The sequence below is a fragment of the Mustela putorius genome, unplaced genomic scaffold, assembly GCF_011764305.1.
Source record: "Mustela putorius furo isolate JIRA1106 unplaced genomic scaffold, ASM1176430v1.1 tig00003869_pilon_pilon_pilon, whole genome shotgun sequence".
Classification (NCBI taxonomy): domain Eukaryota; kingdom Metazoa; phylum Chordata; class Mammalia; order Carnivora; family Mustelidae; genus Mustela; species Mustela putorius.
In genome coordinates this window covers 14,351,448-14,423,536 of record NW_025422021.1, presented here as the reverse complement: position 1 = coordinate 14,423,536, position 72,089 = coordinate 14,351,448, and the positions used below count along the sequence as shown (strand labels likewise).

General features: G+C 36.5%; 1 protein-coding gene across 1 annotated transcript; it reads left to right on the top strand.

The window, feature by feature from the left end:
* Window positions 1-34,002: 34,002 nt before the first annotated feature.
* On the top strand, window positions 34,003-55,249 carry LOC106004953. The gene is made up of 3 exons (XM_013051830.1): window positions 34,003-34,008; window positions 46,689-47,111; window positions 55,022-55,249. The coding sequence occupies exons 1-3, from the start codon at window positions 34,003-34,005 to the stop codon at window positions 55,247-55,249; spliced, it is 657 nt and encodes a 218-aa protein (XP_012907284.1).
* The last annotated feature ends 16,840 nt before the right edge of the window (window positions 55,250-72,089 follow it).

Sequence of the window (72,089 nt, the reverse complement as noted above, 5' to 3'; positions counted from 1 at the left end):
TTTGCTCCTTGATTTCTCAGTAGACATCAACAATCTTCAAAATGTTTTGGGCAGGAAAAAATGTTTGCAGGTAATAAAATCCTACTTAGCCTGAGATAAAGAGATTTTTTAAAAAATTTAAATTTAAAGAAAATAGTGCAACTGGATTTCAGCATGTCTGGAAACATGAAGCTCTAGGGAGCTCTGCTGTAGGAGTTCATGGACCTTTACTCTAATGATCTACCATTACCTCAGCTAGCAACTTATTAGGTTTCTGAGTATCTTAGTTCAAATTCTCAAAAGGGAATCTGATTAATTCAGATTAGTTTATGGATTGGTTCCTCTGGGGTTGGATAGCTACTCTTGGCTCAATCAGCCATGTCAAGGGAATGACATTGCTAATTAAGGATAAGTTAGAGGAAATGAGGTCTTTCTTTAGTAGAGATATTTACAATGCCTGTACATATTTATTTATATGTAAATGTATAATGGAAAGCAGATCATGAGGAATTAATAAAATGTAATTATCTCATTCTAGGAAAGTGTATGTATGGGTGAATTGTTGACAGTTGTTACTCTTGTGCATTAAATATCAGTGCATGCACACAAGCCACCCAGTTTACTTAGGTTAAAACCCAGGTGTTTGTCTTGACTGGCACCCTTAACTTGCTCTTCACATCCGATCACCAAATCTCAGCTCTGTATAGCCTAAGTAACAAATATCTTGAAATCACCTATCTATACGTATAACTTTCCCATTATGTTATAAAATCCACAGAGGAATGAGTTGTATGTGGCTTTTTCATATTTATATCTCTACTACCTAGTACAGTGCTTCACACCAGCAACCCTAGTTGATACACTGATTGTAGCTTTGTAGCACCCTGCAGCAGACAACTCTGTTAAACCATGTCCATAGAAACTGTTATATCATAAACATGTGTGGTTTAAGTTGCTAAGTTTATAGTAATGTTGTTAGGTAGCAGTAGATAATTAATGTAGTCCTTGTTTTCTTTCTGCATCATATTTTTTCTGCATTATGTTTTTAAAAACAAATGACAGTCTCTTTGTAAATTCTTAATCTGTTGCTTTATTTTCAGCAACAATCTAGTCTTTAGTAACAGTTTAATATTAAATTGGCATGGAACTCAAAATAGTAGAATTAGTCAGCAAGATGAGAAATACCTGTGGGTAAATTATTGATACTTTTTCTTTTGGCTCTTCTTCCCTGTCTGCCCTCCGCTGTCTGAGAGTGATATTGTAGATCCCAAACGGTTAAAGTTCAAGGGACTTTTTTGTTTTAGTGAGGAGTCATAACTGAATCTTTGTTTAGCTTCTATGTCATACTTCTCCACTTCCTTATCTTTACTATAAGACACCATGAAAGTAGCAAGTGCTTGTTTTTGTCTCAAATTCAGATCAAGCCCCCATAAGTGTTTCCTTGTTTCAAGAACAGAATGAACATTCTTATCCTATTTAGAAAACAGTAATCAATTATGGCTCCCAATCTGTAAAATTTCATCTATATCTATATCTATATCTATCTATATCTATCAGAGATCATTCAAAATTACTGTTTCCTACTGATGACTCTAGACACCATGATATCCTGAGACATCTAAGAAATCCTAAGACATGAAAGAAATACTTTCTAGCCAATTGGCCTAATGGTATGTGTGGGGAAATGAATTTTACCACTCAAATACTCAGAAAAATCACAAAATATGTAAAAATATATTGACATAAAACTAAAGAAGTGGCATTTTTACATAGGTTAAGAAAACTCTACTGAGTATTCATTCATCACTGCTATTACCGAAGTATGAGCTTCTGAAACTCTGTTCTGGTCTCTCTTCCTATCAGAAGATAATAACCTTCTAGAGGGTCAAGTTCCTCCTCTACCTCTCTTCCTGGAGTTACCTAAGTCCACATTTGTCTCATGTTTCCACATGCCACTTGAATCCCTGTTTCTGGGATTTCCAGGAACCATTCAAATTGCCCAAGAGTAAGACTGAGTCTTCAAGGCACCATCACCAAAGACCTTGAGTTTTGTGATAAGCAGTCTCTAAAAATAAAAAACTCAGAACACCCAGGAGACCATTTAGCTGTTAAGACAGACATTCAAGTAATTGGAAATTGGTCAAAATAGAATAATTCTGTATTTGGAGTAAGCCTAAACAAAACACAAGATAAGAAGGCAGAGGACACATACTTGAAATTGGGAGCCCTAGTCTATCAAGAGACGTTGAGTGGACTCTGAGATTTCAATTATGAATATCTGTAAACAACTCTGTTTTTACATGTTAGATAATTGCTCTGATGATAAAAAGATCAATTCCCTTGAAAAGAAGTTCTGGTTACTATTATTCATAAAACCATATTATATAAACTTAATAGATCTTGAAATATATTCACATATCTCAGGGTCTGAAAAACGGTTATAGGGGATGAGACCTACAAATAAGCAAAAATTTTAAAACTTTACTGTAAACACTGTTTTATTGTAAAAGTAAAAAGCAAAATGAAACAAAAACAAGTCTGAATAATTTGCTGCAGTGTACATTCCTAGCTACAAGGACAGAATGACTCTGTGAATAATGTAACTAAAAATCCTGGAAATTACCTATTTGTAAACCAGTAATTATTTCTTTTTGGATTGTGTGAAGCTCGTAAATTAACTCATTATTCTTGATAAAACACAGGTAGGAAATAAAAGGCTTAGGTGCCTGAGGCTAGATGACTTAAAAAATTATTTAGTAATTTCAATGTTTGCCAATTATTTTTCTTAAAAATAAGGATTGTATTTAAAGAGGAAAATTTGGGGCACCTGGGTGGCTCACAGGGTTAAGTCTCTGCCTTCGGCTTGGGTCATGGTCTCACGGTCCTGGATGGAGCCCTGCAGGCTTTCTGCTCAGCAGGGAGCCTGCCTCCTACTCCCTTTCTGCCTGCCTCTCTGCCTACTTAGGATCTCTCTCTCTGTCAAATAAATAAATAAAATCTTTAAAAAAAAATAAAGAGGAAAATTTATGTAGCCTTAAAAAAAGATGTAAAGTATTCTATAACTAAGAATTGATGCTTAATATTAATTTTAAAAGTAATAACTCTATTGCTTTCTTCTGTATTGATAAATGTGGTTACTCCAAACACAAAATAGTCAGTTGGTAGCATGGCATCCTTCCCTTCTGAGTAAATTAATAGCTAAACTTTTATAGAAGTGTAAAGTATAACATAGTAATTAAAAGAGAGAGTGTGGTTATTAAACTGTGTAACAATTGTAAAATTTAGTGTTTTCTATTAATGTTTTAATGAACCAGATAATCTAAGTTTTTATGATTCTATAGAAAAATTTTATTTCAGATATTTAGGAAAGTTTCAAGGTATGAGTCTTAAGCATTTTTTGTGACAATATTTTAGTAAATTAATTACTTAGTTCTTAATAAATTTTGTTTTTCTAATATTTTAGTTGACTAAGAAATTTAAACATGGTATTTTAATAATGGATATATTGGAATTCTTCATTAGACTTTCTATAATTTAAAAATTCAAGTTTTATGTATTCAAAATTTTGAGATATAAGAAGATCTCAGACAAATTCTCAAAAAACATTTTGTGTGTATACTAATTGAGCAATAATAGGGAATTCTAATATACTAGATCTCTTCCTCAAAATCCTCCTGTAACTAAAACAAAAAAAAAAGGAATTTAGTGGTACTAAGTGATAATGGTAACTGGAAACTGCATAGATACATTTGTAAGCCTTGACATAATAGCACAAAACAAAATGTATTAAGCCTGTAAGAGAATATTATGTTTTATTTAAAAAATGAGTTTAAGCTTATTAAAGTAAAGAAGTTAGTAAAATAAAACAGGATTTTGCAAAGTCAATTTAATTGAATATGTGAAAACATGTAGATTTTAATATTGTTTGAAACTGAACATAGAAGATAGAACTGTTTTGCCCAGCCTAAAGTCATACATATGAATCTTATGCATATAAACATATATTTAACCATGGCAGATAAACCAGATGATGGCTAAATGAAACAGTTATACAGGGTTTCAGAGATAAAATTGCTAGTTTTTCTTTTTCCTACATTTCATAAAGTAGACCAATAGAACTGATTTCTACTACTCTACCAGAACCTAAATATCAACATCTAAAAATGCCATTCTTGAAAAATAAAGAACTGTCATCTGTTGAAATGATAGCACCATGAATTTGAAATAAACTGCAACAAATCATATATCAAGTAAATACTTCTATAGCCATTCAGGGTGAGTTATGAATGATTCTAAAACAAAGTAATTTCCATACATATGCCTATTATGATGCATACTAGAAATAGATCTATATAAGAAAACTTGAACTTAATTCAGTAGTTTCATTAGTTTATTAGGATTCCTGTGTCCTCTTGAAAATATGTCATTAGTCAGTGAAAGTTTGCTTTATTTAGGGCATACTAATATATCCAAAATCTATCTTGTATCTTTACTGACACAGGTATGAAAATTCCATTGATTGAAATCACCTTGGATCTTTTTATTTGAGAATTGTGTTAGAGGTCATAATTGAGGTGCTGGGGTTGCATAGGAAGTTCATGCTGCTGGGGTAACAGTGCTCCTAGATCCTATCAGTATACAAAGGAATAGAATAAACACATTTGATTTACTTTAAATGTGTGCTTCATATTGATATTTTCACTTAGTTTAACACTATGGTACTTATATTTTTCTCTAATACATTAATTGCAGTTTTTTCCCCATGTTAAAAAATTCATAAATCTGATATAAAAATTCATAAACCCTAATATAATAGATAGCAAATGGAATTAGATAACAAAATCTAAAATATGAAAAATATGAAAAAAGAAAGAAACAGGAAGAAAGTAAAGGAAATGTAAGGTGATAGATACAAGACCTGAATTATCAAGATTCTCTAATCAATGGAGAAAACATCAGTTAAAGGTGAAAATTGCCTAATTGATTTTTTAAAATTCAGCTATATTTTGTGTGATAGCCAGACTAATGTCCCAACCCCTAAAAATGTTCAAGTTTTAATCCCCAGACCTATGAATGTGTTAATTTACATGGTACAAAACTTTTCAGATGTGATTAAGTTAAAGATATTGAGATAGTCATTCGCCATGATCAAGTGGGATTTATTCCTGGGAGCAAGAGTGGTTCAATATTTGCAAATCACTCAATGTAATACATCTCATCAATAAGAGAAAGGAGAAAAGCTATATGATCATATCAATAGATGCAGAAGAAGCTTTCAACAAAGTATAACATCCATCTATGATAAAAACTCAACAAAGTAAGTATAGTGGGAACAAACCTCAACATAATAAAGGCCATATATGAAAAACCCACAATGAACATCATTCTCAATAGGGAAAACTGAGAGATTTTCCCCCAAGGTCAGAAAGAAGACAAAGTCGTCCGCTTTCCCCACCTTTATTCAACACAGTACTAGAAGTCCTAGCAACACCAATTAGACAACAAAAAGAAGTAAAAAGCATCCAAATTGGTAAAGAAGAAGTAAAACTTTCACTATTTGCAGATGACATGATACTATATAGAGAAAATCCTAAAGACTCCACCAGAAAATGTCTAGAACTGATAAATTAATTCAATAAAATCAAAGGATACAATTGCACTCAAAATAATACAATTCCTAGGAAAAAAACCTAACCAAAGTGGTGAAAGACCTGTACTCTGAAAACTATAAAACATTGCTGAAAGAAATTGAAGATAACACAAAGAAATGGAAAGGCATTCCATGCTCAGGAATGAAAGAACAAATATTGTTAAAATGTCTATACTACCCAAAGCTGTCTACAGAGGTAATGCAATCCATATCAAAACATCAACAGCAGGCACCTGGGTGGCTCAGTTGGTTAGGCAGCTGCCTTCGGCTCAAATCATGATCCTGGAGTCCTAGCATCAAGTCCCACATTAGGTTCTCTGCCCAGCATGGAGTCTGCTTCTCCCTCTGACCCTTGCCTTCTTATGCTCTCTCTCAAATAATAAAATCTTTAAAAAAAAAAAAAACCCAAAAACATCAATAGCATTTTTCACAGAAAAAGAACAAAAACTTCTAAAACTTGTATGGAACCACAAAAGACCCCATAGCTAAAGCAAATTTGGAAAATAGAAGTAAAGCTGGAGGTGTCACCATTCCAGCTTCAAGTTATAGTACAAAGCTATAGTAATAAAACACTGTGTTACTGGCACAAATATCTAGATCAATGGAACAGAATACAAAACCCAGAAATAAATCCACAATTATGTAGTCAGTTTATTTTTGACAAAGCAGGAAGGACTATCTAATGGGGAAAAGACAGTCTCTTTAATAGCGCTGAGAAAACTGAACAGCTACATGCAAAAGAATGGAACTTTCTTACAACATATACAAAATATACAAAAAAACTCAAAATGGATTATAGGCCTAAATAGGAGACCTGAAACCATAAAAATCCTCAGAGAGCAAAAGAAGTAATGTCTCTGAGATCAGCAAAGCAACATTTTTTCCAGATAAGTCTCCTGATGCAAGGGAAACAAAAGCATATATAAACTATTAGGACTACATCAAAATGTAAAGCTTCTGCATGGTGAAGGAAACAACCAGCAAAACTAAAAGGCAACCTACTGAATGGGAGAAGATATTTGCAGATGACAAATACAGTAAGGGTTAGTATCCAAATATATAAGTAACTTATAAAACTCGACACCCCCCAAAATGAATAATCCAATTAAAAAATGAACAGAAGACATGAACAGACATTTCTCTAAAGACATCCATATATGGCCAACAAACACTTAAAAAGATGCTTAACATCACTCATCATCAGGGAATTGCAGGTCAAAACTACAGTGATATATCACCTCACACCTGTCAGAATGGCTAAAATTGAAAACAACAGGTGTTGGCAAGGATGTGGAGAAAAAGGAACCTCTTCTACTGTTCATGGGAATGCAAACTGGTGCAGCCACTCTGGAAAATAATATGGAGGTTCCCCCAAAAGTTAAAGATATAACTACCCTATGATCCAGCTATCACACTGTTGGGTATTTACCTGAAAAAACAAAAACATTGGTTCAAAGAGATATATGCACCTCTATGTTTATAGCAACATTACTTAAAATAGCCAAATTAGAAGCAGCCCAAATGTTTATTAGTAGATGAATGGACGAAGGTATAGTATATATCTACAATGGAGTATTATTTAGCCATAAAAAAGGATGAAATCTTGCCATTTTAATGATATGGATGGAGCCAGAAAGTGTCATCCTAAGTGAAATAAGTCAGAGAAAGACAAATACCATATGATTTCACTTATATGTGGAATTTAAACAAAAATGAGCAAATGAAAAGAAACACACACACACACACAAAACAAGAAACAGACTCTTATCTATAGAGAACAACCTGATAGTTGCCAAGGAGAGGTTGTTGTGGGGATGGTGAAATAGGTGATGCAGATTACGCGGTCCACTGGTGATGAGCACTGGGCGATGGATGGAATGGTTTAATCATTGTCTCATACATCTAAAACTAATATAATATTATATTAATATCGTGGAATTAAAATTTTGAGATTTTTTTAAAAATTTAAGTATTTTAAAGAATATCACATGCTTTTTCCTAGTTTCAGTATGTATTCATTGAGGTCTGTAAATAAAAGTACTGTACATGTTTAATGTAATTGAAAAATATATATGGTAAAAGAGACTAAAATCCACAACCCACAAATCATCCAGTCTTCAAAGAGTGCTCTCTCATCTTCTTTTCTGTGTCCTTGACATTTACATATAAGATTATGTTTTATAAGTATTTGGGATATAGAGCAAACTTCAATAAGGAATTTATATGATTCAGTCCCATCCTAGAGAATTTATCATCTGTCTCAGAGACTTTCCTTGTCAGTCTTAGGTTTATTAGAGAATCTTGAACTTTCTAGGGGAAATGGAAAGGTGAAACTGGAGAGTTCAGGAGTCTGAGTATAATTGAATACCAACAGTTTTGGCCAAAATTCACCATGGCATAACTTTTTAAAGAGTTTTACGTATCTGTGTCTGATTTTCTTAAATTAATCATATCAAGGAAATAATAAAGAAAACAGAAATCATAAATCATAACTTGTTATATTTTCCAAAATAATGTTTGAAGATTTTTTCTCCTTTGTTAATAGACACTGAAGTTACTCCCTTCCAAGTTACTTTGTCATAACTTGCCAATTCATTAAGCTTTCCTGAATTTATGGCCATCTGTTGTTCTATTTTTGCTAGAACAGAAGAATGCAAAAATGCATTAAACTTCATGGTGATTCGTTTTGCACCTTACTCAAAACTGGCAGTTTCACAATTAAAATGAAATTGTTATGTGGGTAGATGGAATGATGGTCAATGAAGCATCACTCCATCTTCTGTGGACTCCAGAAGATCTGCAATTAACCTTACTAGAGCTACCTGATTTGGCCAAACATGAAATATTGTTTTAGCAAGTTGGGGTGCTGCTTTTTTCTCCCATTAGGAAGAAAGGAAAAGAGAAGAACAGAAAACAAAGACAATGGAAAGAGGAAATGAAGGGAACTAAATCTTTTATGACAGTCTGTATAGTAATGCCTGGATTCCAAAATTAAGTTCAATGAGTGCCTTGTTCCAAACAAAATGCAAAGATATAGGAGAAACAACACAGCCTTAATAATAATTTTTGCCTAAAGCTTTTGCATAAAGGGAACCAGACAAAATGCATAAGTCCTTTGGTCTCCCAAGATGCAGGTGATAAAATTAGGACGATTAAACACCAACATTATAGCTCACAATATTGACAGGGCCATGCCCTAAAGTTCTTTATTAACAAAAGTAGTTCTTCAGGGACTCTGCTTGGAGAAGGAAATACAGGTGTGGATTTCCTGCAGTAAAGAAGTCTTAAAGATGTCTGTGACCTAAATGGGGGGATAAAAATCATAAAGAGGAGACATACAGATTTAACCTGTTTCTTCTCACTTGCTTGTTCCTTACCCTGTGAAATCTGATGTATATCCAGATTGTTAGGCTAAGGTGGAAATCATACAGCTGAAAATGTTTCTGCTATAAGTGATATACCTCAGTGTCTTTAGTTCTTTCCTTCACCACTCACCTTCTACATCAACTTTTCAACCTTTGTTTCTTTAGTCTCACACAACTCATCTGCTCTCAGGGTTTCATCCATTGAGGGAGCTCCATCTGCAGCTTTAATTTATGCATCAAAATTGTGACTTCAGGGACTTCTGTTTCTACTGGATCTTTCCAAGTGGAATGTAAAAACAAACAAACAAACAAACAAACAAACAAAAAACCCTCCTGGATCATTTGGTCTTCCTCACAATAACAGTCTCCCCTCCCCAGTAATTACTAATTCTGCTAAGAGCACCATTCTTCTAGTCTCAAGTTTTTAACATTTTTTAAGTCATTTTAAACTTTCTTTACTACTGTCTAAATCCTTATCATGTCACATATGGATTCATCCAACTACCTACCGAAGATACCATGATCATTCTTTGTTTTCCTTCTACTATCAGGAAAAAATATGTTCTAGAACATTCTTTGGCATTAATTCTCTCTGTGAAAGCCATTAGTGCTCCTTCTTGACTCACAGCCTGATATCCAGACTCCTCAGACTATCAAAGCTCTAGATGAATGTTCCTTAAAAATTCCCCCAACATTCCACATTAGCAGTCAAATCTTGCTTAAAGTCTTCCACAATTTTTGAACTCTTACCAGGAAGCAGAGGTGGGGGGGGGTGTATTAGTATCACTGCTGAAACAAATTACCATAAACCTTGTGGCTTAAAATGACAGAGATTTATTTATTTTACAGTCTGGATACCAGAAGTGCAAAATGAATTTTAGAGAGCCAAAACCCAGGACTGCTCTCCCTCTCAGGTTCTCTGAGAGTTTATTTCCTTGACTAGCCTAGATTCTAGAGTTGATTTCCTTGCATCCCTCCATTCTCAAGTCCAGCAGTACATCTTTAAACCTCTCTTCTCTCCATCTTCACTTTGCCTTATACTCTCTGGTAAGTCTCCTTGTGCTGCCCTCTTATAATACTTAGGATTGCATTTAGGGCCCACCCAGGTAACCTAGAAAAATATTTCCATCTCAAGTTTATTGATTAAATTGGCAAAGTCGCACATAAGGTAACATTAACCAATTCTGGGAACTAGGGTGGGAGTGTCTTTAGAGACCATATATGTAGTTCTTTCGGGATATTATACCTAATTTCAGTGTGTGGAGGAGAGTTATTTCCCCCACCCCAACTAGTAATTCTCTGACACCAGCTGGGTGCCCTACAATTCAAGTCGTCTCTGACACTATTAGGTATTTTGTATCATATTTTATATCCTTTTATTTTGTGCTTTTCTTGAACTATTCATATATATATATATATATATATATATATATATATATGCGCGCTTTTTTTCCCCTTTCCTTTGTGGGTCTTATTTTTTTATTCTTATTTATGGTTTTTATCACTCACAGAGTCCCCCTTAACATTTCTTTTAAGGCTATTTTAGTGATCATGAATTCTTTTAACTCTTGACTGTCTGGGGAACTATTCATCTCTCCTTCTATTCGGAATGACAACCTTGTTGGATAAAGTATTCCTGGTTGCATGTTTGCCCCTGTTAGCACTTTGAATACATCAAAGTTGCATGCAAACAAAGTTTGATGCAACAAAGTTGAATGCAGCAAAGGTTGCAAGTTTGTCCCTTTTAGCACTTTGAATGCCTGTCTGGCCTGCAAAATCTCTACTAAAAAGGCAGTTCTTAGCCATATGGGGTTTCCTTTGCGTGTAACTGTCTTCTTTTCCAATGCAACTTTTAAAATTCTTTCTTAATCACTGCTTTTTCCATTTTAATTACTTTGTGTCTTGGTGTGGACTTCCTTGGGTTGAATTTGTTGGGGGATCTCTCTCTGCCTCCTAAATCTGATCTGTGTTTCCCTAGCCCAGATTCGGGGAGTTTGCACATACTCTTTCTTTAAACAGATTTTCTGCCCCTCTTTCTCTCTCTTGTCCTCCTGGGATTCCTATAATGTGAATGTTACTACGCTTGATGGAGTCACTGAATTCTCTTAGTCTGTTCTCATTATGCAGTATTTGTTTGTCTCCTGTTCAGCTTGATTGCTCTCCATTATTCTATCCTCCAGGTCACTGATATGTGCCTCTGCTTCCTGTAGCTTACTATTTATTCCATTTATTGTATTTTTTATTTCATTTATTGAGTTCCTTATCTCTGCTATGTTATTTTTTATCTCTTTGTTAAGGATCTCACTTCTATCTTCTGCCCTTTTCTGAAACCCAATGAGTATTTTTATGATCATTACTTTAACATCTGTATCAAGCGTATTACTTATTTCTCTTTCACTTAGCTCTCCTGCTGTGATTTTGTCCTGTACTTTCATTTGGAACATATTTCCCTGTCCCTTCATTTTGTCCACCTCTCTGTGTCTGTTTCTCTGTGTTAAGGAAGTCAGCTACATCTTCCATTCTTAAAAGTAGTGGCTTTGTGAAGAAGAGACGCTGTAGTGCCCTGCAGTGTGCTGACCCCTTTCACCAGACTCCCCTGAAATGCCAGTGAGGAGCATCACAGGAGTCTCCTATGTGTGTTGCTTCCATCCTGTTATTGTGTCTAGTTTTTCCTTTCAGTCCAGAAGTCTGCCATGACTCTGCATGTTATGGGTTGTGCTTATTCTCTGTGATGTTGGCGAGACCCAGGCGGGCCAGCTCCGAGGGGCTTGACTGCAGAAGGGCTCAGAAGCAGGGTGATGGTGTTAGCAAAAGTTGTGCTGAATGAGTAGTCCTAAGCAGATCCCCTACAGCTTGTTGATTGCCATGTTGTTGTCCTCAGCAGCAACAGTGGTGGTGGTGGCGGCCTGGGGGGCTCCTGGCATCCGTGTGCAGGGTGGCTGGGCACAGTGTATATGCAGTGTTATCAATATTCACACTAAGCTGCTAGTCCTAGGCTAGATGTCCAGAAGCTTGTGGGTATGGCCTAAGGGGTGCAGTGTGGGGAAAAAGAGGTTGGGCAGGGTGTGTTCTTTAAAATATTTTAAGCAAGACCTCTTATCCTCCTCCACAGCCTACTAAAAGCAAGTTTTTCGGAGTGAAGATATACAGTATAAATATAATAAACAAGTAAAGTTGAACAATTGCTGGAAAAGTTTGAGGGAATATTGATCTATCACAAAGCTATGCCTACTACATGTTGACCCTTCCAATGCAAAGATTTTTTAAAATTAAAAAAAAATTAATGTTTTGTTAACATATAATGTCTTATTAGCCCCAGGGGTACAGGTCTGTGAATTGCCAGGTTTACACACTTCATAGCACTCACCGTAGCATATACCCTCCCACATGTCTAGAACCCAATCACCCTCTCCCTACTTTCCTCACCTCAGCAACCCTGTTTGTTTTGTGAGATTAAGAGTCTCTTATGGTTTGTCTCCCTCCTGATCCAATCTTGTTTATTTTTTCCTTCCCTATCCCCTAAACCCCTCATGTTTCCTCTCAAATTCTTCATATCAGAGAGGTCATATGATAATTGTCTTTCTATGTTTGACTTATTTCACTAAGCATAATACCCTCTAGTTCCATACCTGCCATTGCAAATGGAAAGATTTCATTTCTTTTGGTGGCTGCATAGTATTCCATATATATACCATATCTTCTTTATCCATTCATCTGTTGATAGACATCTAGGTTCTTTCCATTGTTTGGCTATTGTAGACATTGCTGCTATAAACATTTGGGCACATGTGCCTCTTCGGATCACTACATTTGTATCTTTAAGGTAAATACCCAATAGTGTGATTGCTGGGTTGTAGGGTAGCTCTATTTTCAACTTTTTGAGGAACTTCTGTGCTGTTTTCCAGAGTGGCCCAATGCAAAGATTTTTCATAGAAATTAGTAAATACCATCCTGTTCTTCACATCAGGACTATTTGTTAAGATGTTTATTTTAAGCATAGATACTTTGCTCTGCTTAGTAATTAGCATGAATGATTCAAATGCTTGGTAATTTACAGATCAGTTTTCTTTTTTATTTTTTTTAATTATGTTAGTCACCATACAGTACATCATTAGTTTTTGATGTAGTGTGTCATGATTCATTGTTTGTGTGGAATGCTTAGTGCTCCAGTTTTCAAAAAGATTTTCGAAATAAAAGCAATTAGGTCTTATCACAAAATAGTTCTCATGGTTTTAAGTAAAGCAAAGAAGTAGAAAAATTTAAGTACTGAAAGCTTCAATGAGATGAAGATTATAATGTGTCCATATAATCCTATAGTATGGAAGTGATTTTGAATTTGTGTGTCAGTTCTGTGATGTGGCAAGACTGGACTCCAGATTATGGAGAGCTAGTGAGAAAGTGCCAAAGTAACTGTAGACAGGGGGCCACACTGCCTTTTTGGTGAACTCAGCTAGAACTACAGAAGAAGAACAAAATGAGAGGATATTTTTACAATCAGACTTCAGAATATTTGGTTGAATGAGGCATACAATGGGGACATTTTTTTAATAAAATAAAATTTTAACTCTGTTTGAAATCATTAATATCACTGTATCACTAATATCACAAATATCACTGCATTTGATATGCTGAGAAGATTGCCGTTGATTCCAGTTTGGTGAAGGATTTCTCCCTACCTTCATCTAAAGTTTTCATGTTTTTCTTGAGACCGATATTTGCACATATTTCAACAATGTTACGTGCGATACTCATAAGCTTGGAAATTATGCAAATTGCTTTGTACAGTGGCTACATTCAGGAATAGAGAAGATATCTAAGCCCTCCACAGAAGGTTTATATTGAAATCTCAGAAATATATTTGACTATTCTCTGAAATAATAGTTAACAAAATTAAGTATCATATACACCAGCAATATTCTTTCCTCCACTAAATATGGAACCACTTTATAGATCAGCTTTGTCTAAACTTAAATTTTGTACAACAAAAATGTGGTACTTATTAGAAATTGAAACTGTTATTAAGTGTATCCATAGGGAAAAGATTGTTAATGGACCTAAAATTCCAAAGAGCAACACAGTAGAACTTGAGTGTTTCTAAAACTCTTTTTGATTCTTAATTAGAGGAAAGTAGATTATTTTTTCACTTTATTCAATCTACAGCATCAGTTAGATGCAACTGTGTATTTTTTAAGCCTTAGAACCTTTTTACAGTACATAGGGCAATGAGAAGTACTATTTTTTTCATATTTTTCTTTTTGATGTCTAATTGTAAAAGATAACAAGGAGATAATAAAAATAAAATTAAAACTAGGAATTGCTCACACTTCTGAAGATTCTGAAAAACTTAAAAAAACACACAAATTAATTTATTTAAGCAAAGCCTATTTTTAATATAATTTTAAATTTATAACATTCATTTAAAGATTAAGATGCAAAATATAGCCCTATTAATAAACCATGTAACATACATTTAAAAAAATTTTAACATTCATAGATCTAAAGTAATAGAATACAGAATTTAAAAGAGTTCTTTGCCAGACTTTCTCTATGGCCCTATATTGAGTCAAAAGAACTATGAACTATGCCCTATTCTCTGTCATCTTGTGTGCTTTAATTAGTAATTACTAATTCTTTCTGAAACAGTGTTCTCATCTGCAAAATGTGAAGATAACATGTGTCCCTAAAAGTGTGGCTATGAGGATCTAATAAGAAAATATAGGGGCACCTGGGTGGCTCAGTGTGTTAAACCTCTGCCTTCAGCTTAGGTCATGATCTCAGGGTCCTGGGATTGAGTCACACTTCGGGCTCTCTGCTCAGCAGGGAGCCTGTTTCCTCCTCTCTCTCTCTCTGCCTGCCTCTCTGCCTACTTGAGATCTCTGTCTGTCAAATAAATAAATAAAATCTTTTAAAAAAATAAAGAAAACTTTGCAAATTGCAATTGAAACAATGTACTACTGTCATTAGGGCATTTATTACTTTCTAAAAAAAAAAAAAGTTCAGGCATTTACAAATTCATCAAGTGGATAATATATAAGATGCTAGTCCTAAGCATCAGACTTCCATGAAGGAAAATATGTATCTATATTGGAAAATATTCAAGCAAAAGCAGTCACCTACTCAAGTATTTACAGAATGCTAGTGCTATACTGGAGATAGAATGGTGACCAAGATAGAAATGACCCTTTTCCTCCACAAACTTAAAATCTAAAGCAATCTTTATAGGACAGGGATCATTTGATGCATATTAAAATATATATTTCTGGCCCTACCTTAGATCTACTGAATCAGAACTTGGGAATCTATGTTGTCTAAGAGCAGCCTGAGAAAAATTTTTTTTAATTTTTTAAATTTTTAAATGTTTTATTTATTTATTTGAGAGAGAGAGAGCACATGAGAGAACAAGAGAGCACAAGCAGGGCGGGAGGGGAAGAGGGGGAGAGAGAGAAGCAGACTTCCCCCTGAGCAGGGAGCCTAGGATCCCAGGACACTGGGATCATGACCTGAGCTGAAGGCAGATGCTTAACTGACTGAGCCACCCAGGTGCTCTAGCCTGAGAAATTCTTAGGCACACTGAAGTTTAACACCAATATTCTAAAAAGGAGTTTCCATGGAATATTATTTATATTATCGTCAAGGGAAAGTGGTGGCTATCTTTCTTCTGTTGATTATATGGTAACTACAACTACCAGCTGGAAGGAGTATGATGTAGGAGAAAGAGATCAAGATTTTGAAGATACAGGTTCTGTCAAAGAAAATTGCACTGGGAAAAGTTGAATACAATTTTCCTTAAATGTTTAAGACCATAGCAGTGGGGGAGCGAGATTAGACTTAATTCCACTGAAACAAAGGTGTGGAGGAGTTTTAGGCACTGGTGTGAGCTAGTTGAAATGTACAGGGTGGGGGCGTGGGCATTAGTGGAGACGTTGGTCAGTGCGATTAGACCATCTTTGTTTACTAATAAGCAGTTATTGAATTTAGGCTACTACTATCCCGCAGAGAATGGGAAATAGAGGCATTATCTTTCTTGATGATTATAAGCTGAAGGAAACATCAGGGCTGTTCTTGATCTGTTACACCACTGTGTCTCACTAACTCTATGAATGTGAACAGGCTATTTTCCTCTCACGACCAGGACAATGAGGGCACTTGATTACAGGGTTTCCATTAAAACCTCTAATGCTAAAAGTCTGTGTTTCAAAGGCTGTTATTTAAACACTGTGCACTATTATTGCCTTAATGATTTTTAAAATATTGAAATAATTTAGAAATTGTTTTTAAATAGCCACTGGCTTTCCCTGAGACTCCAACAACTTTCTAAAATACAGTCAGGGCTTCCGAGATCTTGCTTCAATACTAAGAAATGTGATATTAGTTGTTAAATATTTTGAATATCACTTCTTTATGCTATAGTCTACAGTGAGTCAGAAAATGACTCTAGCAAAAATAAAATAAAATAAAATAAAGAATTCCTAAGATTTCAATATATCATATATCTCAAAGAATCTTACTAGCCACTGTAATCCTTTACACTTGTAAAAAGTCCCTGATAGTCTATATTCACTTTCTAGACATTGAATTTTTCCTTTTATGTTCAATTAAAAATCTATTGAATTTGGCCTTGCACAAAGTGTGCAGGAGACCACAAATGAATCAAAATATTAACTTTCTTTGAAGATTTCTTAGTCTACTAAAGCAATAGAGATAAATGACTTACCTACCAAATGCTAGGCGAATGTATGATTAATTCTAATTATAAGTGATAGGTTACAGCTGAGGTGTTTGGGAGAATTAAGACCATTTCTAATAAGATACATTTGGGTATGATTGCTTGGATAGAAGATGATTTAGGGGACCTAGTAGAGTTTTCTTCAAATTTTTAAAGGTTTCTCAAGGGGAAGATGGACTTCTTCTTAATGGCCCTAAGGCTTAGAACATTCTCAGTAGGGGGAAATTACAGGGATATTTAGGGTTGATGCAAGAAATCATTTTTAAAATCAGAGCTAATGTAAATTTCTATTCTGTACTGCTAGAGCATCACGGCTAGAGCTTTGGAATTAATGTCAATGAATTAAGTTAAAGATTAATTCAATAGAATTTCTCACCAGACTATAAAATCCTGAGCAAAGACAGAATGGGTTTTGATCCAATGTCTGGTATCTTTTCCTAGGACATAACTGAGTATCAGATTGTGTCAAATGAATGAATGAATTAATAAAGTGAATCATTTTTTGTAATATTCCGGCCCAGCCTGAAGGGCCCATTCATAGATATAGGAGATGTTCAGGCATAAATATTTGTCTAGATGAGATGAATTATCACAGCCAAACCAAAATTAGTCTTGTTAAAACATAGTTCTCTAAAAGGTCCTGGTTGCACATTCTGCATATTAAAATCTGGAATTCAGCATTTAGATTGGTTTGTACAAATCAAGTATGCACAACAATACCTGAAGAAAGCCTTTAAATCCTAAGGAAAATATAGATGCCTAGTTGAAAATGAATAAATTGATGTTTAAGAATGATTACTGCCTCTGGACTTATTATACAAATATAAATATTATAGTTAGGCTCTGATATAAATTTACTCATTATGGGAAGAGGGCAAAGTCTCCCACCCAATCAAGTTGAAGAGTCAGTGTGCTTCTGGTTTACTTGCTGCTTATAACACTCTTTATAGTAGGTCTAGCCACTACACATTAGAGCTGGTATATAAGATGAAAATTATTTTCAAGTCTGTGTCTAAGAAAGTACTCTATTATTTGCCTGGTATGCGCTGTTCTTTCAAGCCTTGCTGTGTTCATCTGTCTTCCACTCTTAGGAACTTAAATTGTCCAAGCTGGGATGTCTAGTACTGATGTATTAAATTCTTCTTGTGGAAAGAAACTATTGGGATCACATGTAAACATGGATTCCCCACTGGGCGGAAGCAGTAGTTCAGTGACACCTTTCCATGCCATTGAACTGTTCTCCAAAACCCAGAAGCTCTAAGAATGATCCCATTCCAACATTACATGGACATATCATTCTGTATATCAAGTCTACTTGCAAATCTTTAGTTTGACCTTATAATTTATTAAAGCTATGTATGAAGTCAAGAGGAGAGCAATGGTGATTGCAAAAGGTATGATATAAGCAGAAGCAGCAAAGCTGTAGTGATTCCTGCTCGGTTTTAATTCTAATACCTCCTAATGTATTTTAATATTTCATGTTTTTTTAATAAGAAAACTATCAGAATCAGCCCTGCAATTATTTGGTCTTGATCTTACCAGTTACTCTGTTTGTCAATATGCCAATTGAGTATCATTCCCAGATATAAGCACCATGGTTAATAGGAGATTAAAAAGATCAAGTGACACCCAAACTGTATCTTTTCTATATATAATGTGGAGCTGCCTCTGCTTTCTGACCAAGACAGGAACTATTTTGTCTATCAAGTTCTCTGTACCTACTGTTCTTGTCACTCTGTCATAGATGGAAATTAAGTTGATTTGACCGGATTTATTTTTTACAGTGCCAAGCGGATTTTACCTGGTACCATGATTTTCTAGGTGCTTGCAAATTGATTTTTTGATGATGGGTTTCAGTATGTTTCCAAGTAAGTAGTGATGATGACAGGTCTGGTAATTTTTAGGTTTGTTTTGTTTTGTTTTTTAATCTTCCCAGGGTGGGAAAAAGAAACACACTAAGATAAGTACTGCATTTAGTCTTTCTAATGTAGTTGAATCCCCAAGTCCTTTTTAAATTAAAAGATGTTGAGCTGTTAATTGTTCTTCATTGAATAGGCAGATTCTTGGGGGAAAAAATGTTTTGATTCACCAGAACTTGAAGTTCAATATAACCAGTTTATAAATTAGTTTTATAATAGAATCCTTATATCACACCCTGTATCTTTTCCATATATCACAATTATCCTGTATTTTAAGATTTCAAATAAGTCTTATGAAACTTACCATTTGAAGACTGGTAAACTGCATCTGTTTATACAATTTATAGTACTTTTTATGTAATAAAATTCATTGCTTAAACATGGAAGATTTAAGATATTATGCTACAGTACATTTCTGCCATTGGATTCATTTATCCAAAAAAAACAATAACAAGCAAACAAACAAAAAAAGCAACATTGTCCTGAATAATATGTCATTGTAACAATAACATGTGAAAATCTCTAGACTGGTGCATAAAAGTCTCATGGTTAGTAGGATATTGTGATTACAATCTCTGAGGAGAAAGATTCCTAATAAACTCAAAATAATATCTAGCTTACAATATATAAAATTAAATTATCCCCAATATTGTGGTCCTTTATAGTTTATAGAAGAAGATCACTGATATTTTAAAGCACTTTTTGGATGCTGGTCACTACATTTAAATACTGCTAATGACAGCTAACATGCACTGAACTTTTAGTACCACACCAGATACTATTAAGTTCTTAATAGACATGATTTCACTTACTTCATTCTCTTCATAAGATTTCCATTGGGAGATATTATTATCATCCAATTTTTAGGTGAGGAAATTAATACTCAGCTGCTTAAATAATACATCTAATGTCATATAAATGCTGGTGGTTGAACAGGAGTTTGAAGCCAGTTAGTCTGAATTTGGACTCTGTTTACTTGATCCCTTCATAAGGTGGCTCAGTCATGAAGTGTCTGCTTTCTGCTCAAGTCATGATCCCATGGTCCTGGGATTGAACCTCACATCTCAGGCTCCCTGCTGACAGGGAGGCCCCCTTCTCCTTCTGCCACTCCTCCTGCCTGTGTTCCCTTTCTCGCTGTTTATCTCTCTGTCAAATAAATAAAATCTTAAAAAAAAAAAAGTCAAATGACTCTCACAAATGACCTTGAATTAGATCTTATGTTCATTTTTATACATATGGAACCCAGGTTCAGTGATGTTTAGTGTCTATTTTAGTCATTGAACTCAGAAATATCATACCCAGTTTCAAATTCAGTCTTTAAGTTAAAACATATCTTAAGAAATCTGTAGAAAAAAATGATAATAACTAACTTAATAGCACCCATTAATGCATCTGGAGCAGATTAATTTATTAGTTCCAAAATAATAAGCAGAATCTGGATTTGATAGGGCACAGTGCAGACAAATTCTTCTAGAACTCAATCTCTCTGTGTAACCAGGAAATCAAGATTATTTGGAGAATTCCAGCAGGTCCCTAGGCAGCCAAGAGGGAACATTTACAAAACTGGAGCATCTAAAAAAAGGTAAGATCTTCTTAAGAAAACTTGTCTCTTCCATAGATTTCCTACACAAACTTCTCTTTAAAAAAAAAAAAAGATTTTGTTTATTCATTTGACAGAGATCACAAGTAGACAGAGAGGCAGGCAGAGAGAGAGAGGAGGAAGCAGGCTCCCTGCTGAGCAGAGAGCCCGATGTGGGGCTTGATCCCAGGACCCTGAGATTATGACCTGAGTCGAAGGCAGAGGCTTAACCCACTGAGCCACCCAGGCACCACCAAACTTCTTCTTAGATACTTCTGACAGGACACTACTTTTTTTTCTTTTATATAATATATAAAGCATAGAATTATAGCATCATAGATGTATTTGTACTAAAAAATTGTGACAGACACTGCTTCAAGATTATGCAATCATTTATCTTTCTTACTAAGAGAAACACAGTTTTACTTGAGGTGACAATGTGCCCACAAAAAAGACTTAATCTCCCAGGTTCCCTTGCAGGTAGAAATGACTGTGGGACACTGTTCTAGCCACTGGGATATAGTCAGGGGTTTCTGGGGAGGAAACAAATAGAAAATATCCTCACCAAGAGAAAACTTTTGGCTTTTCCACTTTTCCATTTTTTTTTTAATTTTTTATTTTTTATAAACATATATTTTTATCCCCAGGGGTACAGGTCTGTGAATCACCAGGTTTACACACTTCACAGCACTCACCAAAGCACATACCCTCCCCAATGTCCATAATCCCACCCCCTTCTCCCAACTCCCCTCCCCCCAGCAACCCTCGGTTTGTTTTGTGAGATTAAGAGTCACTTATGGTTTGTCTCCCTCCCAATTCCATCTTGTTTCATTTATTCTTCTTCTACCCACTTAAGCCCCCATGTTGCATCACCACTTCCTCATATCAGGGAGATCATATGATAGTTGTCTTTCTCTGCTTGACTTATTTCACTAAGCATGATACGCTCTAGTTCCATCCATGTTGTCGCAAATGGCAAGATTTCATTTCTTTTGATGGCTGCATAGTATTCCATTGTGTATATATACCACATCTTCTTGATCCATTCATCTGTTGATGGACATCTAGGTTCTTTCCATAGTTTGGCTATTGTGGACATTGCTGCTATAAACATTCGGGTGCATGTGCCCCTTTGGATCACTACGTTTGTATCTTTAGGGTAAATACCCAATAGTGCAATTGCTGGGTCATAGGGCAGTTCTATTTTCAACATTTTGAGGAACCTCCATGCTGTTTTCCAGAGTGGCTGCACCAGCTTGCATTCCCACCAACAGTGGAGGAGGGTTCCCCTTTCTCCGCATCCTCGCCAGCATCTGTCATTTCCTGACTTGTTGATTTTAGCCTTTCTGACTGGTGTGAGGTGATATCTCATTGTGGTTTTTGACTTGTATTTCCCTGATGCCAAATGATATGGAGCACTTTTTCATGTGTCTGTTGGCCATCTGGATGTCTTCTTTGCAGAAATGTCTGTTCATGTCCTCTGCCCATTTCTTGATTGGATTATTTGTTCTTTGGGTGTTGAGTTTGCTAAGTTCTTTATAGATTCTGGACACTAGTCCTTTATCTGATATGTCGTTTGCAAATATCTTCTCCCATTCTGTCAGTTGTCTTTTGATTTTGTTAACTGTTTCCTTTGCTGTGCAAAAACTTTTGATCTTGATGAAATCCCAATAGTTCATTTTTGCCCTTGCTTCTCTTGCCTTTGGTGTTGTTCTTAGGAAGATGTTGCTGCAGCTGAGGTCGAAGAGGTTGCTGCCTGTGTTCTCCTCAAGGATTTTGATGGATTCCTTTCGCACATTGAGGTCCTTCATCCATTTTGAGTCTATTTTTGTGTGTGGTGTAAGGAAATGGTCCAATTTCATTTTTCTGCATGTGGCTGTCCAATTTTCCCAGCACCATTTATTGAAGAGGCTGTCTTTTTTCCATTGGACATTCTTTCCTGCTTTGTCAAAGATTAGTTGACTGTAGAGTTGAGGTCTATTTCTGGGCTCTCTATTCTGTTCCATTGATCTATGTGTCTGTTTTTGTGCCAGTACCATGCTGTCTTGATGATGACAGCTTTGTAATAGAGCTTGAAGTCTGGAATTTTGATGCCACCAACGTTGGCTTTCTTTTTCAATATTCCTTTGGCTATTCGAGGTCTTTTCTGGTTCCATATAAATTTTAGGATTATTTGTTCCATTTCTTTGAAAAAGATGGATGTTACTTTGATAGGAATTGCATTAAATGTGTGGATTGCTTTAGGTAGCATAGACATTTTCACAATATTTATTCTTCCAATCCAGGAGCATGGAACATTTTTCCATTTCTTTGTGTCTTCCTCAATTTCTTTCATGAGTACTTTATAGTTTTCTGAGTATAGATTCTGTGCCTCTTTGGTTAGGTTTATTCCTAAGTATCTTATGGTTTTGGGTGCAATTGTAAATGGGATGGACTCCTTAATTTCTCTTTCTTCTGTCTTGCTGTTGGTGTAGAGAAATGCAACTGATTTCTGTGCATTGATTTTATATCCTGACACTTTACTGAATTCCTGTATAAGTTCTAGCAGTTTTGGAGTGGAGTCTTTTGGGTTTTCCACATTTTTTGTTAGAACATAGTTGTGATTTTTAGGAGTGTGGCAGCTTTCTTGTACACTTACAGATGGAAGTCACGTGCTAAGGCTGGTGAGGAAAGGCTGGTGTCATAACTTATCCTAGACTACTTGAATTCATTTGTTTGTGAAACTGCCATTGTATGGTTTTCAGTTTAAGCCACTGAGGCAGGAATTTCTGAAATTTGTAATCACATGAAATGTCAGTGGATTCCCAAATGTTAAGAGGTAGTTATTTCTAAATATTATAGTCACAATATGAGTTTTTAAAATTCACATATGAGTATATATACAAATATATAAAAATATTCTAAGCACAAATGACTGTTGTATTTCAGGAAAAATTAAATAAGAGACTCAGAATAAGACTCTGCTGTTTACTAAGGTTTGAGTTGTAGGCAGAAAGGGTAGGATGCTCATCAGCCAGAGACTGAAGACGGCCACACTCTAAACGTATCAGAATTTCAGCTTCTCTTATAAATGAAGACAATCTTGTGGGAAGAGAGGCCTGCCGAAACCCAGCTGGGACTGACAGGAGCTCAGGATACTCGGTACAGAGGGAAGCATTCAACTTCTAGTTCTAGGTTAGCAATCTTCAAAAGGGCTGAAAGAGGTTCTAATAAAATATATTTGAAAGGGGTTTTTGTGTTTTCCTGACAACACATGAAAGCCTCACTCACTTGCTATGACTCTTTCTTCTTTACTGACATGCCATGCTGTCTTATTATGCAGACGCCAATATCTTACCATTATCCTCTTCTCCAGGTCCCACAGGCCCCACCATGGGACACCCAGTTCCCCACAGAAGACAATTTGTAAATTACTGTTTTACTGAATGAGTCATGGCAGATCTGACTAGAGGGGTGTCCTGTCACAGATACAACCTGTTTTCCTTGTTAGCTAGAGAATTGCCGTGTTCACGACAGTGTAGGTGAAGAGCTCATTGAGAGCACCCTCCCTCAGCAAGTAAGAACCTTGGGAAGGTCGAAGACCTATGTCAGTAGAATCTGGAGTTCAAAGTGAGTCATCCCATTTAGTTTTGAAAATGCTTCTTTAAATACATAAGTTCTTTATGTATCCATTTGTGTCCTTACTGACAGAATTTAAGTGGCATCTGATTCTAAGTGTTTGAGATGGGCTAATATTTGTATTATATCATGATTTACCAAGTTTCCATTTCCCCTTGATTTGTGTGTGTTTGCTTTAGAGGGCGGTTGTCAGATTGGTGGAGGCACTGGGGATCCGGTCCCTCGGCCTTCAATACCACAGACAAAAATTCTCATCACGAGGAAGGCTATTTTATTTTATCACAATAAATTTTTATGTGAACTTTCTACACTTGATAATTGCTCTTTGCAGAATTTTCAATACCTTTTTAAAATAATATACATAAAAATTATCATTTAAACTGTTTTTAAGTGTGCAGTTCTGTGTCATTAAGCACATTCATATTGGGGTGCCTGGGTAACTTGGACAGTTAAACATCTGACTCTTGATTTCAGGGTCTTAATTTCAAGCCCTGCATCGGACTCCACACTGGACATGCAGTCTGCTTAAAAAAAAAAAAAAAGTTGGGGCTGCCTGAGTGGTTCAGTCAGTTAAGCATCTGCCCTTGACTCAGGTTATGATCTTAGTGTACTGAGATCGTGCCCCGCATCAGGCTCTTTGGTGAGGAGCCTGCTTTTCCTTCTCCCTCGCCACTCCCCCTGTTATGCACTCTCTCTCTCTCTCTCAGTCAAAAAAATAAATAAATCTTTAAAAATTTTTCTAAGGGGGCGCCTGGGTGGCTCAGTGGGTTAAGACGCTGCCTTCTGCTCAGGTCATGATCTCAGGGTCCTGGGATCGAGCCCCGCATCAGGCTCTCTGCTCAGCGGGGAGCCTGCTTCCCTCTCTCTCTCTCTGCCTGCCTCTCCATCTACTTGTGATTTCTCTCTGTCAAATAAATAAATAAATAAAATCTTTAAAAAAAGAAATAAAGGACCATCCTGAATGAAAGAAAAAAATCTTAAAAAAAATTTTTTTTTTCTAAGAATGCATTCACATTATAATGCAGGTATCACCCCCATCCATCTCCAGGATTGTTTCATTTTCCCAAACTGAGACTCTGGGCTCATTAAACATTAACTCTCTCTTCTCCTCCCCTCATAGCTCCTGTAACAACTATTTAATATTCTGTCTCTGTGAATTGGACTATTTGAGGTATCTCATATAAAGTTGTACAATATTTGTCCTTTCATGACTGCTAATTTCACTGAGTATAACATATTCAAGTTTCACCCATTTAATAGCATGTGCCAAAATTTCCATCCTTTTTTTAAGTTAACTTATAATGTATTATTTGCTTCAGGGGAATAGGTTGGTGAATCATCAGTCTTACTCAATTCATAGCACTCACCATAGCACATACCCTCCCCAGTGTCTATAACCCAGCCACCCTATCCCTCCCTTCCCAACCCCGCAACAACCCTCAGTTTGTTTCCTGGGATTAAGAGTCTCTTATGGTTTGTCTCCCTCCCTGGGCCCATCTTGTTTCATTTTTCCCTCCCTGCCCCCCATAATTCCCCCACCGCCTCTCAAATTCCTCATATCAGTGAGATCATATGATAATTGTCTTTCTCTGATTGTCTTATTTCACTTAGCATAATACACTCCAGTTCCATCCACATCGTTGCAAATGGCAGGATTTGGGGTTTTTGGATGGATGCATAGTATTCAATTGTGTGTGTGTTTGTGTTCACATGCATGCACAACACCCACATCTTCTTTATCCATTCATCTCTTGGACATCTAGGTTCTTTCCATAGTTTGGCTATTGTGGACATTGCTGCTATAAACATTCGGGTGCACGTGCCCCCTTGGATCACTATGTTTGTATCCTTAGGGTAAATACTCAGTAGTGCTATTGCTGGGTAGTAAGGTAGCTCTATTTTCAACTTTTTGAGGAACTTTCATGCTGTTTTACAGAGTAGCTGCACCAGCTCGCACTCCCACTAACAGTTTAGGAGAGTTCCCTTTTCTCCACATCCTCACCAACATCTATCATTTCCTGACTTGTTGATTTTAGCCATTCTGACTGGTGTGAGGTGGTATCTCACTGTGGTTTTGATTTGTATTTCTCTCATGCCGAGTGATTCTAGGCACTTTTTCATATGTCTGTTGGCCATCTGGATGTCTTCTTTGCAGAAATATCTGTTCGTGTCTTCTGTCCATTTCTTGATTGGATTATTTGTTCTTGGGGTGTTGAGTTTGATAAGTTCTTTGTAGATTTTGGATATTAGCCCTTTATCTGATAAGTCATTTGCAAATATCTTCTCCCATTCTGTCAAATGTCTTTTAGTTTTGTTGACTGCTTTGTTGTGCAAAAGCTTTTGATCTTGATGAAGTCCCAATAGTTCATTTTTGCCCTTGCTTCCCTTATCTTTGTTGATGTTTTAGGGGGAAGTTGTTGCCTGTGTTCTCCTCAAGGATTTTGATGGATTCCTATCTCACACTGAGGTCTTTCATCCATTTTGAGTCTATTTTTGTGTGTGAAATAAGGAAATTGTCCAGTTTCATTCTTATGCATGTGGCTGTCCAGTTTTCCCAACATCATTTGTTGAAGAGACTGTCCTTTTTCCATTGGACATTCTTTCCTGTTTTGTCAAAGATTAGTTGACCATAGAGTTGAAGGTCCATTTCTGGGCTCTTTATTCTGTTCCATTGATCTATGTGTCTATTTTTTGTGCCAGTATCCTGCTGTCTTGATGATGACAGCTTTGTAATAGAGCTTGAAGTCTGGAATTGTGATGCCACCAACTTTGGTTTTCTTTTTCAACAGTCTTCTGGCTATTTAGGTTTTTTTTCAGGTTGCATATAACTTTTAGGATTATTTGTTCCATTTCTTTGAAAAAAACTGATGGTATTTTGATAGGGATTACATTAAATGTGTAGATTGCTTTAGGTAGTATAGACATTTTCACAGTATTGGTTCTTCCAATCCAGGAGCACGGAACATTTTCCATTTCTTTGTGTCTTCCTCAGTTTCTTTCATGAGTACTTTATAGTTTTCTGAGTACAGATTTTTATTTTTATTTTTTTTATTTATTTTTTTAAAATATTTTATTTATTTATTTGACAGACAGAGATCACAAGTAGGCAGAGAGGCAGGCAGAGAGAGAGAGGGAAGCAGGCTTCCTGCGGAGCAGAGAGCCCGATACGGGGCTCGATCCCAGGACCCTGAGATCATGACCCGAGCCGAAGGCAGCAGCCCAAACCACTGAGCCACCCAGGCACCCCCTGAGTACAGATTTTTGCCTTTTTGATTAGGTTTATTCCTAGGTATTTATGGTATTTAGGTATTTAGATATTTGGGTGCAATTGTAAATGAGATCAACTCCTTAATTTCTCTTTCTTCTGTTTTGCTGTTGGTGTATAGAAATGCATCTGATTTCTGTGCACTGATTTTATATCCTGACACTTCACTGAATTCCTATATGAGTTCTAGAAGTTTTGGGGTAGAGTCTTTTGGGTTTTCCAAATCAAGTATCATATTATCTGCAAAGAGTGAGAGTTTAATGTCTTCCTTGATGATTTGGATGCCTTTTATTTCTTTTTGTTGTCTGACTGCTGAGGTAAGGACATTTAGTACTATGTTGAATAGCAGTGGTGATAGTGGACAGCCCTGCTGTGTTCATGATCTTAGGGGAAAAGCTGTTTTTCCTCATTGGTAATGATTTCTCTGTGGGTTTTCCATAGATGGCTTTTATTATATTGAGATATTACCTTCTATCCCTACACTGTGAAGATCAAGAAAGGACACTGTATTTTGTCAAATGCTTTTTCTGCATCTGTTAAGAGTATCATATGGTTCATGTTCTTTCTTTTATTAATGTATGTATCAAACTGATTGATTTGTGAATGTTGAACCAAACTTGTAGCCCAGGAATAAATCCCACTTGGTTGTGGTGAATAATCATTTTAATGTACTGTTGGATCGTTTTGGCTAGTATTATGGTGAGAATTTTTGCATCCATATTCATCAAGGATATTGGCCTATTATTCTCCTTTTTGATGGGGTCTTTGTCTGGTTTTGGGATCAAGGTAATGCTGTCCTCATAAAATGAGTTTGGAAGTATTCCTTCCATTTCTGTTTTTTTGGAACAGTTTCAGGAGAATAGGTATTAATTCTTCTTTAAATGTTTGGTAGAATACCCCTGGGAAGCCATCTGGCCCTGGGCTCTGATTTGTTGGGAGATTTTTGATGACTGCTTCAGTCTCCTTTCTGGTTATGTGTTTCTTCAGGTTTTCTATTTCTTCCGGATTCAGTTTTGGTGGTTTATATGTCTCTAGGAATGCACCCATTTCTTCCAGATTGTCAAATTTGCTGGTCTATAGTTGCTCATAATATGTTCTTGTAATTGTTTGTATTTCTTTGGTGTTGGTTATGATCTCTCATCTTTCATTCATGATTTTATGAATATGAGTACTTTTTTTTTTGATAAATCTGGCCAGGGGTTTATCAATATTATTAATTCTTTCAAAGAACCACCTCCTAGTTTCATGGATCTGTTCTACTGCTCTTTTGGTTTCTATTTCATTGACTTCTGCTCTGATCTTTATTATATCTCTTCTCCTGCTGGGTTTAGGCTTTCTTTGCTATTATTTCTCCAGCTCCTTTAGGTATAGGGTTAGGTTGTGTACTTGAGACGTTCTTGTTTCTTGAGAAAGACTTGTATCACTGTATATTTTCCTCTCAGGACTGCCTTTGCTGTGTCCCACATATTTTGAACCATTGTGTTTTCATTATCGTTTGTTTCCATGAATTTTTAAATTTTTCTTTAATTTCTTGGTTGACCCATTTGTTCTTTAGAAGGATGCTGTTTAGTCTCCATGTTATTGGGTTCTTTCCAAATTTCCTCTTGTGATTGAGTTCTAGCTTCAGAGCATTGTGGTCTGAAAATACACAGGGAATGATCCCAATCTTTTGATACCAGTTGAGACCTGATTTAGGACCCAGGATGTGATCTATTCTGGAGAATGTGCCATGTTCACTGGAGAAGAATGTGTATTCTGTTGCTTTGGGATGGAATGTTCTGAATATATCTGTGATGTCCATCTGGTCCAGTGTGTCATTTAAGGCCTTTATTTCTTTGTTGATCTTTTGCTTGGATGATCTGTCCATTTCAGTGAGGGGGGTGTTAAAGTCCCCTACTATTACTGTGTTATTGTCGATGTCTTTCTTTGATTTTGTTATTAATTGGTTTATATAGTTGGCTGCTCCCATATTAGGGGCATAAATATTTAAAAATTGTTAGATCTTCTTGTTGGACAGACCCTTTGAGTTTGATATAGTGTCTTTCCTCATCTCTTATTAATAGTCTTTGACTTAAAATATAATTGATCTGATATAAAGATTGCCACCCCAGCTTTCTTTTGATGTCTATTAGCATGGTAAATTATTTTCTACCCTCTTACTTTAAATCTGGAGGTGTCCTCGGGTCTAAATGAGTTTCTTGTAGACAGCACATTGATGGGTTTTGTTTTTTTATCCATTCTGATACCCTGTGTCTTTTGATTGGAGCATTTAGCCCATTTACAATCAGGGTAACTATTGAGAGATATGAAATTAGTGCCATTGTATTGCCTATAAGGTGACTGTTATTGTATATTGTCTCTGTTCCTTTCTGGTCTACTACTTTTCGGCTCTGTCTTTGCTTAGAGGACCCCTTTCAGTATTTCCTGTAGAGCTAGTTTGCTGTTTACAAATTCTTTTAGTTTTTTGTCCTGGAAGCTTTTTATCTCTCCTTCTATTTTCAATGATAGCCTTGCTGGATATAGTATTCTTAGCTGCATGTTTTTCTCATTTAGTGCTCTGAATATATCATGCCAGTTCTTTCTGGTCTGCCAGGCCTCTGTGGATAAGTCCGCTGCCAATCTAATATTTTTACCATTGTATGGTAAAAATTGTCCCGTGCTGCTTTTAGGATTTTCTCTTTGTCACTAAGACTTGTAAATTCTACTATCAGATGATGGGGGTGTGGACCTATTCTTATTGATTTTGAGGGGGGTTCTCTGCACCTCCTGGATTTTGATGCTTGTTCCCTTTACCATATTAGGGAAATTCTCTACAATAATTCTCTCCAATATACCTTCTGCTCCCCTCTCTCTTTCTTCTTCTTCTGGAATCCCAATTATTCTAATGTTGTTTAATCGTATGGTATCACTTATCTCTCAAATTCTCCCTTTGCAGTCCAGTAATTGTTTGTGTCTTTTTTGCTCAGCTTCTTTATTCTCTGTCATTCGGTCTTCTATATCACTAATTCTCTCTTCTGCCTCATTTATCCTAGCAGTAAGAGCCTCCATTTTTTATTGCACCTCATTAATAGCTTTATTTCAACTTGGTTAGATTTTAGTTCTTTTATTTCTCTAGAAATGGATTTTATTTCTCCAGAAAGGGATTCTCTAGTATCTTCTATGCTTTTTCCAAGCCCAGCTAGCAACTTGATAATTGTCATTCTGAACTCTAGATCTGACATCTTACTAATATTCATATTGATTAAGTCCCTAGCCGTTGGTACTGCCTCTTGTTCTTTTTTTGAGGTGAGTTTTTCCACATTGTCATTTTATCCAGTTAAAAATAGATGCATGAGAGAACAAAATACTAAAAGGGTAGCAATGATCCCAGAAAAATATACACTAATCAAATCAGAAGATACCTGAAATCAGGGGGAGAAGAAAGGAGAAAGAAAAGAAATATATATATATTAGTATATATATTAGACTGGTGAATAGAAGAGAGCCACACACTTGATTTTTGGTTGTATTTTGGTCTGTTAGAAGAAACTGGCTCTCAAAATATTAAAGAAAGTAAAATTTATATATATATATATATATATATATATATATATATACACAATATACAAATCAAAAATAAAGGTAAACACGATGAAGGGATGGAATGTGACTGTGAAGATGAAAATTAAGAAAGATTCTTAAAATGGAATTTGATAATAAATTGGTTGAAAAAAGAAAAAGGAAAGGAAAGAATGTGATCAGGCTGGGGACTAGAACAAAACCATGTGCTAGATTTAGGGTATATTTTGATCCTTTAGAAGAAACTGTATCCCAAAATTTTAAAGAAATAAAAACTTATATGTATATAAAAAAGAAGGCTAAATACATTGAAGGGATAGAATATGACTATATGACTATAACAATGAAAACTTTAAAAGATTTTTAAAAAGACATTGATAAGGGGCACCTGGGTGGCTCAGTGGGTTAAAGCCTCTGCCTTTGGCTCAGGTCATGATCCCAGGGTCAAGGGATCGAGCCCCACATTGGGCTATCTGCTCGGCAGGGAGCCTGCTTCCTCCTCTCTCTCTCTCTCTCTCTGCCTGTCTCTCTGCCTACTTGTGATCTCTGTCAAATAAACAAATAAAATATTTTTTTAAAAAGGCATTGATAAGATAAAATAGTTAAAAAAACATTAGAATAGGAAAGTGGAAAAAATTTTTTAAATAGAATAAAAAAATAAAATAAAAAAAATTTAACTTTGAAAGTCTAAAGAATCAGGGGGAAAAGGCCACAAATTCCATATGCTATATTCCCATATTTCTGAGGTTTTTTGCAGTTCTCCTTGATCGGTGAACTTGGTCTTGGCTGGATGTTCTTGTTGATCTTCTGGGGATGGGGACTGTTGCATTGATTCTCAAATTTCTTTGCTGGAGGCAAAATTGCAGGACCCTTGCCAGAGGCAAGGCTGAGTAATCTGCTTGGGTTCACTCTCGGGGAGCTTTTGTTCCCTTAACGGTTTCCATACAGCTTTGGAGATGGAGAATAAAGATGGTGGCCTCACAGTCTCCAGCCCCATAGGAGCCAAGAGCTTGGGTCCCCACTCCTCAATGTGCCCTCAGAAAAAAGCCACCAATCACTCCCGTCTCCCTTGTCTCTGGCTGCACTTCATGCTCACCCAGCCTACGGCCAAGCATTTCTATCTCTGGTGCACGGCTCCATTTGGAGTCTCCAAACCCCACAGATTCCTGGAGCACACTCCTGCATCACTCCTCCTAAAGGAGGAAGGAGGGGTTATCCTCAGATCTACCACTGATGGGGTCACTGCTTGAAGAGCAGTGGCCTGAATGTGTCTTGGATCATGGTTTGAGGTAACCCTGAGCTGAGAGCCCACTCCTCCTCTCTGTCTCTGCAGCCGGCTTCCCTGCTTCAGTACCTGAGGACTCTGCCATACTCCAACACCGCTGGTCTTTTTGTGACCCCACGGGTCCTGAGACCACATTGTCTCAGCAAGGGCTCCAGCCCCCCTCATAGCCTCTGGATTGATGTCCCTCAGTGGAGCAGACTTCTAAAAGTTCTTATTTTGTGCTCTGCTGCTTTGCCATTTGCTGGGAACCAGCCCCTGCCCCATGGTCTATGTTCCTGTATATTGCCTCAGATTCACTTCTCTGCACGTCCTACCGTCTAGAAAGTGGTCACTTTTCTTTTCCTAGAATTGCTGCTCTTCTTCTTTTCAATCTCCTGTTGGGTTTGTAGGTGCTCAGAATGATTTGATAACTATGTAGCTGAACTCCTGGGACCTGATGGATGATATTAGGTCTACTCCTCCGCCATCTTGCTCCTCCTCCAATATCCTTCCTTTTCAAGGCTGAATGATATACCATTATGTGTATATGCCACGTTTTCTTCATTCATTAATTCATTGATGGACACTTGGACTGCTTTTACCCTTTTGACTATTGTGAGTATGCTGCTATGAACATAGGAAGACAAATATCTGTTTGAATTACTACTCTCAGTTCTTTCAGGTATATACTCTGAAGTGGAATCTTTGGATCACATGGTAGTTGTACATTTAATTTTGGGGGAAGCACCGTATTGTCTTCCAGACCAGCTGTGCCGTTTTACATACTTCTAGCAATGCACAAGGGTTCCAATTTGCCCATAACTTCACTAACACTTATTTTCTGTATCTTCTTTGTTAGTTTTATAAATATGTTGTAAGTATTTAGCTTAGTACCTCTCCCATAGTAAGCTATCATAAGCATTTATTGAATTCATGAATGCTATTGTACCTTCTTCAGTTCATTGATATTTCTGTTGATGTAACAGAGTGTTTTTAAAGATTTATTTCTGTTAGAGAGAGAGCACATATGAGTATAAGCAGAGGGATGGGCAGAAGCAGAGGGGTAGGGAGAGAATCCCAAGCAGACTTCCTGCTGAATGTGGAGCCTGACGTGGGGCTTAATCTTACGACCCTGAGATCCTGACCTGAATTGGAATCAAGAGTTCGATGCTCAACTGACTGAGGCACCCAAGTGCCCCAGCAGAATAATTTTAAAGTGTGGGGCTCATGGACTTCAGGTATCAGAATCACTTGTAGGGCTTGTAAGAAGTCAGATTCCCAGGCCATATTCCAATTCCATTGGAATTCCCCAGTCAGGCCCTGGGGAATCTATGGCGGTAATGGCATCTCCAGTGATGTTGATGTGCAATAAAGTAAGAAGCAGTGCTTTTGACAGGCTGTAAAAAGGCAGGATTTCTCTTTTCTAAGTCTCTGGCAACTTCCTGTGATAAACTATAAAAGTTTCCTTTTTTTTTTTTTTTTTTTCGCTTCTGACATTGAATTCAACCTCACAAGAGCAAGTTTTGGATGAATGTTTTCCCATAGATGTATCCTGTGTATGAGAGTGTTAGATGCTTACCTATGTGACAGCTCATCGGCTTTGTGCTAAATGACAGATATTGCCTGGTACCCAGGCTGCTTGGGATGATCCATAAAACATTTAATGACGATCTTCTTTTACTGCATACTAATTATCTACATCCTGCAGACAGTTTCCTGGGATGCTGCAAGATCAGTCCTTTGAGCACGGGATTTTGTTCTACAGAATTTGTAAACAAAAGTCATTTCAGTCAGCCTTTACCTGGTAAAACTTGTAAGCTGAGTACCCAGAACAAGCAGGGGTTATGGTCGAAAGTGCACTTCTCTCCTGCATGACTTACTAAATAATGTAGCTCCCAGAGCTAGCTATGAGAGATTTGGTGTCTTGTAACAGCTATCTAGCAGCGTATGTCCATCATGCTTGATGTTCATTAGTTAGATGAGATCAGTGAGTTAAAGAACTGTTAAATTTGTGTTTTCCTTTAATGATATGTAACTGTGGTAGCCGAGTCACAGGACAGGAACTTGACAGAAAAGGACATGGCGGTAAGAAAAGCTTATTGCAAATATACGACTTCATAAATTCTTGTAATGATTTGTCTTAGTGAGGTGCTTTGTCAGTTTGCTTAAAAAAATGTGGATGAGGAGATAAAAAAAAAACCAAATGCATTATTCCTATATTTTTCTCCATGTATATGAATTATGCATGCATCTTCTTAGTGGGAAATTAATGTACTAATTTTGGATGTATTTTCAGAAAAAAAACTAATGGAAAATCTGTTTTGAGGAGGTTACATTAGCCAGAAAAATTAATGGAATTGGCAACATTTACAGTTAAAGCTTTGGTTAGGTTTTTTTGTTTTTGTTTTGTTTTGTTTTGTTTGTTTTTTTAATGTTGAAAATGCCATCCCTTTGAAATTCTTGACTCATTTCTTTCATGTTCTTATCATGTAGATAGATGTTCAGCAACTGTCTGCCAAAGCTAATTTACAATTTTCTTCCCAAAAAAGATCAATTTTTTTTCCCCCAAACATTTTTAGTCACTACCTTTAGGATTTTTCTCTGGAAAAAAAAAAAAAAAGGAGTGTTGTCTGAGAATATTTTTCAGTGACAACAAAAATACTAAATGCTTTATAATTGAAAAAGTAAGCAAAACAGAAAAATTAAATCACAATAATACTAGTGTTATAATTTTAACATTTGAGATACTTACTCTTTCAGAAAGGTGCTAGTTTAATGATTTCCTTAACCTTAACCTGCTTTCTGTGGTTGTAAGACTGAGGATTTCCTTGGCAGAGAATCTGGCTCAGTGACAACACAAATTTGGCAGGTTCCTGGAAACCTTTTGTTTTGTAGTTTGAAACTGCAGCTTGCTGATGCTGATACGCCCCACAATCTTTTTATGTTCTGTCATTTTGTTGGGGTCATTAGGTACTGTTTTAAAGGAAGCTAGCATTATATTTCAAAATATTTTTTCGCTTCCAGGCATATAGCTATAGTTACCAAAGATGAGAAGCCCACTAAAAACACTTCTGTCCCACAATACATTTTTATTTTACTCTGATATCTCTTTTATTCCTAAGTTGATAGAGCCTTCATTTTGATTAACAAAAGTTTCATAGCTTTAGTTGGTATGAAAATTGTTAAATTATACCTGATTTTTTTTGCACATTATAGTCATGTTTAAAAGGCTTTCAGAAAATACTCTCATCACTGAGATGCAATGTTTAAGAGGACACTGGGTGTTGGGAAAGAGAGTACGCATAGAAACTGATAGAAATCATGTGAATGGAGACAGGCAGGAGACAGGCATCTGGTGATTTCTCACACACACAAAATAAATTGATTTATAACTGAAATAATAGTCCAAAACATCTCTGTCGTGGATCCTAGACCCTCTGCAGCGTGCTGTGCTTTCAGAACTTCAAAATAAATAGTAAATGATCAGATAAGTGTGAAACAGCTTTAAGTAAGCCCCCGGAGAGCTCTCTACCTGCCTGCATCTGGCGAAAGGCTTTCCATGCAGGTCGCTACAGGGAATACATTGAGGAGACTTCTCAAATTTTGGAGCTGAGTTTGTATTCTTTTCTGAAATGACTTTTGACTAGTTATTGGATTTTAAAGCAAAGGAAGCAAGAAAAACGATATCACTTGCAGTCAGTTTCAGGTATTTTTAATATATATATACATAAAATATGAATATATATATATATATATATATTTTCATACAGAAACCACTGGAGGGGAAAAAATGGATCACATGCTGATTCTGGGGAGGGGTTGGTAGTGCTGTAATTTAAAACAGAGATGACTGTAGTAAACTGACTCTTAGGTTTCAATTACCTTCAGTGGTCATTCTCTGCTTAGTGAAAACTGAGAATATTGGAATTTGATGCTATAAATATTAGAGTAATGGGTGAGAAATTTAAAAATACCACAAAAACATCCATAATGGTTGTAAAAGGCACAATATTTTTCTTCCATGAAAGTTGGTTAACAGTTCAATGCTGCTGCAAATGGTATTTTTTTCATTCTTTGAATGTGTGGAAAAGTCAGTTGCCTCAAATCCCAATACAAAAATGCGATTATTTTCATTTTTTCAAATGTTTCCAGTTCTTAAGCACATGCATATATTTTGTGGGATTATGGACATTGGGGAGGGTATGTGATTTGGTGAGTGCTGTGAAGTGTGTAAACCTGGTGATTCACAGACCTGTACCCCTGGGATAAAAATATATGTTTATCAAAAATAAAAAATTTAAAAAAAAAAAAAGAAATAATGAAATGCATTCCCCTCTGTGCATTTCTGTGCTTAAGGTTATGTTGTAAATTTATTTTGACCTTTGTGTGTGTGCTTCAGACTTGCTAGTTCAGATGGCTTCATAAATTCATTGGGGGGTGATCCTATAATGTAATAAAGCATCCCTCTTGCTTTTAATTTTAGGGTTTTCCTTTTTAATGACTTTAAGAATGCTGCGTGGTATATTTGCATAGAAAGAATGTTCTTCTATTAAATTTTTACTTTAGGATAAATTTCCCTTTTTGGAAATGTAGGCCAAAGATGTCAGCACTTTTGTCACTCTTGCCATCAATCAGGAAGTTTAAAACTTTCTACTTGCTATCATCTGTAATAATCCTACTTCTTCTATTTGGGAATGTGTTTCAAGTTGATAAATAACTCTGCTTTAAACTTGAGGCACTCTTAGTAGAAACGTCTACCAAAGCATGTCTTCAAATACAAGAAACAAGACTTATGACTTATAAGAATCCTTAATAAATCAGTCAGATGAGACTATTTACAAAGCTTGTTTAAAATTTGACTTAAGGGAAATTCAGTAGAACAGGAAAGCATTTGGTAATTTTTCTTTGCACCAGGAGTCACTCAAAGACTTAATTTTTCTTTGAGCACATTGGTCACTTGACATGCAAAATCATTGCTGTTCTTATTGTTTTATGATGTGGACCACAAAACTTACATTATTATTATAATTAGAAAGAAGCTCACTGCTACAATCATAGAGGCAAGAGGTAATTCTTAAAATTACAGAGATCACACCATATAAGAACAACTTTGTGAGAATCCAGTTTTTAATACAGCAACTTAACACAAATTTGTTAGCCTTTAGATAAGGCTTTTCTTTCCATCTGAAAACATTTCCCTCTACATACCTGATAATCTTCCAAAAGACCTAGCAGATCACCTGGCAGTGACATTAACTCCTGGTCTTGGAATCCTAATGTGAATATCAGTACATACATACATACAAAATCTTGGTTGGTTTTTTTTCCTGTCAGTGCATGCAAACAGTTGGTCTCTTTATTCTATTTATTTATTTATTTATTTATTTATTATTTTATTTCTATTTATTCTCTCTATTCTCAAAGTATAGGTTTCATATCACCTTCCTCAAAATTACCTTGGACATTTATTAAATAATAAGCTATCACAACTTTGATAAGTCAGGAATGCTTCTCTGAGTCATTAGCAGTAAGAGATTGTGGAACAGGAGAGGGAAGAGAACTGAGGCAGAAGGAAAAGTGTTTGCAAAGGTCCTGTGGGAGGAGAGGAAATAAGGAATGCATGAGACTAAAAGGACAGAGGGATTAAACCCTAGAGACAGAGGAACGATGGAGGGGAATCTTCTTTGAGATTCACTTACATTACCAAAACCATCCCCTAAGCAAGGAAAAATGCAGAGCTCATTTACTTAGGTTAAACCAAAACATTTTGTGTGCTATTTGTGACAGTGTGAAACAGCATGAATTTCTGGAGAAAGGCCAACATTGGTTGTGTAAAGCTCTGATGATCTTTTTTTCCTAAGTCATCAATGAGTCCAGTAGTCTCTATGGACATTTTTCAGTCTTACCCAACCTCGGCCCACCGTGCTACAACCTCAGTCCCAATGATTTGACGTAGTGATATCCTAACTTAGAAAAGACACTCACTTGACAGAGAAAAGTGACAGTCCAGAATTCTTGTACTCCCGTCATTCTTGAGCACTCCTCACCTGGGTGGCTACCTGAGGTGGTGGGCCCGACCCTGCACGCCCGGCAGCAGGCCTCTGGTTATGTGAACAGAAGTAAATCCTGCATGAATCCACATCTGTCTCATGACGTGTGAAAGATGCTGTAACCAACTGGTGACCTTTGCAGCATGATCACAGCGAGATCACCTGTGCGGCCCCTTGGCATCTCTATTTCAACTCAGTTTTGTTTTTGTTGTTGTTGTTTTTTAATTAAAAACTTGTCAAATTCATGACTAGGTGAGACGAATAATCATTTTTACTGATATAGATATATGTATATATACATACTATACATATACATATATATACACACACATACTAGGAAGGAATCTGAGGCTTTGGCTTTGCTTTATGTTAACGTTTATCAAAATGACTCCAGTGGGAAAAAACATCTGAGGATGTTAAAGACAATTTATGATAAAAGAGTCTCTCATTAAGTAAATTTAGAACAACACTGAATTATTTGGGCTTCTTTTTCTCTGATTTTTCCCAACTTTAAATGTGGAAGTTCACAGTGTAGTTCTCTTCAGAAGGGGATGGATATTACATTTTTAAGTTTCACTTGTCTAAATAATTCTTGCTGTAATGTTTTTTGAAGACCATATGGAAGACAAGTTCAACAGGACACTTAGGAAAATGCTTCAACGGGACACTTTTGGGAAAAACTAATGTCACATTGGTTGTCATTCCCAAAGGACTTTGAGAAAAAGAGTTTTTGCCAACTGCACATTACACATCAGCACACTTGGTAATAAGGGGAACAGTAGCATGCATTGTCATGACAATATTAAAGATATGTATCCTTATGATCTACTGTTGGAATTAGATAGTATCTCTCTCTTATTAAGCAAGCATGTTATAGCAGGGTGCGTCCAGTCAAGAAATATAACCACACAACAGGTTAGACAGGGGAAATTTAATATGAAAGTATAACCATTACAAAAAAGTGTAACCATAATATATAAGAAAACATTTTATGGTATCCTAGGGTTAAGGAAGAGTAACCAAGGAAGGACAAATTTACAAAGGGTTCAGACTTTGCTGGAGAAGGTGTGGTGCAGCCCCCAAAGGGCAGAGCACCTTGCTGATTTAGACAGGCTGGAGGTCCTCTAGAGTTTCTAGAAAGCAGGAGGCCACCCTCCAGGGTGCACACTGAACAGGGGATCTGCAACTTCCATGCACTGGAAGTCATAGCAACTATCTCAGCAAGAGGCATTCAGAGCATGGGGGCTATGCAGAGGATGACAGAGGGAGTAGCAGATCTGTGTTTATTTCCTGGGCCACAGGAAAGCAAGAAGCAACCTCTGCTTTCTGTGACACCCTCCAGGTCAATGACAGTATAGGATTTATTCCATGTTGAGAAAGCTAGGAAAGATTAACCCCAGACCAAGGCTGTAAGATTATAGGGTGGCATTCTATCCCTGTGACTGGGCGGGCTCCACTGGATGTTCTCACATCATACAACCCCTGATATATTTCCTCGCAGGAAGTTGCAGAAAGCCTATTCCTCCTGCACTGACCCTCCAGCGCCCTCTACTGAGAAAGGTGAATATTGTACACACTTTAAAGGAGAAATAGTTAAAGGAATTCAGCATTTTATTGAGGAGCATGTGTCGAAGACTACACTGGGGGAGCTGAGAGGCAATCATTTGACAACTGACACAGATGTCATTTAATCATTCATAATGGTGGCCTCTGCAGCAGCGTGACTCACAGCCCTGTGTGCTGGTACTGCTGTTTATGTGTCTCACTAGGCCCTCTAAGTAGAATAAAACTTGGAGTGATTATCAAATGACTTGCATGTTTTATAACATCTTATTTTTAAGTAATCTAGATTTACAGAAAGTTGCCAAGGCTGTGCAGAGCGACCTAGCAATCACTACTTAGTTTCCTTCAAATGTGACATCTTATATGACTATATAGTATAGCATCAACACTAGGAAATTAACATTTGACATGATATGTATATATAGTTTATATATATATATAGGGCATTTTATCCTCTGTAGTTGTTACATTTTTACTGTAGTTGTTAATTCTTAATTCTTTATAGTCATAGCAGTGGAGAGCAGAACATTGCCAAGCCCACTTCCCCAAAGGTCTCCCTTGTGCTACCTCTTCATAGTCATAACTACCTCGCCTTCCACATTCACAACCCTTGTTCAGCATATCTATAAACCGTCATTCAAGATTGTTATGTAAATATTTCAAGAATGTTATATAAAGGAAATCAAGTAGTATGTGATTTTTGCAGGTGGGAGGTGGTACAGAAGTGGTTTTATTTATAGCACAGGGACAGGACCTGTGGGCAAAAAGAGCTGCTGCCCCCACGATTGTGAGGGGTGGCTGGTTATATATACTATGTAGTTGGGGCTGGTAAAGAAAAGGGAGTTTTTCAAAAGGATTTTCATACGTTAAAGAAGACTCACACAATACTGGATACAGGAGGCCTTGGCATTGTCAAGTTAAGGTTGTTTTCCATCCAGCAAGGCATTAACATGAAGGTAGCTGGGAGCTTCCTGGAAGAATATTACACTCTGCCCGCTTCAAATATCTGTCAATGAGCTGCAGGTTCTAATAGCATTTAATTGTATCTGCATTTCCTTCTGGAGACTAGGTTATTTGATAGAAATTGTTCTTGTAGATTGGTAAGTCAACTAACAGATGATCCTTTCTACTCAAAGTTTATCTGTGTTGACCACATTGGATTCAGCTGCCTCCCCCACCACCTTTTTTTTTTTTTTTTTTTACTTGTCAGAGATTGAGAGAGAGAGAACACAAATAGGCAGAGAGGCAGGCAGAGGCAAAGAGAGAAGCAAGCTCCCTGCTGAGCAAGGAGCCCAATGCAGGACTTGATCCCAGGAACCTGGGATCATGACCTAAGCAGAAGGCACCGGCTTAACCAACTGAGCCACTCAGGCATCCCAAGCTGCCTCTCCCATTTGTAACTCCCCTATACATTCCCCAACTGACCAATATTGACCCATAGGTAGGTACATCTCTATGCCCCTATTCAATAGTATATGATCTTCTGAGCTTGGCTTTTTTTCTCAGCATAGTATTATTTCATATACAGTTGGAAAATGGTTCTTATGTTCTTTGAAATTGCTAGCTTTTCACTGATGTTTTTAGATCATTTAAATTTTCTGTAATAATTGATATTATTGGGGCGCCTGGGTGGCTCAGTTGTTAAGTGTCTGCCTTTGGCTCAGGTCATGATCCCAGAGTCTTGGGATCGAGCCCCACATCGGGCTCCCGGCTCAGTAGGGAGCCTGCTTCTCCCTCTCACACTCCCCCTGCTTGTGTTCCCTCTCTCACTGTCTCTCTCTGTCAAATAAATAAAATCTTTAAAAAAATAAATAAATAAAATTTTTAAAAATTTGATATTATTATTATTTTTAATTGATAACCGTGACATTTCAGTTTGTTTTACCTTAGTTTTCCCTGGGTTTTTTATTTGTTTGTTTCCTTTTCTCTGACTTCTGTGAGTTACTTGACTATTTCTTAGAATCCATTTTGATTTATGTTTTTTTTTTTTTCTTTTTAACATATCACACACATGCTGGAATTTTTTAGTGATTTCTGAGATACCACGTTGTTTATGTATAACTTATCACAGTCTGTTGGTGTCAGTGTTTTGCCAGTTGGAGTGAAATGTAGAAACTTTACCTCTTATTCCTTTACTGTTCCTAATTTATAATGATATTGTTTAAATAACTCCTCTACATATACTGAACCATATTGAACAATGTTGTGCTTTTGCTTCAGCCATCAACCATAGACTAGGAAATTTAAGAAGAGAAAGTCTAGTGTATTTAAACATGATTTTTAAAATCTTTTTATTTTTCTTTCTTCCTCATGTCCCAAAATTCTTTTATAATTTTCTTTGTATTTTAAGAACTCCTTTAACCATTCTTTTAGGGCAAATTTGGTGGTAATGAATTCTTTTAGTTTTTCTTCAGCTGAATGTCATTTTTCTTTCATTCCTAGAAGGATAATTTTCATAAAAATGGAATTTAGGGTTGGTAGTTATTTTCTTTTAGCACCTGAAAAATACTGTGACTCTTTCTCTTGGCCTCCACAATTTCTGATGAGACGTCCACTGCTATTTAAATTGTACCCCCCACCCAACCCAGGTAAGGTGTCATTTCCTTCATACTGCCTTCAAATTTTTTTTTTTAATTTTGTTTCCTGAAATTGTATTTTGATGTGTCTTGGTGGTTAGCTCAGCTTTTTTAATCCATAGGTTCATGTCTTTTGCCAAATTTGGGTAATTTCCAGACAGGATTTCTTTGACTAGTTTGTTAGTACCACCATCTTTCTCTTCTTCTTCTGGGACTTCAGTGACATGAATGTTAGATCTATGTTATGATCTCTGGCTCTTAAAGTCCTATTATTTTTTTCTTTTTTTCAATGTATTTTCTTTATGTTGTTTACACTGGGTAATTTCTAACATTCTATATTCAAATTCATTGATATTTTTCTTTTGTCCTTTCCATTCACCATCCAGTGAATTTTGTTACTGGTTATGCATATATCTCAACTGTAAAATTTCCATTTGATTAATCTTTATATCTCCTAAGATTTTTCCATAGTTAAAAAAAATTTCAAGAATGTTTGTAATTACTCATGGCAATGATTTTATGATGACCAATTTAAAATTCAGGGGTTTCCAGATATCCGAGTCATGTCAGTGTTGATGTTTTTGAATGTTTTTCGCCTTCGAATTGGGTTTTCCTGGTCCTTAATATGACCAGTGATGTTCAGTTATATCCTGGACATTTGGCAAGTTATGTTATAAACTTTGAATCTTACTTATGAAGGGAGAAGGTTTATTATTTTCAAGTGGGAGTAGAAGTCCAGTTTCCCCAGTTAATCTCCTTTGACTCCTAGGAGAAGAGTGATCCATTACTGTTAGGTGGCACTGAGATTTCACTGATATCAACCTGGTTTCCACTCCCCACCCTCAACCCCAGCATTATTGCTCTCTTTGAGTGTTCCACCAACACCATTGTTGGAAGAGAAACCTTACCAACATGATGGTGAAAGCTGTAGCTGCCAACTCTGTGCTCTCTGATATAAGCAAAGAAGGGAAGAAGGAGAAATATCTCATGACCTCTTTGTAGTGCCAAACTACATGATCCTCACAAGGCCTTCACTGACACACTGGAGAGAGTTCTTACTATCGTGGAGCAGGGATGAAAATCCTGCCTCCTCACTCAGTCTTCTCTGACACCATTATAGTGGTAGGAGGTTGGAGGAGACAACAAGGAGCAAAGTTGGTCTTTTTCAGGGTGTTTGTGATAAATATATAATGATCTTTGTCTCTAGTGCCTGGCACATAACTCCTAAAACTCTTGGAATCTCTGGAGTGAGAAGAGTGTCTTTCGTATGGTAATGAGATGACTGGTAGATGGGATCCTATATTGCTTTATGATAGGGATTGTTTACCAGAAAGACAAAAAAATGGTTAGAGAGTTAGAACTTTTAACCACAGCCCTGACCTCTAAGGAGGGGAAAGGAGCTGGAGATTGCGTTAATTGCCAATGGCCAATGATTTAATCAATCATGCCTATAATGAAACCTCCATAAAATCCCCTAATAACCTCCATAAAATCCCTCCATAAAATCTAACCCAGAAGTTCTGGGTTGGTGAACACATCAGGGTTCTGAGAGAGCGGTGCTCTAGGAGAGGGCATGGAAGTCCTGTACTACCCACCTCATATCTTACACAACGTATATCTTCCACTTCACTATTCCTAAGTTACATCCCTTATAATGAATGGGTAAGTAAAGTGCCATCCTAATTCTGTGAATCATTTTAACAAATCCAACCTGATAGAGGGATCATAGGAACCCTCAACTGTTAGCCAATTGGTCAGAAGTATTAGTGGCAACCTGGGGCCTTGTGACTGGTCCCTGAGGTGGGGTCCATGTCAGGAGCCTGAGATCTTCATATTTAAAATCTGGGCTAATGCCAGGTGGCTAGTCACAGGACACCTACTTAGAATCCAGAGAGCTGGACAATTGGTTGATGCAGGGAAAGAAAACCTCACACATACGCATGTGTCATGAGCAAAAATAGCTCTATAGTTACCTGGGGTATGGCAATCATGGTCTAAAATTTTTTGTCGTGCTAAGTTGCCTCATTTCCTGTTTCTTTGGCTAGTGAGGTTTTTCTTGGGGAAGTTCCTCTGTTTCCATAAGGAGTTATTGAGTTACTGTCTCTTTTAGCAACTAGTTCTGGCTATATAAGGCTGAAAGAAAACTCATGGAATTCACCACAATATTGCTCCGTAAATCTCAAAGTACTGGGCACCTTGGTGGCTCAGTGGGTTAAGGCCTCTGCCTTTGGCTCAGGTCATTGTGCTGGGGTCCTGGGATGGAGCCCCACATTGGGCTCTCTGCTCAGCAGGGGGCCTATTTCCCTTCCTTTCTCTCTCTCTCTCTGCCTGCCTCTCTGCCTCCTTTTGACCTGTCTGTCAAATTAAACAAACAAACAAACAAAACAAAACCTCAAAGTATCTAGGCAGTCTGCCTTCTCTCTATCTTTCAAAGTCCTCTTATGTTGTGTTTTATATATAATTTCCAGGGGTTTTAGCCATATTTAGTAGGAAGGAAGAGAAAATTATGTCTATTCCATCTTTATCCAGAATCAGAAGTTCCCAATCAGTTTTAAATATAAGATTTTTCTCCTATAGGAGGAAAAAATTGGTTTTCCTCCCTACTTGGCAATTTTTTTTTTTCTTCCTGGATTTCTGTTCCTAATTCTGCAAGGTTGGCTCAGGAACAATTCTTTCATTAAATAACCTCACAAGGTCACCATCACCAGCTGTGACAATGTCTCAGTCATTCCCTTGCTAATAAACTCTTTTCCGAAGTCCATTTACACATGAGTCACAGACATTTCCAGCATATGTTGATTAGATTCTCAGCATATGCTGATCAGTTTTCCAAACAGATATTCAGGTCTTGTTGAATGCTACTGTTTTTTGAAATTTTTTTTATAACAAATGACTAATCCAAACTTATTAACTAGCAATATTACTAAAGCCAAATTTTCCAGTCTGTTCAGTCTGTGGGTTTGTGGCTTAAAATATCTTCATCCTTTTTCCAAGCACTCCTTTGTGGGAGGCTCATGTGTAGCATAAATATCTGAGAGATTCAAATGATGTTTTAGCAAAAGATAGGGCACAGAATGGAATTAAGAGCTATTGGGGGAGAGTGTCTAATATACCCTGGAAGTTTTATATACATTATCTAATGTATTTTTCTTTCTTTCTTTTTTAATTTTTTATTTTTTATAAACATATATTTTTATCACCAGGTTTACACACTTCACAGCACTCACTTTTGCAAAGTCTCACTATTCATGAAACCCAACTTGAGTTTGAACTCCTGCTGTAAGTAGAGCTAGCCAGCAGTCCATGAACCATTAGGAGACCATTAGATCAATTTAGTGGGTAGCAAGTTTTGTTTTGTTTTTTTAAAGTAAACGATTTCAGAGAGGAATACATCACCAGATAGTTCACATAGTAAAAAAGACAGTATTTAATGAAAGCATAAATTTGTTTCTGATTTTTTTTAATTTATATTGTATATGTGCTGAGTCCTAATGCACAGAATATGTTTTATAATGTGGTTTACAGTCAAAGAAGTCTGGAGCCATTGTATTAGGTGACTTTTTGAGAGGTTTCCAGGCCTTCATCTAAGTGGGATTCTGTTAATACTTTTCCAGGAAAATTCATCATCCCTCAAGAGCAAAATTTATTTGTTTATTAAAAATTTTATTTTTTAAAGCCTCAAATTTGTAGTGTAGAATCTCTGGATTAGAATGGAAAGTAGCTGTTACTATGGCAAAAATTTATGCTACCGTGTAATTCTTTCTCTGGGATTTGTATTTGTATGTGTAGGTTTGTTTCTGGTAAGGGTGTATTTTGCCATTTGATTTTTTTTTCCCCTAATTCACCATGGAACTCTAAAACAAGGTGAAATTCTAATCAGGTTCACAATGAGATGTGAATTGAATGCGAAAATTAGGTTCCGGTGGTTAAAAGGGTGGGTTCTGGAGTCACACAGATGCATTTCAAATCCAGACTCTGTCACTCAGAACACTGGACAAATTACTTCTCAGTTTCCTTACCTGGAAAATAATCATCATAGTAGCAACCTATTCATTGTGGTGATGTTGAGATTAAAATTACATATATATATATATATGTAATTATTATCAAAGGCATTATAACAAAAACTTAATAACTGTTAGCTATTAGTCTATTACTTCTCAAGTTAAGACATTTGCGGAAACCAGTAATTTCAAAAGAAGTCCTGAACTGTTATAGGCAGGAAATGAACCTTTTTATTTCATATTAGACTTGTTAAATTGCTCTTTTCTCAGAATATACTAAACAATGAATGAACATTATGTAAATAAGTGTGGGGTGATTTTACATAGAAAAGAGAATGAAATCATGTCTTCCTAGTTTTTGTCTCTTTATTTTCAAATGTCCATGGCTGTACAAATCAGTCCTCTCTGTAACCTAAGTTAACCGACATACTTTGGTCAAGTCAAGAGCCAGAAATTATATAGCAAAGCTGGATTTCTCCACTCTCCTACAAACCCCAAGAGTTGGCACTCATTTTGAAAATGACTCCCATGTCTGAGTGTATCTTTGATGAAAGATACTTTTGATATTGCAGGACAACCTGGAGCCATCCATGTTCCCCATACAGAAGGGCTCCCTGATCCTCCTGAGGCAGAAATGGGAATCCAGTGATTACCAGAAAAGTGAATGTTGCCCTGGGGGCAGTCGTTGCAGGCTCTTCCAGCCTCCAGAAAAAAAATTGCTTGAACCCAAAGGAGAAGTAGTGTCAGCACATGGACCTGCAGATCCCCCTAGTCTGCCCCACGGTGTAGAAGAGGCCTTGAATGCGGAGCCTGATGGGAAGGACCCCGATGACAAGAGTGACAACTCCAGGGAATCTGGCTGGCCTGAAGTGCTGAAGGAGGATTCCTTGACTGGTCGGCGCAGGATCGAGCGCTTCTCCATTGCCCTTGATGAGCTGAGAAGTGTGTTTGAGGCTCCCAGGAGTGTGAACAGACCAGCTGAGTACTGCCAAAAGGTAAGAATTGAGAGTTGAAATTTATAGTTGGCAAGCTAGGCAGCTTGCCTATCCTGCCACTTACTTCTAAGCATGTACTGGAGTGTGTGTGTGTGCGTGTGTGTTTCTCCTCACCTGTCCTCTAGACATGTGTTGAAGCAACCGTGTACTGCTGTGTGAAATATGGCTTCCTCTATCATTGACTTCCTCTATGGTCTGTTCCAGTAGGGGCTCGACCTCCTTTCAGTCCCACGAAAACAGCTTTGATGGGCTATTTCTTTTCGTACATGCCTTGTTTCCATAACTAGGTTATAAGTTCCTTAAAGGCAGGGGCAATTTCTAACCACTCTTTGTATTTCAGACATCTAACAAATGGTGCTGTGTTTAGCTGGAGCTCAGAGAGGATTATCAATAATGGTGTTGAAATGGAACAAGTGAGGGCTTTGGAACCACAGTGAACCAGATTTTAATCCTAAAACCTGCCATTTACTTCTGTAGTTGCATGACACTTAACCTTGAGAATACACATGTCTTAATCTGCTGCTTTTCAGGGATATTGTGAGGATTATTGATACTATATTTAAACTACTAGGCATGGAGTCTGGAATGTTTTGTGGGAGGTGATGATCATGGTTCAGTGATGGTGGTGTGCCATCATGTCACATAGGAAACAAATCTATTAACTAAAGAAGACATTTAATCAAATGCAGGAAGATTAGCAACATTATTAATGAAGACCACATTTGTGCTTCTGTTTTCAATTAAAAGTAGCTACTGTTTAAACTGGAAGTGCTTTAATTTATTGCACCCATCAGGGCCCTTATGTAAGAGATTATAGTTAATTTAATAAAGAATTACTAAATGATCTCAGGTTTTCCGATTGGAAGCAAACTCCATCTTTGTTAATATTTTTTATCTAGTGACACTAATCAGAAAGGTACAGTCCTACCCTTCTTAATGGATAATTAGCACTCACAGGATTCACAGAAATAGAAAATTTTCCAAAATAAATTATTTTGCTAATACTTGTTCCCAGTTTTCCTATTGGGATATATTTAGTATTTACAATGAGACTATTCTTGTACCTCAAATAACCCTATTTGATTTATTATAAATATAGAATATGAAGTTATATTTATGAATGAGGTTGTATTAAAACTAGAGCATTTCTCAAAAATGCAACTACTTGCCAATCCCTAATTTGAGAACTTTCTTGACTTCCTTTTTATTATACAAGCAAAATCCTTTTCGCTTGTAGTTTTATAATATCTTTTAGTTGGATGCCTAGGGATTGGGGTTTACCTGACATAGATATTTACAATGTCACTTATTTTTTGCATTAACAAATTAAAGAAAGTAAAGCCATAGAAAGGGTTTCTATTGAACACCTATTGATTTTAGTGTAACAATTTTGGACATTAACTTAAGATAATTGATAAAAGAAATGGCCAAAAATAGAAAAATAATCTTTATAAATTATGTAATATAACTTATCTCATCTGGAGCAGGGGTAAATGTAAGAGTAAAAAATGAAGTATTAATAAGGGTTTCTGTTTGACATGTGAGGTTATTTCTATTGATATGGTATGTGATTTTGGATCTAGTATCCACAAAAATAATCGTGGAAATTAACTGATATATGAAAAGGAACACTTAAGTAAAAATGAAATTTGGTTAGCATGTTTAATATACTTTATTCTAGGTATTCTATGATACTATGTGATAAAATGTTATTTCTTTAAATGTATGAAACATGGATTGTACATTTAGAAATTTCTCATCGACAACAGATACACATGATTTTTAGAATCTGTTTACATAAATGAGTATTATGAATGTCCACAAAATCCTATATGAATTTCAAAAAGAATTATATATAAATTTCATATGACTTCTTAACAAGGCCCCCCCCCCAAAAAAAATAGAAAGAGAGAGAGAGGGCAGTGAGGAATTACCTGGCTTTCTTCTAATGGATTATTTTGTACGTCATTAGACATGTGAAAAGAATCCTAGTTCAACTCAATTTGAAATTGTATATTTCACACCAAAACATAGTAATTATGTACAAATCAACCATTTGTTTCTATAGATCTTTTTCTTCCTTTTTAGTTCAATTTTGTTATTATTATAAAGTAATAAGGTAATATTTATTTGCATGAATATGCAAAAATATTTTAGTTACTTTTTAGCTATGATACTTATAAGGCTCTTTGTTGAGATTTTGGTGATGTGGAGAAAGTTATTCAGTGTTTATGATATTAAAAGCAAGGACAGAAAAGTTCTTGCAATTTAGTAAATCATCTCAATAACAAATAGTACATTTCAATGCTGCTGTAGAAGGAAACTCTTCAGCAATAGGTACTTTTTAAGAAAAATTGTATGAAATTATTGGAGTTCAGTGTAGAAATGTGGAATTGTTTAAAATGTGGAATATTTTTATATATGGATGTGTATTTGCAGATATACACATATATTTGTTTAAAGTGTCTTCAACAAAAATAAAAGTCCATCTTTTCAGTATATCCTAGTTTCATAGTTCTTCACTTAATAGCCCTTTGCAAATACTGCATTTTTTTCTTTTTTTTTTTTTTACAAATTGAAAGTTGATGGCAACCTGGGATTAAACAAGTCTATAAGTACCATTTTTCCAACAGCATTTGCTCATGTCTCTATATCACATTTTGGTAATTTTTGAAATATTGTAAACTTTTTCATTATTATTTAGTCAGGGTTATCTGTGGTCAGGGATTATGGGCTTGCTGAGATGATGGTTAGTGTTTTTTAGGAAGAAAGTATTTTTAATTAAGATATTAATTTTTAATTAAGGTATTATTTTAGGCATAGTGCTATTGCATGCTTTGAAAACTATAGTATGGTATTAATGTAACTTTTATATGCACTGGAGAATCAAAAAAATTATTTGACTTGCTTTATTGCAATTCTCATTTTGTTGCAGTGGTCTGGAACCAAGCCAGCTATATCTCCGAGATATGCTTATATTTATTTATAACTGTTCATTTAAGGATTGTTCTGTCTAGAAAAATATTTGTTTTTTGTTTGTTTGTTTTAAAGATTTTATTTATTTATTTGACAGAGAGAAATCACAAGTAGATGGAGAGGCAGGCAAAGAGAGAGAGAGGGAAGCAGGCTCTCTAAGCAGGGAGCCCGATGTGGGATTCGATCCCAGGACTCTGAGATCATGACCTGAGCCGAAGGCAGTGGCTTAACCCACTGAGCCACCCAGGCGCCCAGAAAAATATTTGTTAATTGAGAAAAAGAAAACCATAAGAGTCAATATTTTTTTCTTGAAGTGGTCAAGCTCATTTAAAAATGGTATCAATCCCTCATATATTCAGAGTATTCCAGAGCTGTTTAAAAAAATAATTTATCATAATATGATTGCAGTAGAAAATGAATGAGAAATTCTTAAAATAATTTTGTCTGATGACATTTTATAAATTCCAAAGAGACATAACCTTCTGTTACCATTTCTAAAACACCCTTTAAAACTAACTTGAAATGAATTTTTAAACTGAAGGTTTTTATGCTCATAAGGCAGACTGTAATTCACACAGAAATGAATTCACATAGGTATTATTCCAAATAAATGTTATAGAACAGGATTTTAAAAGAGTTTTGAAGAACAGTAGAATTTTAAGATCATTAATCTTGGAATGAATGACATACCTTGCAACACTAAGAAATTGTTATTATATAAGACAGTGTATCAGTTAGCACTTACCATGTAACAAATTACCCCAACATTAGCAGCTTGAAACAGTAAGCCTTTAATATTGTTTACAAGTCTCTCCTGCATCTATGGTCAGTTGCCAAGTCATCTGGGGTCTGACTCTTTAGGATGGCTATAGAGCTGGGACAACTCAGCTCTGCCTCCTGTGGTCCATCTTGCTTCAGTGGGTTGCCCAGATTTATGTACATGCCATAGGAGTTTCAAGAAAGAAAGTAGAACAGCATAAGGCCTCTGGAAGCCTGTATTCAGAACTTACACATCGCTTCTCTATATTCTATTTGTCAAAATAGTCACGGGATTAACAATGTGCTAAAGTAGACATGATTGGAGGAATTGCAAACTCACACTACAAGGTAAATGGATATAAGAAAAGAAATAATTATGGCCACTTTGCAGACAGTCGGCCATTGGCAAGTTTATTTAAATCCATTCAAGAATCAAAACGTTTTAATATATCATGAATTAATGCAAATATCAGGAGGAGAGTCTAACGCAAAAAAGATTGATGTTGACAACTAGTTGCCAACAAAACTTCTGTCTTTCTCTTCTCTTTGAGTCAATCCACTAGACTGATAGTAGTTACTGTTCAAGGTAGAATACTGGCCTCCCAAAGATGTCCACTTCTCTTAATCCCCAGAATCTGTGAATGTTTTACCTGATGTGGCAAAAGGGACTTTGAACTTGAGCTGCAAAGATTTTTCTGAATTATCCCAGGTGAAAACAGGGTCTTTATAAGAGGGAGGCAGGAATGTCAGAGTGAAAGAGAGTCAGAGAAGGAGTTATGATGCTAGAGAGAGGTAGGAAGGATGCAAGGCCATGACTCAAGGAGTGTGGGCAACCTCTAGAAATTGGAAAAGGCAAGGAAATCAGCTCCCCTCTAGGGCATCCATAAGGAACGTAGACCTACAGACACCTTGACCTTAGTACAGTGAAACTTATTTCAGACTTTGATCACCAGAATTATAAGATAATTTGTATAGTTTTAAATAAGTAAGTTTGTGAAAATTTGTTACAGAATAATTAGAAAACTAATACAATTATTTTATAGGATCCTCAAACATTGTTAAAAATGGTTAGTTCATATGTGATTTTGGACTTTTTTCTGTTCTTCTCCAATGAATATATTCCCATATTTCAAAATTAGATCTTTGATGTCATTCTATTTGTAGTTGATGATATGAATGCTTGTGATGTTATCAGAAACATCAATATATTTTAATTTGGGGTGATCTGTATTTGATAGGAATACCTCATCACTTAAAAGGTGAATTGACCAGAAGAAGAAGGAGTTTGGCAAAGGAGGGAAAGAGAGGGAGAAAGAGAAAAAATATTATAAAGGAACAAATAAACACTAAAACTTTGTGGGATACACTTGTTTCCATTCTTGTTACTTCTGTGGCTGATAAAGTTTCTGTGGAGTATATGTGCAATTTTTAAATAAAACCAATTAAGCTCTACCTAGTCAGTTCAGAACATCATTTAGATTAACTTAGAGTGGAAAAAGATGGTATAAGTTCCTCCTTTTTTCTTCCAAGCTCCCAGTTGTCCATAGAACTGGGACAGTGAGACCAGTGAATAAGCTGCCCTCAAGGGATCCCACAGAAATCAGGAATTTCTTGATTCAATTAATTAATTTTGACTTTTCCTATTCATGTCTTTAGACTCCAAATGGTTAATGATCTGATTTTTCACAGTAGGTTACTTAAATGACTCATGTGGTCATTAGGTCATATGGTCACATGTTTTTTATGCACAGTTGTAATCTTTCTCAAAAACCCCACTCACTTGTGCAATCATGTTGAATTTACCTAATGCCCAAAGAAAATATTTCTATCTTTTACTTAAGCCCCTCCGGTTGACAAAGACCATTCATACATGACATGGACTAAATAAAAACAAAACAAAAGCATAATTACTACATTTTAGTTGTGCTGTTTCATAATGCATTGGTCCAATCTATTGTATAATTGAAGGCTTGGATGAGAATACGAAGACACAAGGCTAAGGGACTATGGAACTACATGGGCATCAGTGACGAAACAGGATATAAATCATTAAATATGGTATAGTTTCTAGAGTATGTTATTTTCATTCCCTCCAATAATCAAAGCCTCTGGCTTTTCATTTAATGACTAGTTTGTCATTTCCTACTTTTAGTTTTGCATAAAATCAGACCTTTGAAAGTACAGGTGAATCATGATTGCAGTTTGGCTCCCACTACAAAATCACCCCATGAGATGCTTAAAGTTTCATTTGCTCCAGAAACCCAGGCATGTGGGGACTATGGGATTAATCAAATCGAACCGAATCGAATCTCAGAGCAGGAAAGTTTCTTTTCAAGCAGTTCCCTGTCACAGCCTTCTGACTATCTCCCACCCTCCTCTCTAATCAGTGTTCCTGAGATAATTTCTGTCAAGCTTGACTTTTTTTGTAAAATCACTTAACAGGACAGAGGTTTTTACAGTTTTGAAAAGTATTACTGAAAAAAAATCTGTCCACCAAACTAAAAATAGCTAAATATTTTTTTTTTCCTATGGGAAACATTTTAAAGGTCCTTGAAGAAATAAAGTATTTTTTCTTTGCCTGAAAAATGGGCAAGTAGTTTATTTTGTAGAACTGAAGTAAATGTTTTAATGAAAAAGATCATTACTTTTTTTATTGGGAATATATGGAATCATAATTTTCATTTCTGCATAGAATATAGGAACATAATATTTGGTGACAAAGCATCAGCTGAAAGCCTTGGCTCAGCTACTTCTCCATCATATAAACTTGAGTGAATTATTTCACCTCATTAATCCTTAATTTTCACATCTATAAAATGAGGAAATTAATACAGCACAAGATTTTTCTGAAGATAAAGTTATATACTACCTGATGGAGAAGAGGTATTTAAGTGGTAGCACCACATAAAATTTCAGAAATTGTACCACTGTAGCACCAAACGGGTATTTTTTCTATTTTGTCTTCTCTAGCATCACTTCTGTAACTTAACACATGCCTTTGGGAAATTATTTAATCTCAGTGACTTCTGTTTTCTTACCTAGAAAGGTAGAGGCTTACACTCTATGGTTTGTAAAAATAAAAAGGTGCTTTGGGCAAAGAAGTTTTTATTTCAGACACTAGGGTTTCTGATAACACCCTAGTCTTTTACACAGACCCCACACAGAAGGGTTTTCATTGAATATTCAGTACAGCAAATGCTAATGAAACTTTCCAACCTCATTTTGAGTTATAACCTCATTTTGAGATGATGAGACAAAGGACAATAATCTGTTAAATTATAGTTTTGAAAGCTTTGTTGAAACGCTAAACAGAGACACAGTGTCCTTTCCAGTTAATAGAGACAGTCACTGCCATTTAGGGAATCCAAATCCAAATCCAAGAGAGATGAAGCTTACATGTTATAAAAGTGTTTATTGTATTTACATCCACACACACACACACAAAGAAGAAACTTCAAAGTTACCACGAGGATAGGAATGTTTCATTTTATGCAATTTTTTCTCAGTGGTGTAATTTGCTTTCATTTGAAATAATATTAGTACTTTGTTCTTTTTACCCATTTTTACGTTTATTATCTTACAGTCTGTTGTCCAGTGCTTTATGTTAGCTGGGGGGAGCAGGTAGCTCTGTGATCTGATGGTAAATTTAAAGCTGGCCTTAAAGATGTCTAGAAGTAATCGCCATGTCTTCTCATTCTTGTCTCACAGTGATTTAGGTGGTCACAATATGACATTGTTAAAAAAAATAGTTCCAGTAACCACAGTAAGTTGGTAAACAATATTGACTCACCTTCATCTGGGAAAACTTTTGTCGGTTTATGGGTGGCATTCTTTGACATTTTACTTGGATGACTAGTGAGAGTTTTCACCCTTGTGTTATAGGAATATTGATGTTAGCTCTGCTGCCTGTGTTGTGAACTCACTATTTTTTTGCTCATCCTATATTCTCCAGATATTTACCCAACATTTCTATTTACTGACTGAATTAATTCAATGAGCCCCATGTATGATTCTCTTTGCCCTTCCCTGTTCTCCCTGTGCTGATTTTCATACGTGATCATATTCTTGTGGAGAATCCTCTCACTATAAGGATAAGTTAAAGGGGAAATAAAGAAAAGAAATTGATAAAACTCATTAAAAAGGATGATTAAAAGAATTTTGGACTTTCTTCAGAGCCTTTGAACTCCATCAAGAGCCATGAAGATGATGTTCCTGTCCTGAAAGTCCACCAGCAACCCAAGGGCTATCCTGAAATAAGTCAGCATAGGAATTCCTTTGACAATACCCTGAGAGATAAACTTCCATTTACTGTGGAGAAACCTGGAAGAAACCGACTTAACAAGAGATTAGAGTCAGTATCACCAGTAACAAGACATCCTGATATCATGTACCTCCTGATGTGATAAACTGTGCAGGGCAAAGCATCACCCCTGTGGTGTCCTTGTCAACATTATGATTTTAATTTAATCATGAAAAAAACATCAGATAGATCCATGAGAGGGGATTCTATAAAACAGCTGGTCATGACTTCAAAAGTATAAGGCCTTGTTGGAAAAGTACTGAGAAACTGCCATAGACTGGAGATGACCTAATAGACATCACAACTGAAGGGAGGATAAGGTTGCCCATTGAAAATTGGACCATCAAAGAGGGCATTAGAGGGAAAGTAGGTAAAATTCTAATAAGGTCTGATTACTTCCCGATTTCAAAATCGTACTGTGTTTAAAGGGGGTCTGGGTGGCTCAGTGGGTTAAACCTCTGCCTTCGGCTCAGGTCATGATCTCAGGGTCCTGGGATCGAGCCCCACATCAGACTCTCTGCCCATCTCTGATGGATCTCAGCCTGCTTCTCCCCCTCTCTCTGATTACTTGTGATCTCTCTCTTTCTCTGTCAAGTAAATAAATAAAATCTTTTTTAAAAAAAAGATATTAACATTAGAGAAAGCTGGACAATTGGTATATGAGAATTCTCTGTAGTATTATAACGTTTCAATAAGTCTAAAGTTACTTCAAAATAAAAAGTTAAATAATTGTTTTGATCTTTGTTGAGGCCTTAGCACTGTGGAGTGGAGGATCATGGTCTCTTTTGTTTGAGTTTTTCCAAACCTAACAGATTATTATTTTATATTCGCTTGTAGAATGTAGTCCTTAGCTTCACACCCTTATACTTCTAAAACCTTGAAGGTTTCAGTCATTTCTCTCTGCCTATAATCTCGGGTTCTCTGCAGTTAATTATTTTCTTGGCAAGGAGAATTTAAGAAGCCTAATCAGTAGTTCAGAATTTGAGTATGTAGACAGCCTTACAGTTAGGTTTGGATTAAATTTATATCTCATTTTCACTCACCGAGTTTCACTACATTTTCAGGGTAGAGAGTAGAGTCACTGTCTTGTTTTTACTGTAGTCAAAGCTGCTGTTGTTTAGACCTTTAGTTTTTTGTCTGTTTGTTTGTTTTTGTTTTTTTAAGATTTTTGTTTATTTGACAGAGACACAGCGAGAGAGGGAACACAAGCAAGGGGAGTGGGAGAGGGAGGATCCCAGGACCCTGGGACCATGACCTGAGCCAAAAACAGATGCTTAAACCAACTGAGCCACCCAGGCGCCTCTAGACCCTTACTTTTATCTTGACCTATATTCCTTCAACTAATTATCTCAAATTCAAGAAACTCAAATTATCTCTTGTCTTGAATGCAAACTCCATGAACTATAGTTATCCTTGCATTTTTGATGCTGATTTGACAGCAAAATTCGATCTCTATGATACATTATGAGCCCTTTCAAAATGGTCACCCTCTTTTCAGGGGATATAGTCTTTTGATGGATTTCTCAATTACTTAGGAAGTTTTGTGTTTGTGTGTGTGTGTGTGTGTGTGTGTGTGTGTGTTTTCCTTCTGTTTTGGACTAGGCCTTTTGGTAGCTAACTTCCTCAACTCCCTAGGCTCTCCTTTCCGGTCTTTTTCGCTGTGAACTGAGCCTCGGGACTGATACAGCAACACCCTCTTTAATATAATTGCCCTTTTTTATTCCTCAGAGTCCTTCATCTGAACTTAGAAGTCTGGAGACTTGTCAGAGTTCAAATTCAGGATATTTAGCATGGAGAAAAGTCAGGCCCTGACAATCCAAAATGGATATGGTTATCATAATAGTTACAGCTATCCTAGTCCTCTCATCCTGGACATCAACCAACTTTTAGACACGGAAATCTACCCTTATTTTAGAACCTGCTTAGTACTCACTATATTATGTATGGAAACCCAATAGTTAATGCATTTTCCTATTTGGAAAGATATTTCTCTGTCTGTTTAATGTGTAGTGGTGAGTGAATGCAATGAGTTTCAAACACCTGAAACAAATTCAAGCTCCATTAATGTTTCTCATCTATACCAACTACCAAATATGATGATTTATGGTACTTAATAGTGTACTAACTTGTTTTATGTCAATGTAAGTCATTTATTGGATGCTATGAGACAAATTGCTCTAAAGCATGGTAATGCATCATAATACATGCAGTCCTCTTCCCCTCCCCCCATTTGAGAAAACATGTCAGGAGCAAACATTTAAATTAATCAAAATGTTCTGATTCCAACCTTGATTAGATGTCAGAATTTTTTTATTAATGATAAAGGTGATATAAAATATTCCTATTTCTGATCAAGCTGATTTTATGATTTAAGATCTAATCTCTTTTCCATTTACCTTTATTTTAAGTGTTAGGAGAATTTTTTTTCCTTGTGTCTTGAAATATATTTGAAATTCTAATAGGAGAGGAAATTCAAGTTATGCCCAATAAAAGAAAAAACAAAAACCAGGGGTTTCACAGATACTCTCTTTCTCCCATTCTCTCTCTCTCTCTCTCTCTCTCACACACACACACACACACACAAACACACACACACAGGCTTTTAAAATATTTCATGTTCAAAAGTAAAATTGAAAATTTGTGGGATATATATGTGTCATTGTCTCTAAAAAGATCTATATATCCAGGAACAGCAAACAGCAATTGTGTTTTTACTGAGACATGTTTCAATTCTGCTCTTCGGTTTATAACTATAGTCTTTTTGTAGGACTTATTCATTTCTGAGGTTGTCCCTGAATGCCTCCCCTTGTCCTAACATTGGTCTGCCCTTGGACTAGAGCAAGAGGCCCCAGGCTGCTGCTACTGGCAAGCAAATAGTATTATGGAGCACTGAGTACTAGCCAAGCACTGTGCTTAGAGCTCCAAAGACATTACTGTCATTTAATACCCACAGCCATCTTAGAACATAAGAACTATCATAATTCCCATTTTACAGCTACAGGGTGAAGAAGTTAAATGTACCATTGGTACATAATAGAACAGGGATTTAAACCCAAGTATCTCATTCCAGAATCCACAATACTAAAATACTGCTCTGAATGCTGTCTGGATTCATGTTGTCCATTTCCATACAGGATCTCACAGCTGTTTCTGGTATGAATACATCCTTGATGGTCATAGAAATCACAGTAGCATTTCAATTATGAGTGCCACAAACCACATATTCTCAATTCTAAGGTGCTTACTTTTTCATACTTTTGAACATCTTTGAATAGCTTAATAAATATTCATGTGCAAAATAACTTTCACACTAACAAGGAGCTTTACAAAGAAGTGAAAACAATTGGTGACTTATTTGGTAGGAAGAATAAGTGTTATATTGAACTTATCTCTTTCTTCTTTTAGGGACCGAGAGTGCAAGCAGAGATTAATATAGTGCAACATGACCCAAAGAAAGATATTTAGAGATATTTGAAGAAAAAGAGAGAAAGAATTTCTTTTAAAGGGGGGGGGAAAAGAGCCTTAGAAGTTTAATACCTGTTAGAAGCCAAAAATTAATTATCCAGTTGATAAAACCAAGTCTAGACAAAAAGTTTGAGATTTTTTTTGAAACCTAAAAGCTGCTAGAAAAGGGACCCAGAGAGGAGGGAGAGAGCAGATCAAGACCAAGCAAAAAATGTAAATTTAATGAACAAGAATGTAGTCTTTTTTCTGTTTTGTGTGCTCCTTTTTAATCCTCTGAATTTCTTACTACTACAGTACTTAAATTCCCTTACATTTGCTGTGGCATATGTTTTTTACTCTATATAGGCAGTACTGACTTATTTATCTCAAATTTTATTTTTTTAATTGAATTCTGTCCTCAGTTTTTCAACCTATCCTGAAAACTTGCACCTAGACATTCTTCAACTACCTAAGTCTGAGTTCATTATCCTCCAGCTAAATCAACTTCTTACCCAAAGCCCTCTATTTACAATGACAACACCTTGTACGCAGTGACTGAGAGTCCTCTCTGCTAGTTTAATTTATCCTGCTCATTTGTCTTCAATCCCCATTTCTCAATTTCTCTTTTCACTTTTCATTTACCACCTGTCCCTTATTACCTCACACCTGGCTTATTGCAATACCTTCTCTGATGCCATGATTTATAACAAGAGGTATATGTTTGGTCTTTGACCCTATTGCTGGCACAAATCTTCTAAAGCCCTTGGGATTTCCTGTAGTAAGAGTGATAAAGATGTCTTTTCTTATATCAATGTGGTGACTTTTGGAAAGTCCTCAGGTTGATGGGTAATTGGTAGGGGAGCAAACTATATGAGTAGAGGGTTAGAACTTTAAGTACTCCCCTACCAATTTAGGGGGACTGGAGAGGGTTGAGAGGTGAAATCAATTGCCAATGGCCAGTGATTTAGCCAATCATCATTATGTAATGAAGCCTCCATAAAAACCGAAAAGTACAGGATTCAAGGAGCTTCTGGGTTGATGAACACATGGAAATTCTGGGAGAATGGCATGTTTGGAGAGGGCATAGAAGCTCCATGTCCCTTCCCATACATCTTGCCCTATGCATCTCTTCATCTGGCTTCTCCTGAGTTATCTTCTTCTATAATAACCAGTAATCTAATAAGTAAAATGTTTCTTTGAGTTCTGTGAACTGCTCTAGCAAATAATTGGAACCAAAAAAAGAAAGAGGTCATGGAAACCTCTGATTTATAATCAGTCAGTCAGAAGTATAGGTAACAACATGAGCTTATGATTGACATCTGAAACAGGGAGGCAGGGGGTAGGGGGGCTGTCTTCTAGATTGAACCCTTAACCCATGGGATCTGATGCTCTCTCCAGGTGGATGGTGTCAGAATTGAGTTTAATTGTAAGATACCCAACCGATGTTCATGTATTAGAATTGCACATATATTAGAATTGGGTCTAGGAACCCAAAAGTTCTTCCTTTCTAGTATCTTAGTCCTTCTAGAGTAAACCCCTTTTGTCAAAGCTTAATCTTCTAATTCCCACAGCTGTGGACTTGTGTACCATATCATATACTTACATATGTTATATATGTGTGTTCTTTTTAATGCTGTATTGTCCACTATAGAGTCACTAGCCACATGTGGTCACTTTAAATTAAATTTTAATTAATTACAGTTAAATCAAATTAAAAATTCATTTGCTTTGTCGCACTAGCTGTATTTCAAGTTTTTAATAGCTGCACATGGCTAGCAGTTACTGAGACAGCATGATACAAAGCATTTCCATCATGGAAGAAAATCTATTGGGCAGTATGCTCTACTTGCTACTTGTTGGCATTCCAGCCTCTCCATCTGAAATGCTCCTCATAGATTCTAAGTGTTCTAGAACTCTTTCTGCTTGTTCCAGTCTATATCTCTGCCTTCCCACTTCATACTAATGCCCAGGTGGAGGATGCCTAACTTTCTCTTTTTCATTTTGCCCCCAAATGCTCAGAGACATTGTATTGTTGGAAGCTATCCAGGTCGCAGTGCCAAGAGATGGAGAAGGTAATGCAACATGAGTCTACTTACAGTGATTTATTTGGCGTGAATGCTGAGCATGCTACTGGGACTAGTTGTAAGCCTCCATTTGATCCAAAAGAAGCTTCTCAAGAGTGTTTGTTGGAATTTTTTATTCAGTGAAAATATTTTAAAAATCTGTTTCCTTCTAGCTCTTGATTTCATGCAGACGCTTTGCCAGTGGTGCTATCTTGACCCCTTTGGGCCGATAGGCATGTTTGTTGGTCTCTTTCTTTTCTTTCCCTCCCCATGGTTTTTAACAGAGTGCTAAGCACAGGGTGGGATTTCTAAGTACCTTGGGAATAGGTGGATGAAAATCTTCCATTAAAATGAGCTCTTTCACTGTCCATTATCCGGCTCATGTGAATTAGTATTCCATTCTTAGGATTCAGCTTCAAGAAATTTTTAAGCCTACATTACTTGTAGTTGGATTCCTTCTTCTCATTTGATGGCAGGGATCTGATAACCTCATGTCCTCCATCCCTTGCAGATGGTCATTCCAACCTAAGCAATTTTGTCGATGGTTATATACCAGCTTCTCTAGTTTGGACATCCTATCTTACCATTCTATATGCCTTATAGATGACACTAGTGAAATTGTGCAAGAAATAGACATGAAAAAATTATTGCCCATTCTTAGTCTGAAGTCTGACCTTACTTTGCCGTCAAGCTGTGTCTACCAGCTTCCCAAAGGATAAACTGTCTCACAATTCCTATTTCTTCCATTTTTTTCTGGTGCATTATTAGACAATGCCCTATATATGCAGGTAGAAGGTGCTTTCATCTCTATGTTGCAAAGACTCACGGTCGAGCCTACCTCATGATCCTCCCTCCACCCACCCACTGCCACTGCCTGCTCAGGAAGCCCTTTTATAATGTATTGGAGCTGTTATTTGACCTTTTTTTCCTCCTCTAGAAAACATTAAGTAATAATCAATTATTTCCTACTCTTTTTAAATTACAAAATATTTCAGCTATAGAGAAAAGTCTAAAAATATATGCTGCATCTTCTTGTAGCTCTGCATCAAAAATTCAGTGGTGAGCTTATAAAGACTCTCGGGCATTGAGATCATTTCTGTATAGGCCACCATGGAATTGAAAGATTTTTTTGGCTAGCAAAAAGCTTCATCTTGTGCTAATGTCCAAATTCCCCCTTTTCAATAGTATTTGAAGATTTCTGCATAAAACAGAAGATAAACTCAACAGATGCAAGACTCCGAATAAATAATAAATACATGCTGCCCCTACAACATACGCAATAAATAAGCCAACTAGAAAACCAGCTACTTCCTTTCTGTTTTCTTTTTTTGTTGTTTTTGAGAAAGGAAACCAAAGGTTTACAGCATATATACCTAAGTAAATGGTTTCTAATACTCAAAGTGAAACATTCATAGTTATAGTTGTGCTGAATCATCGTATTTTCTTTCTCATACTTCATCAGAGAATAAAACCAAAGTTTTGGTCCTCAAGGATGTTCAGCATCTGAATTTCTTTGCTGCCAAATGAAAACATATATAGGTAACGTTCCTATCATTCCAAAGAGAATGAGGGGGTGGAAATGAAGGAAGAAAGTACTGTTAGGAAGCACAGATCCTATTTTCTTATAATGCCACTAATAATAACTTAGAAGTAGTAGCTAGAGTATAGATGCTGTATAAGCAAAAATAAATCTATACCAAATGGTTTTTAATGCTTGAAAGGTAAAAGTAACTGCAAAGTTAAAATCAGTTTACCATAAACAAATTCTCCATAGCAACATATTTTGCCAGAGTTCTCCCTGGAGTTTTTCGGCATATTGCTCAGAAATATCTCAAAAGAACATACCGAGTGAGATCTTTCCCGTTCATCGTTTTCTACTGAGAGAAATTGGGAAGTATAAATTCTTCCAAAGAAATTATTCCCATTCCAATCTGAACATTACTAATAAGTCTTCTCCCAGCATGGGAAGATTATACTGACTTTTAACTAGCAAATGTGGTTCCAAAGTAGCTAATCATTAAAAAACCAGAGACAATCCATTTCCAAAAAGATATGGCAGTTAAAGTGACTGTTGTAGAATGATAAGAATCTCAAAGGAGAAAACTGCCCTTAGATGTCATTGAGTCAACTTTCCTCCCAAGGTTGGAATCTATATTATATCCCAGAGAGATGGCAGCCTAGTCCTTTAAACACTTCCAGTTTTCAAAGAATTCATGTTTCAGCAAAGCAGTTCTCTCTATTGTCAAATGGCTCTCTTTCTTAGAAGGTTAATCCTCATGCTGAAGAGAATGTGTCTCCTGGGAACATACACGTTTCGAGTAAGGTTTTGCCCTTTGAAGCAGTACAGAATATTTTCCATTTGTTACTGTGGGAAATGACAGGTTGTGTCTCATCTTGAGGGCTCAGGACACAACTTAGCAGTAGGAGGTGAGGCCGGGATATTCCTGAGTGATTTAGGAAGAGTCCAGGCTAAAGCTACACGTGACAAGGGCATGATATGACTCAGCAGGTTCTCACTGAGGAAAGACAGATGCTCTGAAATCATCCCTCCCTCCAATAAAGGTTGGCCATTAATTAAGAAGTCTGTGCTGGATAGGTCAGCCAATACATTTATCTTCCTTTGTAGATGTTTTAAAAATTGTTTTGTGGTTTTATGTTTTTTTTGTTGTTGTTGGTAGATATATAAGAAATACCTTAGTAGGGGTGCCTGGGTGGCTCAGTGGGCTAAGCCTCTGCCTTCAGCTCAGGTCATGATCCTGGGATCGAGCCCCGCCTCAGCAGGGAGCCTGCTTCCCTCTCTCTCTGCCTGCTTCTCTGCCTACCTGTGATCTCTGTCAAATAAATAAATAAAATCTTGAAAAAAAAAGAAAAAAAGAAATACATTAGTAGACCCATTTGGGAATGCCAGCAGCTATGACAGAGACAGATGTCATTGACTGTTTTTTCGTCCAAGAGTTTCAGGAAGCACTTGGGTTATTAGAAAGGTAGAGGATTTGACAACTGTGGGTTCCATCAGCATTTTTTATTACCTTTCTTCAGTGCAGTTCCTACTTTTCAGAACTGTTAGAACCCTGTGGTGCTGACATAATATGTCCCTGTTAAGGCTTTGGTTTTTCTGGCTAGGCTTCAAACCAAGGCTGTGTAGCAGCTTTATTTGCATAGATAGATGCCAAATGTAGCATTTTTGTCTTTTTTTACTGCTACTCTTTTTTGAAAAAAAAAATATTTTACAATTACAACTTCACTCACAAGCATATGTATACTAGCTTTTGTTTTGTTTTGGACTGATTGTGCTTGCACATATCATAGCCGCTTCCTTCCCATGGCAATTATCTTCTCTATCATTACAGGCAGATTAAGGACCCGAGGTGAAGGATAAGAGGCTTCCTAAGTGTTTCTGCTGCTAAAACTCTTTTTGTAGGATGCCAAATAACAGAACATAACCTTTCTTTCAATCCACTCCAACCGTCCCACACACCCAGCTCTGTTTCTCCGCATCTAGCACTGTGATACTTCTTTTTCCAGGTTTACTGATAAACAAAACTTTAAGATACTTAACATGTACAACTTGGTTTGATATATGTGTATATGTATATGTGTATATTGTGAAAGGATCAATTAACTTGATCTTTAATTAACATCAAGGATGTTAATTAACATATCCATCACCTTACACATTTACCCTTTGTATATGTGGGAGAGCATTTAAATTCTACTCTCAGCAAATTTCAATTATGTAATACACTGTTTTCAACTATAGTCACCGTGTCAAATGTTAGATCCTTAGGCATTATTCATTTGATAACTGAAAATTTGTACTCTTGCTAATCTCTATTTTCTCCAAGCCCAATCCCTGGCAACCACTTTTCTACTGTTTCTTTGAGGTGTTTTTTTTTGTTTGTTTTTAAGACTCCATGTTTAAGTGATATTATGGAGTATTTGTCTTTGTCTAACATATTTTCCTTAGCATAATGCTCTCAAAATTCATCCATGTTTTTACAAATGACAGAATTTCCTTCTTTCAAAGGTGAATAATTTTCCATGTCATGTTTTCATGTTTCATTTATCCATTGGTGGGCACTTAGATTGTTTCCATACCTTGGCCATTGTGAATAAGGATGCAGTCAATGAGAATGGTAGTGCAGATACTTCTTCAAAATAACGGTTTTACTTCCTTTGGGGATATAGATCCAAAATTGATATTGTTGGATCATATGGTAATTCTATTTTTAACTTCTTGAGGAACCTCCCTGCTGTTGTTCATAGTAGTTGTACTTGTTTACATTTCCACCAACATATTACAAGAGTTCCTTTTCCTCCATATCCTTGTGAGCATTGGTTATGTCTTGTCTTTTTGAAAATACCCATCCTATTGGAGGTAAGATGATATTTCACTGTGGTTTTGCTTTGAGTTTTTCTGATTTCTTTTTTCTTTTCTTTTCTTTTCTTTTTTTTTTAAAGATTTTATTTATTTATTTGACAGACAGAGATCACAAGTAGGCAGAGAGGCAGGGGGGGTGGGGGGGAGCAGGCTCCCAGCTGAGCAGAGAGCCCCATGCGAGGCTTGATCCCAGGATCCTGAGATCATGACCTGATGAAGGCAAAGGCTTTAACCCACCCAGCCACAAAGGTGCCCCCTTTCTGGTGATTTCTGATGACTAGTGGCATTGAACGCCTTCTTAGGTACATGTTGACTATTTGCATGTCTCCTTTGGAGAAATGTCTATACAAGTTCCTTGCCTGTGTTTTTAATTGGGTTGTTTTTGCTATTAACTTGTGTGAGTTCCTTGTGGTTTTAGATATTAACCCTAATTGGATATGTGTTTTGCAAATATACAATATGTTGTCCTTTCATTCTGCTCATGGATTCCTTTGCCGAGCAGAACCTTTTTAGTTTGATGTGGTCCTACTTGTTTACTTTTTCCTCTGCTATCTTTGCTTTTGGTGTTAAATCCAAAAAATCATCACAAAACCAATGTCAAGGATCTTACTCCCCAAATTTTCTTCAAGGAAGAAGAAGTCCTTACATTCATGTCTTTAATCCCTTTGACTTGATTTCTGTGTGTTGGGTAAGATAGTAGTCCAGTTTCATTCTTTTGCACATGGCAATCCAATTTTCCCAAAACTGTTTATTGAAGAGACTCTCCTTTCTCCAATGTATATTCTTGGCTCCTTTGTCAAAAATTAATTGACTATGCATGCATGGGATTATTTCTGAGTTTTCTATTTTGTTCATTGGTGTATATGTCTGTTTGGAGGCAGTACTATATTATTTTGATTACTATAACTTTGTAATATAGTTTAAAATCAGGAAGTGTGATGCCTTCAGTTTTATTCTTCTTTCTCAATATTGCTTTGGTTATTTGTGATCTTTTGTGGTTCCATACAAATTTTAGAATTCTTTTTATTTCTGTGAAAAATGCCATTGAAATTTTGATAGAGACTTCATTGAATCTATAGATAACTTTCAATCTAAATTAAGATTTATGATGCCAAGTTCAAGAGTGATGGGAGAATAAGATCACTGGAGGATTTAAATAAGCCATTTTAGTTCAGAAATTTTTGAGGAGGCTGTAGAGCTAACATTTAAATGTTGATTTATTTTATCCTTAAACCAAAGGCAGGAACACTTTATATTCTGTCTCTTGATCAGCAAATGAAGCTTTCAGTCTATGTTTTAGTATTAGATATTGTTAAAACTATAATAGCATGTAGGCTTTTCTCTCCTCTTTTCTACTTGTTAGACCTGCTTCTACCTGTGTTAGACCTGCTCTACTCTGTGTGTTTTTCTCTATATTAAAAGGATTATAGGTTGGGCTTCCTGGGTGGCTCAGTGGGTTAAGCCTCTGCCTTCAGCTCAGGTCATGATCTCAGGGTCCTGGGATCGAGTCCCGCATCGGGCTCTCTGCTAGGCAGGGAGCTTGCTTCCTCCTCCCCCTCCTTCTCTCTCTCTCTCTCTCTACTTGTGATCTCTCTCTGTCAAATAAATAAAATTTTTAAAAAAATAAAATAAAAGGATTATAGGCTATACTTTCACTTATAATAGGTAGTAGCTATATTTATCAAAAATCTTGTTAACTCTCCAGTTAAACAGCTGTCAGCCTGCATTCAGTATTATTCTGTGAAACATCCGAAGGATGACTTGACATAGATATTTAATACTTTGGTATAAAAGATAAAATGTTTTTATGGTTTTCACTGAGCCATTTAATTCTGTTTCTACGTTAGAATTTTATTTTTTTTTTACATTATGCATTCTTTAAGCTTCTGTAGTTACTAGATGACCAAATACACATTCAGGAATATCTTTTCCATTGCTAGGTTTATTCTGGAGATTGTGATCAAAAAGGAAATTTATCTATTTTTTAGTTTATAGCATATTTAAAATTTCTCATCTATTTGGATTTAATAGATGCTTGAAGCATAATAACTAGCTCAACTCACTTTCTGCAACTGGGTATCTTTAAGTAAATACATACCAGTATCATACCAAAAGTATTATGTATATGACTTATACCTCCCCCATGGTTAAAGACCATGTCAACATTTTTCTTGGTGTCCCCAGTGTGTAGCAGAGTTATAGGCAGAGGTAAGCATGCAGTTGATGTTTGTTGAATAAACCAATCCATTTTGAAGCAGTCCTGTGCCTTTGACAATTATATATATTAGATTTAAGGATAAAAGCCTGAACTTTTTGGTTTTCTGAAGCAGTCTTCTATTATCTCATTTATTTGAGGGGTTATGTATTTGTTTCTTTCATATTGAGAGACAATTCCCAAATTTCTTTATAAAATATTTTTCCTGTCCTACCTTCCTTCCTCCATTATTATGATAACTGTAAATAATCTGTCATTTTTGAAATCTGGCCAGAATAATCTATACATTCATTCCCACCTAAAACGTAGAAAGCTATCTGTCTTTATTTAAAATAGCTCCCATTCCAATCCGCTGCCAATCCAATCATTTTCATAATTGCTGCTAAAAAGAGTCTTGGAGCACTAGTGTCTATTTTGTGGTATTCAAAAGGTGCAAGAGGCCATCTGGAATAATCATTGCTTTTATAACAAATATCCAGATGAACCTGCCTTATATAATAAAATCCTCTTACTCAGGGACAACTCTGTCTTCTAGCACCATATGAACTTTAGTGTTACATTTGACAGAACAGAGTCCATGTTCAGATGGCATCATTTTACTATTCAAGCTCTGTGAAGAATTTATTCCTGACATGAGTTATCTTGAATGTTTACTTCCTGCCAAAGAAACATAATCTCGTTGTCTCAGAATTTACTCAGTGGACAGACTAGAGAGCAGAGGAAATATCAGCCTCGTACAATATTTTTCATGCTTAAAATGTAGCATTTTAAGGATTCTACAAATAAATAAAACAGCAGCTGTCCACTGACCCAGCAGGCAGAGTGCACCAGTCATAATATAGTCAGCAATAGCTCAAAATCTTGAAAATATTGTTTATTTTAAATAGTTAACTCTCCATTGTTCCCAGTAATGGGAGGCAAAGAGAAACATGGCCCACTGAGTTGAGAATAAAAGGTTAAAAGATACATGTTTTCCATTAGTTTGAAATGTGCTCCTACTGTATTATTTTTCTGCAGTTATTTTCAAATGGGGAAACTTATATTTTAGTTTTTGTGTTTCTCTTCACTGCTAAAGACTTCAAATCTAAGGCTCAAAATGAATACCTATAGAAGTGGTCAGAGTAGTAACAGCAGAGGAAAGCAATGGCAATTGACAGTTAAGATGAGCCTCATTTGGGGGAAGAGTCAAAATGGTGGAGAAGTAGCAGGCTGAGACTACCTCAGGTAGCAGGAGATTAGCTAGATAGCTTATCAAACCATTGCAAACACCTACAAATCCAATGGGAGATTGAAGACAAAAAGAACAGCAATTTCCATGGGGGGAGGGGCCGGCTCCCGGCAAGGGGTGGAGCAACAGAGCACAAAATCAGGACTTTTAAAAGTCTGCTCCATGGAGGGACATCACTCCAGAGGCTAAACCGGGGTGAAGCCCACACACAGCCAGCATGGCCCCAGGTCCCGTGGGGTCATGGAAGGATCAGGGGGTGTCTGAGCGTCACAGAGCTCGCAGGTATTAGAGTGGGGAAGCCGGCTACAGAGACAGAGCCAAAGAGTGAGCTCTCAGGTCAGAGTTACCTTGAACTGGTCGCAGGCTGGGTGAGCTCTGAGCGTGGCCAGAGGCCAGGGAGACGGGAGGGATTGGGCTCTTTTCTCTGAAGGCACACTGAGGACTGGGGACCCCAGCTCTCAGCTCCTCCAGGCCGGAGACTGGGAGGCCGCCATTTTCATTCCAGTCCTCCAGAACTCTACGGAAAGCGTTCAGGGGACAAAAGCTCCCAAAAGCAAACCCGAGCGGATTACTTAGCCTGGCCCCTGGTAAGGGCGGTGCAATTCCACCTGGTAAAGACACTGGAGGATCACTACAAGAGGCCCCTCCCCAGAAGATCAACAAGAAATCCAGCCAAGACCAAGTTCACCTACCAAGGAGAGCAGCAGAATTCCAGAGGAGGAGAAAGCAAAGCACAGAACTCAATCAAGGCTTTCTCCCCATGATTCTTTAGTCTTGCGGTTAATTTAATTTTTTTTATTTAATTGTTTTTGTTCTGTTAAATTTTTTTTAACTTTTACCCTTTTCTTTTTTAATGTTTTCTAACTAGTTTATCTAATATATATATATGTATATATGTATATATATGTATATATATTTCTTTTTTATATTTTTTCTTTGTTTTCTTTCTTTATTTATTTATTTTTTCTTTTCTGAAATTCTTTTCATCCCCTTTCTCCCCGCCATGATTTGGTGGGGTCTCTTCTGATTTGGTTAAAGCGCATTTTCCTGGGGTCTTTGCCACCCTTTTAGTATTTTATTTGCTCCTTCATATACTCTTATCTGGACAAAATGACAAAGGAGAAAAACTCACCACACAAAAAAAAAAAAAGAACAAGAGGCAGTACCGAAGGCTAGGGACCTAATCAATACAGACATTGGTAATATGTCAGACCTAGAGTTCAGAATGACGATTCTCAAGGTTCTAGCCGGGCTCAAGAAAGGCATGGAATATATTAGAGAAATCCTCTCGGGAAATATAAAAGCTCTTTCTGGAGAAATAAAAGAACTAAAATCTAACAAAGTTGAAATAAAAAAGAGCTATTAATGAGGTGAAATAAAAAATGGAGGCTCTTACTGCTAGGATAAATGAAGCAGAAGAAAGAATTAGTGATATAGAAGACCAAATGACAAAGAAAAAGAAGCTGAGCAAAAGAGGGACAAACAGGTACTGGACCATGAGGGGAGAATTCAAGAGATAAGTGACACCATAAGACGAAACAACATTAGAATAATTGGGATTCCTGAAGAAGAAGAAAGAGAGAGGGGAGCAGAGGGTATATTGGAGAGAATTATTGTAGAGAATTTCCCTAATATGGCAAAGAGAACAAGCATCAAAATCCAGGAGGTGCAGAGAACCCCCCACAAAATCAGTAAGAATAGGTCCACACCCCGTCACCTAAGAGTAAAATTTACAAGTCTTAGTGACAAAGAGAAAATCCTGAAAGCAGCCTGGGAAAAGAAGTCTGTAACATACAATGGTAAAAATATTAGATTGGCAGCGGACTTATCCACGGAGACCTGGCAGACCAGAAAAAGCTGTCATGATACATTCAGAGCACTAAATGAGAAAAACATGCAGCCAAGAATACTATATCCAGCTAGGCTATCATTCAAAATAGAAGGAGAGATTAAAAGCTTCCAGGACAAACAAAAACTGAAAGAATTTGCAAACACCAAACCAGCTCTACAGGAAATATTGAAAGGAGTTTTCTAAGCAAAGAGAGAGCCTAAACGTAATAGACCAGAAAGGAACAGAGACAATATACAGTAACAGTCAACTTACAGGCAATAAAATGGCACTAAATTCATATCTCTCAATAGTTACCCTGAATGTTAATGGGCTAAATGCCCCAATCAAAAGACATAGGGTATCAGAATGGATGAAAAAACAAAACCCATCGATATATTGCCTACAAGAAACTCATTTCAGACCCGAAGACACCTCCAGATTTAAAGTGAGGGGGTGGAAAACAATTTACCATGCTAATGGACATCAGAAGAAAGCAGGTGTGGCAATCCTTGTATCAGATCAATTAGATTTTAAGCCAAAGACTATAATAAGAGATGAGGAAGGACACTATATCATACTCAAAGGATCTGTCCAACAAGAAGATCTAACAATTTTAAATATCTATGCCCCTAATGTGGGAGCAGCCAACTATATAAACCAATTAACAACAAAATCAAAGAAACACATCATCAATAATACAATCATGGTAGGGGACTTTAACACTCCCCTCACTGAAATGGACAGATCATCCAAGCAAAAGATCAACAAGGAAATAAAGGCCTTAAATGACACACTGGACCAGATGGACATCATAGATATATTCAGAACATTCCATCCCAAAGCAACAGAATACACATTCTTTTCTGGTGCATATGGAACATTCTCCAGAATAGATCACATCCTGGGTCCTAACTCAGGTCTCAACTGGTATGAAAAGATTGGGATCATTCCCTATGTATTTTCAGACCACAATGCTCTGAAGCTAGAACCCAATAACAAGAGGAAATTTGGAAAGAACCCAAATACACGGAGACTAAACAGCATTCTTCTAAAGATTGAATGGGTCAACCAAGAAATTAAAGAAGAATTGAAAAATTCATGGAAACACATGATAATGAAAATACAACAGTTCAAAATCTGTGGGACACAGCAAAGGCGGTCCTGAGAGGAAAATATATAGTGGTACAAGCCTTTCTCAAGAAAAAAGAAAGGTGTCTAGTACATCATCTAACCCTACACCTAAAGGAGCTGGAGAAAGAATAGCAAAGAAAGCCTAAACCCAGCAGGATAAGAGAAGAGAAATAATAAAAATCAGAACAGAAATCAATAAAATAGAAACCAAAAAAAAAAAAAAAAAAAAAACAATAGAACAAATCCATGAAACTAGGAGCTGGTTCTTTGAAAGAATTAATAAGATTGATAAACCCCTGGCCAGACTTATCAAAAAGAAAAGAGAAAGGACCCAAATAAATAAAATCATGAATGAAAGAGGAGAGATCACAACTAACACCAAAGAAATACAGACCACTATAAGAACATACTATGAGCAACTCTACGCCAACAAATTTGACAATCAGAAAGAAATGGATGCATCCCTAGAGACATATAAACTACAACAACTGAACCAGGAAGAAATAGAAAACCTGAACAGACCCATAACCAGTAAGAAGATTGAAACAGTCATCAAAAATCTTCAAACAAACAAAAGCCCACGGCCAGATGGATTCCCAGGAGAATTCTACCAAACATTTAAAGAACTAATTCCTATTCTCCTGAAACTG

What these genes read in the sequence shown, in the direction of transcription:
- LOC106004953 (XM_013051830.1), top strand. An exon ending in CAGCTGAGTACTGCCAAAAG is followed by an intron (nt 47,112 to 55,021) that starts GTAAGAATTGAG and finishes CTTTCTTCAGAG; the next exon opens with CCTTTGAACTCCATCAAGAG.